The sequence below is a fragment of the Heteronotia binoei genome, chromosome 1 (genome assembly GCF_032191835.1).
Source record: "Heteronotia binoei isolate CCM8104 ecotype False Entrance Well chromosome 1, APGP_CSIRO_Hbin_v1, whole genome shotgun sequence".
NCBI classification, from domain to species: Eukaryota; Metazoa; Chordata; class Lepidosauria; order Squamata; family Gekkonidae; genus Heteronotia; species Heteronotia binoei.
In genome coordinates this window covers 283,004,200-283,075,252 of record NC_083223.1, presented here as the reverse complement: position 1 = coordinate 283,075,252, position 71,053 = coordinate 283,004,200, and the positions used below count along the sequence as shown (strand labels likewise).

Here is a 71,053-nt window from a genome sequence, read left to right as displayed (position 1 = left end):
GATGTTCTTATGCGACACAGAGTGTTGGACTGGATGGGCCATTGGCCTGATCCAACAGGGCTTCTCTTATGTGACACAGAGTGTGGGACTGGATGGGCCATTGGCCTGATCCAAGAGGGCTTCTCTGATGTTCTTACGTGACACAGAGTGTTGGACTGGAGAGGCCGTTGACCTGATCCAACATGGCTTCTCTTCTGTTCTTATGTGACACAGAGTGTTGTACTGGATGGGCCATTGGCCTGATCCAACAGGGCTTCTCTGATGTTCTTACGTGACACAGAGTGTTGTACTGGAGAGGCCGTTGACCTGATCCAACATGGCTTCTCTTCTGTTCTTATGTGACACAGAGTGTTGTACTGGATGGGCCATTGGCCTGATCCAACATGGCTTCTCTTATGTTCTTATGTGACACAGAGTGTTGTACTGGATGGGCCATTGGCCTGATCCAACATGGCTTCTCTTATGTGACACAGATTGTTGGACTGGATGGGCCATTGGCCTGATCCAACATGGCTTCTGTTATGTCCTTATGTGACACAGAGTGTTGGACTGGAGGGGCCACTGGCCTGATCCAACATGGCTTCTCTTATGTTCTTATGTGACACAGAGTGTTGGACTGGAGGGGCCACTGGCCTGATCGAACATGGCTTCTCTTATGTTCTTATGTGACACAGAGTGTTGGACTGGATGGGCCATTGGCCTGATCCAACATGGCTTCTCTTATGTTCTTATGTGACACATAGTGTTGGACTGGATGGGCCATTGGCCTGATCCAACAGGGCTTCTCTTATGTTCTTATGTGACACAGAGTGTTGGACTGGATGGGCCATTGGCCTGATCCAACATGGCTTCTCTTATGTTCTTATGTGACACGAAGTGTTGGACTGGATGGGCCATTGGCCTGATCCAACAGGGCTTCTCTTATGTTCTTATGTGACACAGAGTGTTGGACTGGATGGGCCATTGGCCTGATCCAACATGGCTTCTGTTATGTTCTTATGTGACACAGAGTGTTGGACTGGAGGGGCCACTGGCCTGATCCAACAGGGCTTCTCTTATGTTCTTATGTGACACAGAGTGTTGGACTGGAGGGGCCACTGGCCTGATCCAACATGGCTTCTGTTATGTCCTTATGTGACACAGAGTGTTGGACTGGATGGGCCATTGGCCTGATCCAACAGGGCTTCTCTTATGTTCTTATGTGACACAGAGTATTGGACTGGAGGGGCCACTGGCCTGATCCAACATGGCTTCTGTTATGTCCTTATGTGACACAGAGTGTTGGACTGGAGGGGCCACTGGCCTGATCCAACATGGCTTCTCTTATGTTCTTATGTGACACAGAGTGTTGGACTGGAGGGGCCACTGGCCTGATCCAACAGGGCTTCTCTTATGTTCTTATGTGACACAGAGTGTTGGACTGGAGGGGCCACTGGCCTGATCCAACAGGGCTTCTCTTATGTTCTTATGTGACACAGAGTATTGGACTGGAGGGGCCACTGGCCTGATCCAACATGGCTTCTGTTATGTCCTTATGTGACACAGAGTGTTGGACTGGAGGGGCCACTGGCCTGATCCAACATGGCTTCTCTTATGTTCTTACGTTAAGTGAGTAGGCTCCAGCAACCGCTGCCACGTCCAGGCTTGTGACAAACGTTCATGTGCTTAAGAGCTCTAATAATCAAGGTTGGGGGGTTTCCTTTCTCTCAGCGGGGCAGTAATCCTTAGCAGTTTCCACCCTGGCAAGATCCCAGGCTTCCTGCCCTCTAACAGAACAGAATGTCAGGCTAGATAAGCAACGTCTCCCCTCGCACCAGGCTGCAGGAGTGAGGCTTATCAAAAACATGACACACAAAACACCCCCCCCCACCTCCCGGTTTAATAACAGGATCCATGAAACCACCTGGGAGAAAGAAAACAGCTATTAAATGGTGGAAAGCAAACAAGGAGAGGCTCGGATTGGAGACAAACACAGGCGGCCCATCGCTCCCCTGCCCAAACGTCTCCAACGCCAGATTGCAAAGGCACAAGAGCACGTGTATGGTCCGCTAAGATGAAGGGGTCTTAGTGGAGCATACACTGAACATGAGTCAACAATGTGGTGGTTAAAAAGGCAAATGCAATTTTGGGCTGTATCAACAGATGTCTAGTGTCCAGATCACGTGAAGTGATGGAAGCGCTGCTCTGGTAAGACCTCACCTGCAATACTGTGTTCATTTTTGGGTACCACATTTTAAGAAAGATCTTGACAAGCTGGAAGGGGTCCAGAGGAGGGCGACGAAGATGGTGAGGGGTCTGGAGACCGTCCTATGAGGAAAGGTTGAAGGAGCTGGGGTTGTTTAGCCCGGAGAGGAGGCAGCTGAGAGGTGATAGGATCACCATCTTCAAGGCCTTGAAGGGCTGTGCTATAGAGGGGTCTGGAGACCAAGTCCTATGAGGAAAGGTTGAAGGAGCTGGGGTTGTTTAGCCCGGAGAGGAGGCGGCTGAGAGGTGATAGGATCACCATCTTCAAGGCCTTGAAGGGCTGTGCTATAGAGGGGTCTGGAGACCAAGTCCTATGAGGAAAGGTTGAAGGAGCTGGGGTTGTTTAGCCCGGAGAGGAGGCGGCTGAGAGGTGATAGGATCACCATCTTCAAGGCCTTGAAGGGCTGTCCTATAGAGGGGTCTGGAGACCAAGTCCTATGAAGAAAGGCTGAAGGAGCTGGGCATGTTTAGCCTGGAGAGGAGGCAGCTAAGAGGTGATATGAAGATGAAGATGATGATATTGGATTTATATCCCGCCCTCCACTCCGAAGAGTCTCAGAGTGGCTCACAATCTCCTTTACCTTCCTCCCTGACAACAGACACCTGGATGCTATGCTGAAAATTTGGTGCCTCTGCCTCAAAAAAACAGCCTCCTGGAGCCCCAGATACTCACAGATCAATTCTCCATTATACCCTAAGGGAATCGGTCTCCCTAGGGAATAATGGAGTGCTCAGTAGACATCCCCCCCTCCCCGCTTTCTGATGACCCTGAAGCCAGGGGAGGGTCTCTAAACCAGGGGATCCCCTGCCCCCACCTGGGGATTAAAACAACAAGAGAAATCACATGAACAATATGCAAGCGAAAACCTCTGAAGGTATGTGATCCAAATTACTAGGCTGTAATGTCCACATTGTATATCAAAGTCTTTAATATATCAGATGTCTCCTAGAAATGTCTCACAGTAGAACAGATATATCTTCAGGATATATCTTCAGGATTGCTAACGTGCGATTCCTGTTTCACACATCTGTTTCTTCAGGTTTGAGATTTACTGAGAAACCCAGAAATTAATCTGGTGCTCAGTTCTATTTAGTTTCCAAGGAACCGGAAGGTCTCCACAATTCTATAGTGGGCAAAAAAAATAAAACTCAGGCAATCCTGTCACAATTGACAGTTTTGGGGATTTGAAGATATATTTGCTCTACTGTGAACCATACCTGTGTGAGACATTTCTAGGAGACATCTGATTTTTTAAAAGACTTTGATATACAATATGGACATTTTTGTTGTTCAGTCTCACAGTCGAGTCCGACCCTTTGTGACCCCCTGGACAAAGTCCCGTCAGGCCCTCCTGTCTTCCACCATCCTCCAAAGTCTGCTCAAATCCGTGTTTGTGGCATCAGTAAAGTTGTCCAGCCATCTCATCTTTTGCCATCCCCTTCTTCTTTTGCCTTCTGTCTTTCCCAGCATCAGGGTCTTCTCCAGCGAGTGCTCCCTTCTCATTGGGTGGCCAAAGTATTTGAGCTTCAGCTTCAGCATCTGACCTTCCAGGGAACAGTCTGGGTTGATTTCCCTTAGGACTGACTGATTGGATCTTCCTGCAGTCCAAGAGACTCTCAAGAGTCTTCTCCAGGGAGTGCTCCCTTCTCATTTGGTGGCCAAAGCATTTGAGCTTCAGCTTCAGCATCTGACATTCCAGTGAACAGTCTGGGTTGATTTCCCTTAGGACTGACTGACTGGATCTTCTTGCAGTCCAAGGGACTCTCAAGAGTCTTCTCCAGGGAGTGCTCCTTTCTCATTGGGTGGCCAAAGTATCTGAGCTTCAGCTTCAGCATCTGACCTTCCAGGGAACAGTCTGGGTTGATTTCCCTTAGGACTGACTGACTCAATCTTCTTGCAGTCCAAGGGACTCTCGAGTCTTCTCCAGGGAGTGCTCCCTTCTCATTGGGTGGCCAAAGGATTTGAGCTTCAGCTTCAGCATCTGACCTTCCAGGGAACAGCCTGGGTTTTCCCTTAGGACTGGCTGATTGGATCTTCTTGCAGTCCAAAGGACTCTCAAGAGCCTTCTCCAGGGAGTGCTTCCTTCTCATTGGGAAGCCGAAGTATTTGAGCTTCAGCATCTGACCTTGTGACCGTGCCCACACCCCTGTGCCAGAGAGCCAGTGGTGCTTACAGGCTCACCCTTGCACAACAGGGTCTCTGGTGGCCAGAGCTGGTGGAGGGCAAAGGGAATGAGAGAGATGCTGGCTCTCTCTTGCCCAAAGCCGAAGCTGTGCAGTTCCCCATTTCTAGACTGCACACTGCACACTGACATCACCCGCTGGCCCTTGCGGTTGCAGGAAAGCAGCTGACTTAGGGAGACGCCACCTGCAGAGGGGAGGTTCTCAGTTGCTTTCGGTTTAGCTTGCAGAGCAGACTGTAAACAAGCAAGGAGGTCTGGCTGGAGGGGCAGTTCCCAGGGTGCTCGGCGCCCCACCCCCTTCCAAACGTGGTGACGGGGGTGGGGGAGAATCCGGAAGACTGATAGAAAGAGGAACTCTTATCGTCTCGTGTCAAAGTCTCTCGAGCCCTCTGCTGGTCAAAAGGAGTAGTCTTCCCACACTCCTTGGGACATTTTGAGTCCAGCGACACCTTGAAGACCAACAGTCTTATTCAATGTAGTACAAAATAGGAGTCAAGTTTCACCTTGAAGACCAACAAAGTTTTATTCACTGTAGAACAAAGTAGGAGTCAAGTTTCACCTTGAAGACCAATAAAGTTGTATTCAGCATGTAAGCTTTCATATGCACGCATATTTCTTCAGACGAGGGGATGGGGTACAGTGGGCTGAAATACGTGTAGTTGGTGGGTTAAGAGTGTAAACAGATACCAAGTTAGGCTCAAATGGCAAAATGGTGTAATAAACTGGAAGACCATTCCGTCTGGACAGCAATAAAAGGTAATAAAAGTTGCCTGTTAATTGCTGTTGCTGCAAGTCTATGTAAAACAAAAGAACATGTATCCCAAATCAGACTTTTCCCTGCAGCCACTGTGGCCGGACCTGCCTGTCCCGCATTGGTCTTGTCAGCCACCAGTGAGCCTGCAGCAGACGTGGACTACTGCACCTTTCTTAAATCTTCGTTCGCGAAGTCAAGCCGAGAGAGAGAGAGAGAGAGAGAGAGAGACTATGTAAGCTTTGGTGGAGTTCTGTGTACAATTCTGGTCACCAGACCTCAAAAAGGACATTATAGCATTGGAAAAAAGAGCAGAAAAGGGCACCTAGAATGATTAAAGGTTTGGAACCCTTTGCCTATGAAGAAAGGTTAAAACGCTTGGGGCTCTTTAGCTTGGAGAAACGTCGACTGCGGGGTGACATGATAGAGGTTTACAAGATTATGCATGGGATGGAGAAGGTAGAGAAAGAAGTACTTTTCTCCCTTTCTCACAATACGAGAACTTGTGGGCACTCCATGAAATTGCTGAGCACTCAGGTTAGAATGATAAAAGAAAGCCCTTCTTCATCCAAAGGGTGATTAACATATGGAATTCACTGCCACAGGAGGTGGTGGCGGCTACAAGCACAGCCAGCTTCAAGAGGTGATTGGATAAACATCTGGAGCAGAGGTCCATCAGTGGCTACTAGCCACATCGTATTGTTGGAACTCTCTGCCTGGGGCAAGTGATGCTCTGTATTCTTGGTGTGTGGGAGGGGCAACAGGGTGAGAACTTCTAGTGTCCTGGCCCCACTGATGGACCTCCTGATGGCACTTGGGGTTTTTGGCCACTGTGGGACACAGAGTGTTATGTGACACAGAGTGATGGACCGGAGGGGCCACTGGCCTGATCCAACATGGCTTCTCTTATGTGACACAGAGCGTTGGACTGGAGGGGCCACTGGCCTGATCCAACATGGCTTCTCTTATGTGATACAGAGCTTTGGACTGGAGGGGCCATTGGCCTAATCCAACATGACTTCTCTTGTGTTCTTACGTGACACAGAGTGTTGGACTGGAGGGGCCATTGGCCTAATCCAACATGACTTCTCTTGTGTTCTTACGTGACACAGAGTGTTGGACTGGAGGGGCCATTGGCCTAATCCAACATGACTTCTCTTGTGTTCTTACGTGACACAGAGTGTTGGACTGGAGGGGCCATTGGCCTAATCCAACATGACTTCTCTTATGTTCTTATGCGAAACAGAGTGTTGGACTGGATGGGCCATTGGCCTGATCCAAAATGGCTTCTCTTATATTCTTATGTGACACAGAGTGTTGGACTGGATGGGCCATTGGCCTGATCCAATATGGCTTCTCTTATGTTCTTATGAGACACAGAGTGTTGGACTGGATGGGCCACTGGCCTGATCCAACATGGTTTCTCTTATGTGACAGATTGTTGGACTGGATGGGCCACTGACTTAATGCAACATGGCTTCTCTTAGGTTCAGAAGCCTCAACATACGTGAACTGCAAATTAGCATACAACTTAATGAAGATGTTTTGACATGCGCAGAGGCCAATATATATGCACTGTTAACCTCCCATGTAGCTAAGGAAATGTGTGTGCGCACAAAACCTTATGCCCAGAATTTCTTGGTCTTAAAGGCGCCACTGGACTCAAAATTTGATCCGCTTCTTCAGACCAACACAGCTGCCCACGTGGATCTAACTCCTCAGGACGGTGAGACTCTGTATTTCAGGAGGGGCATGTGGCTCTTTTATGCCCCATATGGCTCTTCTAAGCCTTGTTCCCCAATGCAGCACCTGCCCCATGCTTCAGGAAAGCGCAAGGCTCTTGCGCAGTGGGGCTTTCGAGCAGCGGTTGGTTTCCACCTTGAAGCAGCAGCAGCACCTGCTGGATGAGCAGGTAAGCTGTCAACCTCCTTCAAGGCCCCTCATTGTAGGGATGGAAATAAACATGCTGGTTTGGGTCGAAGGCTGCAGCCCCACAGCGCAGCGGCAAAGCTGCAGTACTGCAGTCCGACCTCTCTGCACACGACCTGAGTTTGATCCCGGCGGAAGCTGGGTTCAGGTAGCCGGCTCAAGGTTGACTCAGCCTTCCATCTTTCCGTGGTTGGTAAAATGAGTCCCCAGCTTGCTGGGGGGAAAGTGTAGATGACTGGGGAAGGCAATGGCAAACCACCCCATAAAACGTGAAAATGTCGTGATGTGACATCACCCCAGAGTCGGAAACGACTGGTCCTTGCACAGAGGACTACCTTTGGGGAGGGGGTAATGTTCCCTCTAAGCCGTGGATTCTTGCAAGCAAAAATTCTACTTCGTGAGCTGCTGGCATTAAAGTTGTGAGCGACTGCATCAATTATTATGCTCTGAGCCATTTTTCCTGAGCTAAGGCACAAATGTGTGAGCTGGAGCCTAAAAAACCCGTGTGCTAGCTCACACTCACTCAGCTTAGAGGGAACACTGGTTGACAGTGATTGCAAACGCAGTGCTCCGCGTGGTCTGGAGTGAGGGCCGTGGCCTTAGGAGGGCTTTTCAACGGCCAGTCTCGTCCTGGGGAAGAGGGGAGGTGGGTCACCCCGAGGAAATGATGACCCCATCACATAACTGTGCTTCGTTGAAGGTTAAAGTGTAGTTCGGCTCACTTAGGATGAACCAGAAGACTTTCGCTTTAGAAAAGGTAAATGTAGGAGAATCAGCATTCAACGAAAGACCACCAGGTTTCAAAAAGATTGGACCAGGGAGTCTTAATTCTATGGGGCTCCAAAGAAGGTGCCTTCCCCATCCTCCCTTGTTTCCAACGGAGAGGAGAAAAGGGCATTTAAAGGGCTCACGGTCACTTTGAACATCCTTTTACAGTAGCTAATTATTTTTCAGGATCAGCTATAGTGGATTGCCAAAATGATCCTGGAATGTATATTCAGCTGAATAAATAATCAAAAATATCGATTTTTTTTTGAAGGGAGGCTATTTTTTCAGCTCAAATAGAGCCAGTTTGGTGTAGTGGTTAAGTGTGAGGACTCTTATCTGGGAGAACCAGGTTTGATTCCCCACTCCTCCACTTGCACCTGCTGGAATGGCCTTGGATCAGCCATAGCTCTCTTATCTGGGAGAACTGGGTTTGATTCCCCACTCCTCCACTTGCACCTGCTGGAATGGCCTTGGGTCAGCCAGAGCTCTCTTATCTGGGAGAACCGGGTTTGATTCCCCACTCCTCCGCTTGCAGCTGCTGGAATGCCCTTGGGTCAACCATGATTCTGGGAGGGGTTGTCCTTGAAAGGGCAGCTGCTGTGAGAGCCCTCTCCAGCCCCACCCACCTCACAGGGTGTCTGTTGTGGGGGAGGAAGGTAAAGGAGATTGTGAGCCGCTCTGAGACTCTTCGGAGTGGAGGGCGGGATATAAATCCAATATCTTCATCTTCAAATATACCTGAATGCACACCCCTAATTCCAACTTCTCTTAGTACCAGTGGGAGAACATTTTAATCTTCCTAGTCATTCTATTGCTGACCTAAGAGTGGCAGTCCTCAAACAGAAAAGCTTCAAGGGGCGATTACAATGTGAGACTGCTGAACGTGAGTTCATTCACAAGTTCAGGACAACGGATTCCCCCAAGGCTCAATATGGCCATAGGATTCCTATCTCACTACCAATACTCTGTTAAGCTGTGGAGTGTCATGAGGAAAAACTCTTTGTGAGCTACTGCCATTGAAGTTGTTAGCTATTGCATGAATTAAGTTTTCTCTGGGGCTATTTTTCCTGAGCTAAGACAAAAATGTGTGAGCCAGAGGCTAAAAAACTGTGAGCTGGCTCACCCTAACTTAGCTTAGAGCAGGGGTGGGGAACCTCCGTCCCAAGGTCACTTGGTGTGGCCCTCGGGGATTGCTGGGTCGAACCGAGCCACGTGGCAGCCTCCCTGGGGCCTGGCTGGCCAGCGATGATCGTGGGGCCCAGCCATGCTGTGCAGCAGCCTCCCCAGGGCCAGGCAGGGATCACAGGGCCCAGATGTACTGTGCAGCAGCCTCCCTGGGGCCTGGCTGGCCAGCGAGGATCGTGGGGCCCAGCCATGCTGTGCAGCAGCCTCCCCAGGGCCAGGCAGGGATCACAGGGCCCAGATGTACTGTGCGGCAGCCTCCCCGGGGCCTGGCTGGCCGGCCAGAATTCCTACAGGGCCAGGAAAAGTTACTGTCACCGTTCAGTTTGCACTTGATTATCCCAGAGGGTGTGGCCTGATATGCCACTGAGTTCCTGCTGGACTTTTTCCTACAAAAAAACCCTGGACCTAGGCATTTGCTTAGGGCGGCGGGTCGTGTGTGTGTGTGTGTGTATGTCATATTAGGCTCTCCCCACATGACTTCAAATAGAAAAACAATTATTTGCATTCATTTTGCTTGCCTGGATCATTCTCCCTCGGCGGAGCACTGTTTTTTACGTTGGTAATTTTTGATGGCCCGCGAATGATGCTATAAATATCCACACGGCCCCTGGCAGAAAAAAGGTTCCCCACCCCTGCTGTAGGTGATACGGGAAAGACCTCTGCCTGAGAACACGAAGAGCCGCCAGGGCCAAGTAGGCAGCGCCCTTGGCGGAAAAAAGGTCCCCCTGGCTTAGAGGGAACAAGGGTCGCTACAATGCTCATTTTCTGCCAAGCATCTCCCCTCTGCTCTAATGAAGCATTTTATCTTTCCACGCACAGGGAAATTTAGAGCCAGAATCAAACTTTGTTGGACTCCAACTTGTCCTATTCCTTCAGACCAACATGGCTACTCACCTGGTTTTTCCAATATCAGCGTTTCTTCTTCCCCGACTTTACGACAGAGAAAACGAAGACACACGCGTGAAGGCAGCTGAGGGCACATCCGTTGGCAGATCCGTCTCAACCGCTGGGTATGTTTACATGTGGGAAACCAAGGTACATTTCGTTCCACGAATGTGTCCAACAGTGCAATAGTATATGCTATCTATGTTGTTACCAACAGTCAAATATTAGGTTGGATAGGAAAGTCAGTGTCATGTATTTTTCAATGTCTCGCCCCTATTCTCCCCCCCCCCCCAGCTTAAAAATGTCTAGTAATGTACAGTGGAACAGAGGCGTGATTGGCAATGAAATTGCTGAGCAGTCAGGTTAGAACGGATAAAAGGAAGTCCTTCTTCACACACAGGGTGATTAACACGCAGAATTCACTGCCCCAGGAGGTGGTGGCGGCAGCTACAAGCATAGATAGTTTCAAGAGGGGATTGGATAAAAATATGGAGCAGAGGTCCATCAGTGGCTATTAGCCACAGCCTATTATTGGAACTGTCTGGGGCAGTGATGCTCTGTATACTTGGTGCTTGGGGGAGGGGGCAGAGAGGAAGGGCTTTGAGCCCCACTGGTGGACCTCCTGATGGCACCTGGGGTTTTTCTGGCCCATGTGACACAGAGTGTTGGACAGGATGGGCCACTGGCCTGATCCAACATGACTTCTCTTATGTTCTTATGTGACACAGAGTGTTGGACTGGATGGGCCACTGGCCTGATCCAACAGGGCTTCTCTTATGTTCTTATGTGACACAGAGTGTTGGACTGGAGGGGCCACTGCCCTGATCCAACATAGTTTCTCTTATGTGACACAGAATGTTGGACTGTATGGGCCACTGGCCTGATCCAACATGGCTTCTCTTATGTTCTTATGTGACACAGAGGGTTGGACTGGAGGGGCCATTGGCCTGATCCAACAGGGCTTCACTTATGTTCTTCTGTGACACAGAGTGTTGGACTGGATGGGCCACTGGCCTGATCCAACAGGGCTTCTCTTATGTTCTTATGTGACAGAGTGTTGGACTGGATGGGCCACTGGCCTGATCCAACAGGGCTTTTCTTATGTTCTTATGTGACACAGAGTGTTGGACTGGAGGGGCCATTGGCCTGATCCAACAGAGCTTCTCTTATGTTCTTATGTGACACAGAGTGTTGGACTGGAGGGGCCACTGGCCTGATCCAGCATGGCTTCGCTTATGTTCTTATGTGACACAGAGTGTTGGACTGGATGGGCCATTGGCCTGATCCAACATGGCTTCTCTTATGTTCTTATGTGACACAGAGTGTTGGACTGGAGGGGCCATTGGCCTAATCCAACATGGCTTCTTTTACGTTGGCCCTTTCTTATGCGCCCATAGAAATGCTGATCGCCACTTGGGGGTCAGTAAGCAATTTTTCTCCAGGCCAGTTTAGCCAGGGGTCCTGGAGGCTTTTTGCCATCTTCTGGGCATGCAACAGGAGTCACTGGAAAGGTATGTGGAAGGGAGGTGTTTGTAACTTCCCTGCATTGTGCAGGGGTTGGACTTGATTACCTAGATCAGGTCCCTTCCAACTCTGATGATTCTATGACTAGGGCCTGGGAGACGCAGGTTCAAATCCCTGTTCTGCGCATGGATGCTCACTAGATGATCTTCAGCCAGCCACAGTCTCACATTTGAGCTTACCTTACAGATCAGTTGTGAGAATAAAACAGGGGACGATGGTGTCAACCATTTTGGACCCCTGCTAGGAGAAAAGCAGGGAGAAAGTGAAATAAAAATAAATCATACAATCATAAGAGTTGGAAGGGACCTCGAGTCATCTAGACCACCCCTCTGCACAATACAGAAAATGTTATATACTAAGCAGATCCGAACTGTGGGGCCCAATAGGCAGAGCTGTGGAGGACCTGGCGGCCTGATTCCCATGCCAGTCGCAGCCGCCAGCACTCTGAAGAGAGGCTAACAGAACAATGTCCTTGGATTGCTCGTACAACTGAGCCAAGCTGCACAGTGCAGACCGAAGTGAAAAGTGCAGTCAAGGGACGCGCTCCAACTGTAGTGAGCCGGAGAATTGCCCACCCTGAGTCACCTCAGTGGAGAGGGGTCTGTCGCACGGGCTATGCTGTCTTTGGGGAGCTGATGCATCCAAACAGAAACGGCGATGCTCTCCTCCAAAACTTGAAACGTATTAGCAGAAATCACTCAATCCAGCGAATGCTCCTTGTGCCAGGGAAAGCCTCGCTGTTAGTGACCCAGACCTGTGCCTCCTAAAGACTGAAAGTGGTAGGGCCAGATGTACCTCGCTAGGGGAGGCTTTTTTGTAATTGCGGGGCTGCCACCAAAAAGGCCCTTTGTTGTGTACACACTGAGCGAGCGTCTTCGATTTGATGGGACAGTCAAGAGGGCTTCTTCCGGTGATCTTAATTCTGGGGCAAGAACATATAGGAAAAGATGGACCTTCAGACACCCGGGTCCCAAGCCACATACGGCTTTTTGCCCCCGCAGGAGTTAAACCTCCGTTCTTCTTGAACTTCAATCACATCGTCCCCCCGGCCCTCCCTGCAAGACAGCCAGGGCAACGGTTGTTCTCTGGCATGGTCAAAGGAAACAATGTGCAGATTATTCTGAAGCGACGCCGTTCGAGCGGTTACCTCTGAAGCTGGGCCGACAGTTTGGAAATATCTAGGAAAGGGGTTCTGGTTATTTTCCAGCTTGCCTGCTCCCTTTGTTCAGGAGATAACACACAAAGATTCAGCTCTGGGGTTTGAAGACATGGGTTACGTTTATTTCCAAAAACCATCACCCTCAGAATTTCTCCCTTCCGCCCGACCCCTCTTCCAAGCACTCGGCCTTTCTCCTTCTAGACCAGGGGTGTCAAGCATTTGGCCTCTGGAGGGCTCCTATAAGGCCCCCGAGCAACTGGCTGTCATCTACTTCCTTCTCCCTCTCTCTTGCTTCCTTCTGCATCATAGCTTGCTTTGCCAGGCTTGCTCAGTCACACAGGAGCTACAGAGCAAAGCCTCTATTTTTTCCATTGGCTGAGGCTCCTCCCTTGAGGGCGAAGGAGGGAGACATAGCTTGCTTTGCCAGGGTCTCTCAATTGCATAAGCAGAGCTACTGAGCCAAGCCTCTCTTCCTTCTATTGGCTGAGGCTCCTCCCCCTCCTGGTCCCCTGGGGAAGGAGGGAAAGAGCCAGAGCTTCCTTTGCCCAGTTCCCTGGATCCCATGGGAGAAATAGAAAGAAAGCACCTTTAAGACCAATGAGTGCTAATGTTTTAAGAAGATGATATTGGATTTATATCCTGCCCTCCACTCCGAAGAGTCTCAGAGCGGCTCACAATCTCCTTTCCCTTCCTCCCCCACAACAGACACCCTGTGAGGTAGATGAAGATATTGGATTTATATCCCACCCTCCACTCCGAAGAGTCTCAGAGGGGCTCACAATCTCCTTTCCCTTCCTCTCCCACAACAGACACCCGGTGAGGTAGATGAAGATATTGGATTTATATCCCGCCCTCCACTCCGAAGAGTCTCAGAGCGGCTCACAATCTCCTTTCCCTTCCTCCCCCACAACAGACACCGTGTGAGGTGGGTGGGGCTGAGAGGGCTCTTACAGCAGCTGCCCGTTCAAGGACAACCTCTGCCAGAGCTATGGCTGACCCAAGGTCATTCCAGCAGGTACAAGTGGAGGAGTGGGGAATCAAACCCAGTTCTCCCAGATAAGAGAGCTCTGGCTGACCCAAGGCCATTCCAGCAGCTGCAAGGGGAGGAGTGGGGAATCCAACCCGGTTCTCCCAGATAAGAGAGCTCTGGCTGACCCAAGGCCATTCCAGCAGCTGCAAATGGAGGAGGGGGCAATCAAACCTGGTTCTCCCGGATAAGAGTCTGCGCACTTTACTACTACACCAAACTGGCTCTCCTCCCTTGGGGTCGAAGGAGGCAGGAATAGCTTGCTTTGCCAGGGTCTCTTAAGCTTTTAAAAAATCTTTGCGTTCATCTGTGTCCTTATAAAGTTTGTATCTCTACTTCCTGGCATTCCGTTTTATGACACACACGGCCCGGCCCTACAAGGTCTCATTTATGTCAGACCTAGCCCTCATAACAGATGAGTTCGACACCCCCGTCCTAGTCCATCGCAATACATTCTGGGCTTCCCCGATTCCTGAATGCTGAGGTGACCCAGCCCCCGAGAGACTCTCCTTCCAGCCGGGAGGTTCTAGGCAAAGTGTGGCTACACAACGTCCTAACTGAAAAGGAGGCCTGCAGCCCGCTACGCGGACCGGGGGACTGAGTCGGTGGTGGTGGGGATTGGGTTTTTTCTGTCCTTAAGAAAGCAAGCAAACACTCCGAAGAGAAAAGAGATGAAGAGGATGTAAAAAATTATATATATTTATATATACGATTCAAATCTATTTACAATACGGCCGGGAGAAAACAGCAGAACGGCTGAGGCGACTACACAGAAGCGAGGAACCGGACGTTCCGTCCCAACGGCGCTGGGAGCCCGGAGGAGATGTGTGAGAGGAGGGAAAAGCAGAGGGCGCCGCGCCGGTGCGGCCTCCAAACAGCAGGAGGCGCTGCCAGATCCCCCCCCCCCAATGCCTGCCCCAGCTCAGGAGCCAGAGCAGTCTTGATGCGCAGTAGTCGGTGTGCAAGGGCGGGGGGCTCTGGACCCCAGGAGGAGACGCGCAGCACAGCCATCGCAAGCCAGGAGCCCCCGAAGTTTTGTTCGCCTATCGCCCCGTCCCTCCGTCGGCGCCCGCTGGACTGGGAGAGCGGCTGCACGTGGCATCCGCAGTGCAGGTGACCCCTTCCGCAAAGGGGGGCGGCTTGCCTCGCCTTCATTCCTGTGCTGGGGGGGGGGGGGGGGATGGTGGGCCGCGTCTACCAGTGCTGGGGATGTCAGGCTAAGACCCTTGGGAGCCTCCACCCCCCCCACCCACCTCCGCTCCAAGCCTGCGTCCGGCCTGGCCCTTGGGAGAGGAACCGCTGCTCTGCATCCAACACCCTGGCAGTGGCACAAGTCAACATTTTTTAAACTTTCCTGGTGGGGGAACTACCCGCCTTTCGAAATCCAAGCACAAGAAGAGTGTCTGCATTCCTCCCTGCGCCCGAAATCCCACCTACCCAACTCCTCCTTTTCGATCTTCTGTGCTCATCAGAACTACAGCCGAACACGTATGTAAGCTGAGGGCACATCCATGTGGTTGGGGCGGGGGAGCTCTTCTTAGGAAGGCAGGCAGGACCTCGTTTTTGGCTGGGAAGGAAGCCAGGTATCCAGGGCAAGACACAAGGAGCAGAGGCTCACCAGTGGCTCTTAGCCTGTCTGTCTGCGGCAGGGGTGCGCTGCTTTCTTGGTGCTGGGGGAGGGCTTCTGGAGCCTTGGCCCTGCTGGGGGAACCTCCTGATGGCCCCTGGGTTTGGGCCACTGTGTGACATGGAGTGTTGGACTGGACAGGCCTTTGGCTTGATCCAACATGGCTTCTCTTATGTTCTTATAGAATCATAAAGTTGGAAGGGACCTCTAGGGTCATCTAGTCTAACCCCCTACACAATGCAGGAAACTCACAAACACCTCCCCCTAAATTCACAGGATCCTCACTGCTGGAGGTCAGATGGCCATCTAGCTTCTGTTGAAAAACCTCCAAGGAAGGAGAGCCCACCACCTCCCCAGGAGGAAGTCTGTTCCACTGAGGAACCACTCTAATGGTCAGGAAATTCTTCCTCATATTGAGCCGGAAACTCTTTTGATTTAATTTCAACCCACTGGTTCCAGTCCTACCTTCTGGGGCCACAGAAAACAATTCCACACCATCCTCTCTATGACAGCCCTTCAAGTACTTGAAGATGGTGATCCTATCACCTCTCAGCTGCCTCCTCTCCAGGCTAAACATTCCCAGCTCCTTCAACCTTTCCTCATAGGACTTATGTCTGGGGCAGTGATGCTGTGTCTTCTTGGTGCTTGGGGGGGGGGCACAGTGGGAGGGCTTCTGGAGTTCTTGCTCTGCTGGGGAAACCTCCTGATGGCCCCTGGGTTTGGGCCACTGTGTGACATGGAAGTGTTGGACTGGAAGGGCCTTTGGCTTGTTCCAACATGGCTTCTCTGATGTTCTTATGTCTGGGGCAGTGATGCTGTCTTCTTGGTGCTTGGGGGGGGGCACAGTGGGAGGGCTTCTGGAGTTCTTGTCCCGCTGGGGAAACCTCCTGATGGCCCCTGGGTTTGGGCCACTGTGTGACACAGAGTGTTGGACTAGACAGGCCACTGATCCAAAATGGCTTCTCTTATGTTCTTATGCAGAAGCTCCGCCCCTGCCCGACATCCATGGTCAATTAGGTGGCCAATTGGAAGACCTATCAAAGAGCCGGATGCCTGAGCCTTTGGAGAAGCAGGGAGGAGCTTGCCTGCATTCAGTGCTGGAAACAGGCTCTCACTTCTGGGGAAATCTTATATCCTGTTGCTTTTTTTATAGAGAGAAAGGAAGACAGGCTCGTCTTTCAGGCTGCAGAGGAACGTTTGCAAGGGTCAACTATGCAGCCTGGGGGGACCATGAACGGTGGGCTCCTGCCTTCTCCCCATGGCTAGCTTCTCCTCCCCACCCTCCCAAGCACCAAGAAAAAAAAGTGGGCCATTTCAGTCGGAAAGAGCAGGAGTCCAGCAGTGCCTTACAGACTCACCAAGTGTGCGGCAGGGGAGGAGAGTTTGTGGTTCGCGGCTCGCTTCTTCAGCTCCTACCCGTCAGCCTGCGTAGTCATTAAGGTGGTGCTGGGCTTCTGCTCCTCTGTCCTGCTCTGGGCAAACGCGTCTACCCGCCTTGACCCATCTCCACACGGAAGGGAAATTCAGGTGTGCCTGAACCCTTACAAGCTTCTTGAGAGAACCTTCTCGACTGGCCAAGTCCTGCCTTATAAATAGGTAGGCTTCTCTCAGCTTTCCTTTGTTGGGTTACCTTCCTGTTCAAAATGACCCTGGAGTCCAGTGGCACCTTACAGACTAACAACACTGGTTTCTGGATGCTCGATTTGACTCCAGAGCGTTGATACTCAAAAGCTTTTGCCCCCTCCCGCCTTGTTGGTCTCTCAGGTGCGAGTGGACCTATCTGTTCTTCTGCAGACAAACACGGCTATCCTCTGAAACCATCTCTAAAGGAGTTCCCAAGCCCGTGAGCGAGAAGCTCGGCCAAATCGGAGTTCTCCTCGCGGCAACACCCCAGCCCTGGGGGCACGAAGAAGGCGACTGGCAGAGGCCAGCCACGGAGACTTCCGTTTGGGAACAAGAAACCCATCTTTCTGAGTTTCCTTGGAGGAGGAGCTCAGCTCAATCACATCGCTGCTGCACTTAAAAGCTTGACAGTGTGTGTGTGTTGGGGGGGTTTCACTCTTGGCACTCAAATGGGGGTCTTTCCCCTGCCAGTTCCGCAGCTTGTAAGCACGGCTGCGGTTACTCCGCAAGACCTCTGATAACGGGTACCCATTTCCACATCTGGAGAAATCTGAGGTGCATCAAGCAAATTCCAAGGCCTTTTATTTTCATGGACTCTCAGCGCAACCTTCTGTTGGTCCATCAGTGGCTACTAATTGTGGTAAGTCAAGAAAGGGGCCCCACTGAGAAAGGCAGCAAACCTCGGAATCCCAGCACGCCAGGAGGCAGCCCAGGGAAGGCCTGTTTCTGTAGCCGGCTCGCTTGGCCCTCCAGGGCAAATGGTTGGGATGTGGAACCAGAAGGATGTGGCACTACAGCCAAAGAAGGGGCAAAGAAGCTGTCAGACCACCTTGTCTACTCTGACTGGCAGCGGCTCTCCAGAGTCTCCTGAACCTTTCTCGTTGAACTGGAGATGCTGGGGACCAAACCTGGGACCTTCTGCATGCCAAGCAAATACTCTGCCCCTGAGCCGCGCCCCTTCCCACCAAAAAGGCCGACACGATTTCCAGGATAGCAGCTTTTGAGAGCCAACGCTCCTTTTGCCACATCTGAAAGCGTATCAAGTGGCAATCTAACCGGTCTCTGAAGTGCTAAAGGACTCCAATCTTGGTCTCCTATTGCAGCCGACAAGGTCACAACCACCCACCTGATGCTTCTGGAAAGCCCCACTTAAGCAGCACTGGCGTAGGAGGCTTGGAAGAAACAAAAGAAGAAGGATGCAGATTTATACCCCGCCCTTCTCTCCGAATCAGAGACTCAAAACAGCTCACAATCTCCTTTCCCTTCCTCCCCCACAACAGACACCCTGTGAGGTGGGTGGGGCTGGAGAGGGCTCTCACAGCAGCTGCCCTTTCAAGGACAACTCTGCCAGAGCTCTGGCCGACCCAAGGCCATTCCAGCAGGGGAAAGTGGACGAGTGGGGAATCCAACCCAGTTCTTCCAGTTAAGAGTCCGCACACTTCACCACGACACCAAACTGGGCCTACTAACGGCTGCAGCTAAACGGAACTTCCAAGAGCAGAGGCACTGTACCTCTGAGTACCTGGCGCTGAAGACAAAAGGCGAGACCCTCAGCTCTGTGCCTTGCCGGTGAGCTCCCCGGAGACACCTGGCTGCTTGTAGCAACGGATACAAGGCAAGAGCCTCGGTCTGACCGAGGGGAACAGTTCTTAGGAGAGCATGCAAAGCGTTGTGACTTTTGGAAGCTCCCGGCTCAAAGCTCACCTTGGCCACGATCCCTCCGAGTGGCCCAGGGCAAGCTCATCTCTCTCAGCCCCATTTGCAACAGGAGGGTAGGAACACTGAGCTACCTTGCAGGGCTGCCGCAAGAATGCCTAGTTGTCTACAAGCGTGAAAAGCGCCTAGGCTCTGCTCTCCACCCCCCAAGCGGCTCTCCTTTTGGCACCCTCAGGCTGAGCTCCTCGCAAGCGGCAAACTTACAGGGGCCCCTGCTTGGCTGGGTTCCCTCCCCGTTGTCGGAAAGAGGCATGGGATGCGAATCCTACCCCCACTGAGCGTGATCGCAAAAGCTGATACGCTCTCCCCCCTGCCCCGCTAGCTCCATAAAGCCCAGCTCGGCCGGTCGGCCAGCTGCAAGAAAACGCCGCGCTGAATCGCGAGTGCGTCCCTCTGTCTTGGCCTTGACGCTATGATAAATATTCCCCAGTGACTATGCGAGTTCTGTGTGTCCCAGCGATACGATACAGCAAAGTTCAACTGGCTGGACGCTCCCCCCCCTCCCCAAAAATCCCCCCCCCAAAATCAAAATGAAACGAGAAACCCCACTGGGAGCGCAGGTTAGCCTGCGAGCTTGCTGGTTACGAGCGAGGATTTCCTCTGCGGGAGATCTTGCGGCGTAGGGATGTGGTCACCGGTCACCAGGTTTTTGTCTGCTCCTGCTGTTGGCAGCTGCTTGTTCTTGATCGTGGCTTTGGCCATGTTGTAGTCTCCGGAGTCAAAGTACTTTTGCTGCGGTGGGGGAGAAGAAGATTTTTAGGCTGAGCAAAAAAACGACGTAAAAGGCAGACGCTGGGCAGATTTATTTTTTTTTGGGGGGGGGGGGGGGGCATCAAGTTGCAGCCAACTTAGAGCGACCCGATAGGGTTTTCAAGGCAAGAGATGTTCAGAGGCCTCTGGTACTGTGGTACTGGAGTACTGTGTGCAATTCTGGTCATTGCACCTCAAAAAGGATATTATAGCATTGGGAAATGTGCACAAAAGAGCAACTAGAATGATTCAAGGTTTGGAACACTTTCCCTATGAAGAAAGGTTAAAACGCTTGGGGCTCTTTAGCTTGGAGAAACGTCAACTGCGGGGTGACATGATAGAGGTTTATAAGATTATGCATGGGATGGAGAAAGTAGAGAAAGAAGACATTTTCTCCCTTTCTCACAATACAAGAACTCGCGGGCATTCAATGAAATTGCTGAGCAGCTGGGTTAGAACAGATAAAATAAAGTCCTTCCTCACCCAAAGGGTGATTTATGAACATATGAAGCTGCCTTATGCGGAATCAGACCTTTGGTCCATCAAAGTCAATATTGTTTTCTCAGACTGGCAGCGGCTCTCCAGGGTCTCAAGCTGAGGTTTTTCACACCTATTTGCCTGGACCCCCCCCTTTTTTTTGGAGATGCCAGGGATTGAACCTGGGACCTTCTGCTTCCCAAGGAGATGCTCTACCACTGAGCCACCGTCCCTCCCCATTAACATGTGGAACTCACTGCCACAGGAGGTGGTTGTGGCTACAAGCATAGCCAGCTTCATGAGGGGATTGGATAAAAATATGGAGCAGAGGTCCACCAGTGGCTATTAGCCTGTGTGTGTGTATTGGCCACTGTGTGATACAGAGTGTTGGACTGGATGGGCCATTGTCCTGATCCAACAGGGCTTCTCTTATGTCCTTATGCGACACAGTGTGTTGGACTGGATGGGCCATTGGCCTGATCCAACAGGGCTTCTCTTATGTTCGTATATGACACAGAGTTTTGGACTTGATGGGCCACTGGCCTGATCCAACAGGGCTTCTCTTATGTTCATATATGACACAGAGTTTTGGACTTGATGGGCCACTGGCCTGATCCAACATGGCTTCTCTTATGTGACACAGAGTGTTGGACTGGATGGGCCATTGGCCTGATCCAACAGGGCTTCTCTTATGTTCGTATATGACACAGAGTTTTGGACTTGATGGACCACTGGCCTGATCCAACATGGCTTCTCTTATGTGACACAGAGTGTTGGACTGGATGGGCCATTGGCCTGATCCAACAGGGCTTCTCTTATGTTCGTATATGACACAGAGTTTTGGACTTGATGGGCCACTGGCCTGATCCAACATGGCTTCTCTTATGTGACACAGAGTGTTGGACTGGAGGGGCCATTGGTCTGATCCAACAGGGCTTCTCTTATGTTCGTATATGACACAGAGTTTTGGACTTGATGGGCCATTGGCCTGATCCAACAGGGCTTCTCTTATGTTCGTATATGACACAGAGTTTTGGACTTGATGGGCCACTGGCCTGATCCAACATGGCTTCTCTTATGTGACACAGAGTGTTGGACTGTTGGGGCCAATGGCCTGATCCAACAGGGCTTCTCTTATGTTCTTATGTGACACAGAGTGTTGGACTGGAGGGGCCACTGGCCTGATCCAACAGGGCTTCTCTTATGTTCTTATGTGATACAGAGTGTTGGACTGGAGGGGCCATTGGCCTGATCCAACAGGGCTTCTCTTATGTTCTTATGTGACACAGAGTGTTGGACTGGAGGGGCCACTGGCCTGATCCAACATGGCTTCTCTTATGTTCTTCTGTGACACAGAGTGTTGGACTGGATGGGCCATTGGCCTGATCCAAAAGGGCTTCTCTTATGTTCTTTTGTGACACAGAGTGTTGGACTGGAGGGGCCATTGGCCTGATCCAACATGGCTTCTCTTATGTTCTTATGAGACACAGAGTGTTGGACTGGATGGGCCATTGGCCTGATCCAAAAGGGCTTCTCTTATGTTCTTCTGTGACACAGAGTGTTGGACTGGAGGGGCCATTGGCCTGATCCAACATGGCTTCTCTTATGTTCTTATGAGACACAGAGTGTTGGACTGGATGGGCCATTGGCCTGATCCAAAAGGGCTTCTCTTATGTTCTTCTGTGACACAGAGTGTTGGACTGGAGGGGCCATTGGCCTGATCCAACATGGCTTCTCTTATGTTCTTATGGTAGCGACCACAGAAGTCCTTTGTAGTCTCCCATCCAAGTACTAATCAGAGATGACCCTGCTTAGCTTAGCTTCCGGGATCTGATGAGATCGGGCTAGCTGGGGCCATGCAGGTGAAGGCAAGAAACAAATAGACGCGGTTCGCCGTTGCCTGCCTCTCTGCAGCAACCCTGAGCTTCCTTGGTGGTCTCCCACCTGAGCACTAACTAGGACAGGGGCGTCTATGGGCCGGATCAGGCCCCTGGAAGGCTCCTATCAGGTCCACGGGGAAGTTTGCTTCCTTCTCCTTCTCTCTTGCTTCTTTCTGTTTTGCCAGAACTGCTTTGCCAGAACTTCTCAATCCCACAGGAGCTACAGAGCAAAGCCTCTATTTCCTCCGTTGGCTAAGTCCCCTCCCTTGGGGTGGAGTGGGGGAGGGATAGCTTGCTTTAATTTGTCTTAGCAGTAGTCTGTGCGAAAAGGATCTAGGGGTCTTAGTGGACCATATGCTGAACATGAGTCAACAGTGTGATGCAGTAGCTAAAAAGGCAAATGCAATTTTGGGCTGTATCAACAGAAGAAATATAGTGTCCAGATCACGTGAAGTGACAGTATCGCTTTACTCTGCTCTGGAAAGACTTAATCTGGTGTTGTGTTCAGTTTTGGGCAACACATTTTAAGAAGGATCTAGACAAGCTGGAAGGGAGGGCGATGAAGATGGTGAGGGGTCTGGAGACCAAGTCCTATGAGGAAAGGTTGAAGGAGCTGGGGATGTTTAGTCTGGAGAGGAGGCAGCTGAGAGGTGATAGGATCACCATCTTCAAGTCCTTGAAGGGCTGTCCTAGAGAGGATGGTGTGGAATTGTTTTCTGTGGCCCCAGAAGGCTGGACCAGAACCAATGGGTTGAAATTAAATCAAAAGAGTTTCCAGCTCAACATTAGGAAGAACTTCCTGACCGTTAGAGCGATTCCTCAGTGGAACACACTTCCTGGGGAGGTGGTGGGCTCTCCTTCCTCGGAGGTTTTTAAACAGAGGCTAGATGGCCACCTGACAGCGAGGAGGATCCTGTGAATTTAGGGGGAGGTGTTTGTGAGTTTCCTGCATTGTGCAGGGGGTTGGACTAGATGACCCTGGAGGTCCCTTCCCACTCTAGGAGTCTATGATTCCATTCTGTGATACTGACCACAATATTGCAAGAATGCTAATGCTTTAAGCATGTTTTAGGGGTGGGTTTTGGGTTTTTTTTGCTTTTTTAAAACCTTTACTTGTGTTTGCCTGTGTCCTTTATAAAGTTTATATCTCTACTAGCTGGCCTTACATTTTGACACACACGGCCCGGCTCAGCAAGGTCTCATTTATGTCAGATCCGGCCCTCGTAACCAATGAGTTCAACACCCCTGGGCTAGGGCCAATTCTGCCTAGCAACACTGGGCTTCCTGGGCCTTCTCCCATCTAAGTACTAAACGAGGGCTGACGCTGCAAGATCGGGTAAGCCTGCGCCTTCCAGCTCAGGGCAGAGTCAAATCCAGGCCGTCTGCCATGGCTGCTCCCTGCGTAGCAACTCTGGACTTCCTTACAATAGCTTAAGTGCTTCAGACATTCCAAACCTGGGAAGTTTTTTACATCGCTTGAAGTAGCAGAACGAAGAACCTCGGGCAGGTCTGCCAAAAGAAGAAGCTCTTTGGGTTAAAGATCTTTAACAAAAGATTAAGTTGATAGTATTTAGAGCAGGGGCGTCGGATTCATTGGTTACGAGGGCAGGATCTGGCATAAATGAGACCTTTATAAAGAACACACTTAAAGCCTTAGAACACACTTAAAACATTAGCACTCACTGGTCTTCAAGATGCTTTCTTTGTATTTCTCCCATGGGATTCAGGCAAAGGAAGCTCTGGCTCTTTCCTTCCTTCTCCAGGGGACTGGGGCGGGATGGGGGAGACTCAGCCAATGAAAGAAGGAAAAGAGGCTTGGCTCAGTAGCTCTGCTGTGCAACTGAGAGAGCCTGGCAAAGCAAGCTATTCCTCCCCCCTTCCTCCCCAAGGGAGGAGCCTCATCCAGTGGAGAAAAGAGAGGTTTTGCTCTGTAGGTCTTGTGCAATTGTGCAAGCCTTGCAAAGCAAGCTGTGATGCAGAAGGAAGCTAGATATAGGGAGAAGGAAGCAGATGACAGCCAGTTGCTCGGGGGCCTGACAGGAGCCATCCGGGGGCCTGATGCGGCCCCCGAACTGCATGTTTGACACCCTTGATTTAGAGATATCTAACAAAGACTGAGAATATAGACTCATAAGCTGTTATGCTTAAGCACATTTAGAGATCTTGCAGGTATAAAATTGTATGAGGTTTGCTTTCTAAAGAAATAGTGTGTGTAAGCCTAACTACTAAAACTGGAGTTTAAGTGTATGAGAACTGGTGAGATCCATCTAGCCTGAGCTAGAGTCAGATCAGGGTGCTGGCCAAATGCAACCAAGGAAATAGCCTGCAGTTGGCCTACCAAGCAAAGTAAAAGAAACACCCCCCCCCCAAAAAAAAAACCAACCCCCCCCCTCCCATTTATCCTGCATTGTTATAGTGTATTGCCAGCAGAAAGGGGGAGGGAATATGAAGACGTAATCTGCAACGACGCAAAAGCATTTGGGGACATTCCAGCAGTTGCCTAGCAACTATCCACATGACATGCCCACTCCCCCCCCCCCCGCAACATATGCTTTAGGAACAAGCTTCTTTATCAGCACAGTCTGCTGAGCTGCAAGCATTACTAAGAGGTTGCTGTGGGTGAGGGTGACAAGTTCTGGCCTATCACAGAGAAGAGAAAAGGAGGTGTTCAAACCCCACTTTTCTCTTCCTTTTTAGAGTTTCAAAGCGGCTTACAGCGGCACTCCTGCGAGGCAGGTGGGGCTGAGAGAGCCGTGACTGACCCAAGGTCACCCAGCTGGCTGCATGTGGAAGAGGAGCAGGGAATCAAACCTGGTTCTCCAGATCAGAGTCGGCTGCTCTTAATCACCGCACCACGCTGGCTCCCCTAAAGCCGTCCCCGAGAAAGAAAAGCGGCAGAGCACGCCAGCTGGCCCATCTAATTGCCAACCGGCAGTCCAGGGCACACAAAAAGGAAATCTTCAATGCCAAACTCCGAGTTCAGGACCAGGAATGAATCTAAAGGGAACACTCAGTCAATATCTGGCTGGGATATGAAGGGCGGCTGTTTCTTCTGCCTGCCCCCTCCCTCAGGGCAGTGGGATGAAAAAGGGCCCACTCCAGAGCAGAGATGTTAGAGGATTTTATTTCACTTTTTAAGAATTTAGCAAATTTTAAGACCTTTGCAATAACTTTGGTTAGCAAGCCTGAAGATTGGTCTGTTCTCTTGTGGGACAGTGATGCTCTGTATTCTTGGTGCTTGGGGGGGGGGGCACAGTGGGAGGGCTTCTAGTGCGCTGGCCCCACTGGTGGACTTCCTGATGGCTCCTGGGTTTTTGGCCCCTGTGTGACAGTGTTGGAGTTGATGGGCCACTCTGGGTCACACAGTGGCCAAAAAAAATATGTATACACACACATATATATACACACACACACACACACACTGTGGCTAATAGCCACTGACGGACCTCTGCTCTGTATTTTTATCTAAGCCCCTCTTGAAGCTGGCTATGCTTGTAGCCGCCACCACCTTTGACCTCCTGGTCTCTATGCAACCATATCTTAACCCTATCTTAAGTCAAGGGCTGGTGCCATGTTATCTTGCAGGGATAAGAGCGCATGAGGTTGTGAATTCCACATGTCAATCATCCCTTGGGTGAAGAAGGACTTCCTTTTATCCGTTCTAACCCGACTGCTCAGCAATTTCATTGAATGCCCACGAGTTCTTGTATTGTGAGAAAGGGAGAAAAGGACTTCTTTCTCTGCTTTCTCCATCCCACGCATAATGTTGTAAACCTCTCTCATGTCGCCCCGCAGTCGACGTTTCTCTAAGTTAAAGAGCCCCAAGCGTTTCAACCTTTCTTATAGGAAAGGTGTTCCAAACCTTTAATCATTCTAGTTGCCCTTCTCTGGACTTTTTCCAATGCTATAATGTCCTTTTTGAGGTGCGGTGACCAGAACTGCACACAGTACTCCAAATGAGACCGCACCATCGATTTATACAAGGGCATTATGATACTGGCTGATTTGTTTTCAATTCCCTTCCTAATAATTCCCAGCATGGCGTTGGCCTTTTTTATTGCGATCGCACACTGTCTTGACATTTTCAGTGAGCTATCTACCACGACCCCAAGATCTCTCTCTTGGTCAGTCTCTGCCAGTTCACACCCCATCAACTTGTATCTGCAGCTGGGATTCTTGGCCCCAATGTGCATTACTTTGCACTTGGCCACATTGAGCCTTATCTGCCACGTTGACGCCCACTCACCCAGCCTCAACAGATCCCTTTGGAGTTCCTCACAATCCTCTCTGCTTCTCACCACCCTGAACAATATAGTGTCATCCGCAAACTTGGCCACTTCACTGCTCACTCCCAACTCTAAATCAAGTTAAAGAGCATGGGACTCAGTACCGAGCCCTGCGGCACCCCACTGCTTACCGTCCTCCACTGCGAAGACTGCCCATTTATACTCACTCTCTGCTTCCTATTAATTAGACATTTCCCTCCCCCACCGCTTCCTGATGACCCTGAAGCGGGGGAGGGCCTCCAATTCAGGGGATCCCCTGCCCCCACCTGGGGATTGGCAACCCTAGCCTGCCCCCTCCCTTCCCCAGTGTCACGCTGTGTCCCCCGCCCCGGCGAGGAGGCTTGGAAGAGCCAACCCCACTGAATCAGGCTGATTCAAAGTTTTTTGAAGAGCAGGCTGGAGGAGGAGTTTCACCCCCTCCCTCACTTCTGGAAGCGAGGGGGGGGGGCGGAGAAGCCTCCTTCAGCATGCTATTGAAATAACTTTGAATCAGCCCAGGCCCTGCCGAAGCTGTAGAGCTGAGCCTCCTTCCTCTCCCCTCCCAGCGATCAGAATGACGCTGCGATGAGGCTTGGGCAGCTTCAGCAGGACCCGGGCTGCTGGCGGCAGGCACGGTGCAGGACAGGGAGTGGCGGCCCAGTTGGTAACAGACCACGGCCCGTTAGTAGTCCGCGGCCCGGGGGTTAGGGACCCCTTCTCTAAACAGAGAGCAGAGCAAATTACGGAATTGTTAAACCTCTTGTCCCACCCACCCCCCACCTCCCAATACCAGTCCCTGACCTTTTGCCTGTTTTATTCTGTAAAGGAAGAACGCTGAACCTTCTGAACTAGATGACCCTGGAGGTCCCTTCCAACTCTATGATTCTAAATGCCCAAGCCCCACTAGAGGTTACCAGAAGTCAACCATGAGTTCCAGGCACGCATGCATGCACACATACATAAAATAAAAAGGTAAAGGTAGTCCCCTGTGCAAGCACCAGTCGTTTCCGACTCTGGGGTGACGTCGCATCACGACATTTCCACGGCAGACTTTTTACGGGGTGGTTTGCCATTGCCTTCCCCAGTCCTCTACACTTCCCCCCACCCCGCAAGCTGGGTACTCCTTTTACCGACCTCGGAAGGATGGAAGGTTGAGTCATCCTCGAGCCGGCGACCTGAACGGGATTGAACTCGGGTCGTGAGCAGAGAGCTCGGACTGCAGCTTTACCACTCTGCGCCACGGGGCTGCTTACACATAAAATACTCACCAAAAGTCAGCAAAAGTGCTGAGTGAGTTTTCTCTCTCAGGGGGAAGGGGGGTTGTGCTGAGTTTTGGCAAACTACCCCAACGGGAGACCTCATTCCAGCAGGGGGTTGTGCCGTCAGAAAACGTAACACAAGTTGTGTTATGGCCCGTCTCGTCCAGCAGTTGGAAATGCCACTCACCAAATGCTCCAGAGAACCCCACTGTTGCTCTGAAGCCCCTCCTGCAGCTTGGAGCCTTGGATGTACAGGGCTGGGGGAGGGGGAGAAGAGAGAACTGGACACGTACCCCTTTCTGGAGCCTCTTCATTAAGAAGTCCGACCCTCCAGGCTTCTGAAGTCCTAGGCTGGGGTACTTGGCCTTCAATTTTGCCTCTTCGGCTCGCTCGGGGAGAACCGCTTCCTTCTCTTGTGTGTCCTGAAAGGAAGAAAAAAAAATTTAAGGATGGGGGAGTAAATCACCTGAGCCCTGTAACCATCCCACCGCTGACACCACATGGCATTCTTCAGCCCCGAAACGGAGTCAGAATGAGGACAAGCGTGCCTTTCCACAGCGGAGCAACTCCGCAAGGGCCTACTGTAAGCTCTTGGAGGATTGCTTACATCAGGGGTGTGTGACCTAATATGCAAAGGAATTCCTGCTGCCAAAAAAGCCCTGATGGGGGTTGTTCTCTGTTCTACTGCCAAGACAAGGGAAGCAACAGATGAGCTTTACCAGCGTCCAGGGATTGTAAGGAACCAGAAGAGAGTGAACAGATTCCAGGTAAAATGGGATGTGCTGAGTCAGCAGGAAAAGCAATCTGGGAACAGGCATTCAACTTGCCTTGGACAGGGCTGCGCTGGCCCTGAAGGAGCAAGCCTGGAAGGAACTTCCAGTTATCAGTTTTTAAATTGTCTATGATTAAATGCTGTCAGCTGCCTTAGAATCACAGAGCTGGAAGGGACCTCCAGGGTCATCTAGTCCAACCCTCTGCACAATGCAGGAAATTCACAAAGACCTCCCACTAAATTCACAGGATCCTCATCGCTGTCAGATGGCCATCTATCCTCTATTTAAAAACCTCCAAGGAAGGAGAGCCCACCACCTCCCAAGGAGGAAGCCTGTTCCACTGAGGAACCGCTCTTAACAGTCATAGAATCCTAGAGTTGGAAGAGACCTCCAGGGTCATCTAGTCCAACCCCCTGCACAATGCAGGAAACTCACAAAGACCTCCCACTAAATTCACAGGATCTTCATTGCTGTCAGATGGCCATCTAGCCTCTACTTAAAAACCTCCAAGGAAGGAGAGCCCACCACCTCCCAAGGAGGAAGCCTGTTCCACTGAGGAACCACTCTTAACAGTCATAGAATTGGAAGAGACCTCCAGGGTCCAACCCCCTGCACAAGGCAGGAAACTCGCAAACACCTCCCCCTAAATTCACAGGATCATCATTGCTGTCAGAAGGCCATCTAGCCTCTGTTGAAAAACCTCCGAGGAAGGAGAAACATAGAATCGTAGAGTTGGAAGGGACCTCCAGAGTCATCTATTCCAACCCCCTGCACAAGGCAGGAAACTCACAAACACCTCCCCCTAAATTCACAGGATCCTCATTGCTGTCAGGTGGCCATCTAGCCTCTACTTAAAAACCTCCAAGGAAGGAGAGCCCACCACCTCCCAAGGAGGAAGCCTGTTCCACTGAGGAACCGCTCTTAACAGTCATAGAATCCTAGAGTTGGAAGAGACCTCCAGGGTCATCTAGTCCAACCCCCTGCACAAGGCAGGAAACTCACAATCACCTCCCCCTAAATTCACAGGATCCGCATTGCTGTCAGATGGCCATCTAGCCTCTGCTGAAAAACCTCCACGGAAGTCATGCATTGGAGTGAAATGGACAAACTTACAAGAATCTTAAAAGAACAAGATCTAGAGAAGTTTAAAAGCGAGTGGGGAAAGTTTCAAAAATATACTGAAAAACAATGGAACATTAAAGGACATTTGGTGATTTTTGACAATGGTTAATCTTTAAAGAAACTATATATAGATTACAGTTTAAAAAAAATAGAATTATTGGACTGTAACCTTTTCGTATACTTGCTAACGACTAAGAAGAAATATTATGAAGATGGACTATAATTATAACCTTTGGGCTTTTTAGAGAAAGATTCTTTGATAGAGTATATTACCTTATAACAAACTAAATTAAATAGTAATATGGAGATGTTTGTTAAGGGGGAAGGCACTGCTGGGGGGGTCACCAAAAAGGGGGTGGGGTGGAGAAAAGGTGATAGATGTGTATGTGTATATATGTGTATTAACATTTAATGACAAATGATAACATACGATTACAATATATTACATTATAATAAATTGTTTTAACCAGAAAAACCTCCACAGAAGGAGAGCCCACCACCTCTCAAGGAGGAAGCCTGTTCCATTGAGGAAACTCTTGATTTAATTTCAACCCGTTGGTTCTGGTCCTACCTTTCGGGGCCACAGAAAACAATTCCACCCCATCCTCTATAGGACAGCCCTTAAAGTCCTTGAAGATGGTGATCCTGTCGCCTCTCAGCCGCCTCCTCTCCAGGCTCAACATGCCCAGCTCCTTCAACCATCTTGTATTTATTTCCAAACAGAAAAGCAGGGTGCAAGCGTTTTAGTTAAGATTTGTCTGCACCAGACCAGATATATTTCCCTCCTCCCACAAGTCTACCCCCCCATATGGTCATTTCTACCTGCGTTTGCATAGGAGAAAGCTGCAGTGTCCCATTTGGGCAAAAGGATACAAGGAGTCCCTCCCAGCGCACTCATGTGAAAGCAGATTGAGCTCTTAGTGGCCGCTGCAGGCTTCCCATTAACTGACAAGTCATTACAGACTCCTGAGCCAGAAAAGCCTTTGTTCCGTCAGAAAAGGCAGTTGCCAACATCCAAGCCTATTTTTGGACCGGAGGACGGCATCGCCACGGAACTCTCCTTCGCTGACAAACCCAGAGTGTTCCACGAGCTTTGCTGCCAGCTGGCTGGGATATTTAGCTGGAGGGAAAGAGACTGCCCTTTAAAAAAAAAATCTATTTGCATCAGCCCGGAGACTCTGGGACAGAACGAGCTAAAATCTCAAGTCCAACGAGCCACTGGGCGGGTGGGGCTGGACAGTGAACTCACACCCGTAGCAGCTCTGGGCCCGACTCAGCTCAGCAGTCGTATTGACTCAAGGAGGTGACAGGCAAGCAGTGCTATAAACCAGAGTGGGTGTCACTGGGATTCACATTACCTGCAGACAGATGTTTGCGACCAAGCAATCTAGAAGATTCATAAGGGATGTGAAAAGACATCTGCTCCTTAGGAGGGCAGCTATGGCGAACCTGGGCAGTATAATAAAAAGTAGAGACATCACCCTGCCAACAAAAGTCTGTATAGTCAAAGCAATGGTCTTCCCAGCAGTCATGCATGGCTGTGAGAGCTGGACCATAAGGAAGGCCGAGCGCAGAAGAATAGATGCTTTCGAGCTGTGGTGCTGGAGAAGACTCTTGAGAGTCATAAGGAACATAAGAGAAGCCATGTTGGATCAGGCCAACGGCCCATCCAGTCCAACACTCTGTGTCACACAGTGGCAAAAAATTTTATATATACACACACACTGTGGCTAATAGCCACTGATGGACCTGTGCTCCATATTTTTATCTAAACCCCTCTTGAAGGTGGCTATACCTGTGGCCGCCACTACCTCCTGTGGCAGTGAATTCCACATGTTAATCACCCTTTGGGTGAAGAACTACTTCCTTTTATCCGTTTTAACCTGTCTGCTCAGCAATTCCCTTGGACTGCAAGAAGTTCCAATCAGTCAGTCCTAAGGGAAATCAACCCAGACTGTTCCCTGGAAGGTCAGATGCTGAAGCTGGAGCTCAAATACTTTGGCCCCCAAATGAGAAGGGAGCACTCCCTGGAGAAGACCCTGATGCTGGGAAAGACAGAAGGCAAAAAAAGAAGGGGAGGGCAAAAGATGAGATGGCTGGACAGCGTTGCTGATGTAACAAACACGAATTTGAGCAGGCTTTGGAGGATGGTGGAAGACAGGAGGGCCTGGCGGGACTTGGTCCACGGGGTCACAAAGAGTCAGACTCGACTGTGCGACTGAACAACAACAAAGAATCCAGAAGATCTACACGAAGACGTCTTGCAGAACGTAGCTCTGTCTGCCGGGGAAGAACTACGCTTGAGTCCAGGAGCACCTTAGAGACCAAAAAAGATGGGGTGGGGTGTGGTGTCTGAACTTCTGAGAGTGGAAGCTCCCTTCGCTACATACAAGAGGGCTGTTTCCAAAAGGAGAACACTGTGATACACTCCTTTGCATCTTAATATTATTAATCTTATTAATCTTATTATTATTATTATCTTAGGCCATACACCCCTAAGTTGTGGTATGACTGGGGAGGGACAGTAGATCAGTGGTAGAGCATCTGCTTGGTAAGCAGGAGGTCCCAGGTTCAATCCAACTAAAAAGGGTCCAGGCAAGTAGGTGTGTAAAACCTCAGCTTGCGATCCTGGAAAGCCGCTGCCAGTCTGAGTAGACAAGACTGACTTTGATGGACCGAGGGTCTGGTTCAGTAGAAGGCAGCTTCATATGTCTATATATATGGGGAGGGATGGTGGCTCAGTAGTAGAGCATCTGCTTGGTAAGCGGAAGGACCCAGGTTCAATCCCCAGCATCTCCAACTCAAAAGGTTCCAGGAAAACAGGCGTAAAAAACCTCCGCTTGAGACCCTGGAGAGCCGCTGCCAGTCTGAGTAGACAAGACTGACTTTGACGGACCAAGGGGGGTCTGATTCAGTAGAAGGCAGCAGCTTCATATGATACGGACTGCAGGCCAGAGAGAGGTTTGGAGTGACAAAGAGAAGTGTTCCCCTGAATAAGAGTAAAGTCCAGGCTCTGGAAGAAAGCCAAAGGATTACCAAGTCCAGCTACACCAGGGAGAAAGACCTATGCAGCTGCCTGTTCCCATCAATTTGTTAGAAGAAGGAGGGAGGGGGTTTGCTCGGGAATCCCCTCTTTCGGAGGAAAGAGAGCCATGTGCTGTACCCTCCATTCCCGCTTAGCACCACACACATTGTTCAGAGCAATTGAATCCAATCCCAGGACTCTACTCTGAAGCCCAGGAGAGAAACGGAAGCTGAAGGCAGAGACTGCATAAAGAGGCCGTGGACCATGGTCTGCAGAAACCTCACCCAATCCACCAGCCGCACCCTTCCCGCTACCAAGGAGAACTGCATCCAGAACCAGCAGAACTAAGTTCAAATCCCACCCTCTGCCCGAAGGGTATTGGAACAACCACACTCCGCGACCCAGCTTGCTCTACAGTTTCAGTGCCGGGATCGCCAAGGCCCCTTGGGGCCAAACAGCGACCTTCTTGGCCCACACAAAGTCACCCCTGCCTATTGGCTCCTTTCTTCTTACATGAAGCCACCTTCTACTGGATCACACCATTGGTCCATCAAGGTCAGTCCTCTCTACTCAGACTGGCAGGGAGAATGATTCAGGCCTGCAAAATTCATGCAACTAACTGTTTTTCTATTTGAAGTCATGTGGGGAGAGCCTAATCTGGCACACACACACACACGGCCCACCACCCTAGGCAAATGCATAGGTCCAGGGCTTTTTTGTAGAAAAAGCCCAGCAAGAACTCAGTAGCATAGTAACCACATCCCCTAATATTAGCATATTAGGTCACACCCTCATTAGCATATCAGGCCACACTGTCTGGGATCATCAAGTGCAAACTGAACGGTGACAGTAACTTTTCCAGGCCCTGCAGCGATTCTGGCTGGCCAGCCAGGCCCTGGGGAGGCTGCCGCACAGTACATCTGGGCCCTGTGATCCCTGCCTGGCCCTGGGGAGGCTGCTGCACAGAGCGGCTGGGCCCCACAATCCTCGATGGCCAGCCAGGCCCCAGGGAGGCTGCCACATGGCTCAGTTCAGTCCAGCAATCCCTGAGGGCCGCACCAAGTGACCTCGAGGGCCGTATACAGCCCTCGGGACAGAGGTTCCCCACCCCTGACCTACAGCCAGGTCCTTTAACTGAAGACGCCTGGGACTCTGTGTGCAAAGCAGAGACTCTTCAGCTGAGCCACCCTCTTCCTGGCATCTCAACTTGGCCTTTTCTCCTAGTTTTTTTTTAAATATGTATTTGTATTTACTTTTAAAATATAATTAATAAACGATGGGTGATAATACAAATTATTAACAGGATAGATAATACAAATTATTAACAGGATAAATAATACAAATAATTAACAGTATTGGAGAGGGACGGTAGCTCAGTGGTAGAGCATCTGCTTGGGAAGCAAAAGGTCCCAGGTTCAATCCCCGGCATCTCCAACTAAAAAAGGTCCAAGCAAATAGGTGTGAAAAACCTCAGCTTGAGACCCTGGAGAGCCACTGCCAGTCTGAGTAGACATGACTGACTTTGGACCGAGGGTCTGATTCAGTAGAAGACAGCTTCGTACGTTCATATGTTCAATAGTTGTACACAAACAAACAAACAAAAATACACAACGCTATATTTCAAATAAGAATAATTGCATTTGTCAAATTAGGTACCCACAGTGGATTATGTAAATTAAAAATATATGTAATATAGAGAAACCAAACACAGCCAAAGTTAGATGTATAAGAACCTGTTCCTGATTCATGAATGCTGGAAGCTATTTTTGCCATCGTTAGAGAATCCAGTGACTGAAGGAACTTGTTTTTCCATGACCTAGCTAAAACAGATTTTGCAGCAGAATATAAGACTGCTATCAATTCCCTGTTGACAGACAGAATCTCTGTATCATTTCAACAATTTAACAAAATCAAGTCAGCGGAGAGTGGTATGGCATCGAACGTTATTTGGTCTTGGATTTTTCTCCAGAATTCCTCTGCATATTTGCAGGACCACCAAGCAATGATACAGTAAGTGCTTGTTGCACCAAAATTTTTCCAACAATGAGGAGATGATGATACTGGATTTATATCCCACCCTCCACTCCAAATCTCAGAGTCTCAGAGCCGCTCACAATCTCCTTAATCTCCCTCCCCCACAACAGACACCCTGTGAAGAGCATATGAACGTATATGAACATAAGAGAAGCCAAGTTGGATCAGGCCAACGGCCCATCAAGTCCAACACTCTGTGTCACACAGTGGCAAAAAATTTTATATACACACATACACTGCGGCTAATAGCCACTGATGGACCTGTGCTCCATATTTTTATATAAACCCTTCTTGAAGGTGGCTATACTTGTGGCCGCCACCACCTCCTGTGGCAGTGAATTCCACATGTTAATCACACTTTGGGTGAAGAAGTACTTCCTTTTATCCTTTTATACATATGAAGCTGCCTTCTACTGAATCAGACCCTTGGTCCATCAAAGTCAGTCTTGTCTACACAGACTGGCAGCGGCTCTCCAGGGTCTCAAGCTGAGGTTTTTCATGCCTACTTGCCTAGAACCTTTTTAGTTGGAGATGCCGGGGATTGAACCTGGGACCTTCTGCTTACCAAGCAGATGCTCTACCACTGAGCCACCATCCCTCAGCCCCAAGGTGAGTGGGGCTGAGAGAGCTTTCCCAGAAGCTGCCCTTTCGAGGACAATTCCTATGAGAACTATGGCTGACTGAAAGCCATTCCAGCAGCTGCAAGTGGAGGAGGAGAATCAAACCCGGTTCTCCCAGAGAAGAGTCCACGCACTTCACCACTACACAAAAAGGATGGGTGTAGGTTAATTTGTGCAGTGCTTTCCCCCAGTTCTTCAGAATCTTTGATACCTCCCCCTGGGTCCTCTGACTCACTAAACCGCCCTTTCCTTGCATACCACGCTTCTAAGCCCCAGCGTCTACCGAGTCTCCGCTTTTCTATGACCCTTCAGGCCTTTCCCCGGTCGGCTTCCCACCCTTCAGCTGTCCTTTTCTCCCTCCCTCAAAACCCCTATCCTTTTTCCCACAGTAGTTACCATCACTCTATTGCTGGTGCATTCCTCTGGGCAACACCCCCTCCAACATCACAGCAGGACAGCCAATGACGCCGTGGCTCCGAAGACGTATTTTTAGCCTCTTCGTATTATCACCACCAAAGGAAACTGGTGGTTTATAAACATCCTGCCGTTCGCACGAACGATTTCGGGCTTTGCACTAACCAGTGAGGACAACAGCCAGAGACACCCAGTGTCTCCAAAGAAAATTTGCTCAGGGTTTTTAAATCACCGTGCAGCTCTCCAGCACCCGACACAGTGGGGCTTCAGTTGGGGGGGGGGGAGCAGATGACTCAGAGTAAGACTAAGACAACAGGCGGGGGAAGGAAGCCTTTGGTGCAGCAGTGACGAGGGATGACAGAGTGGCTTTTTGATACAGCACTCATGTCTACACAAGCGTCCGTTTAGGAGGGTGCTGAGGGAGAAGGCAACAAGGCGACCACGGGCATTACAGCCTTCAGGCTTGCAAATAACTGGGGGGGGGGGGTGTTTGTAAGTAAAGAGTGAAAGGAAGGGCCCAGAACCCAGCTTAGATAGCCAGCAAGCAAGAAGGCAGGTGGCCTCTAAGAATGTAAGAGAAGCCATACTGGATCAGGCCAGTGGCCCATCCAGTCTAACTACTGTGTGTCACACAGTGACCAAAAAAGCCAGGTGCCATCAGGAGGTTCACCAGTGGGGCCAAAACACGAGAAGTTCTCCCATTGTGCCTCCCCCCCCAAGTACCCAGAATACAGAGCATCACTGCCCCAGACAGAGAGCCATCTATACCCTGTGGCTAATAGCCATTGATGGACCTTTGCTCCAGATGTTGATCCAACCCCTTCTTGAAGCTGTCTATGCCTGTAGCCGCCGCCACCTCCTGCAGCAGTGAATTCCATATGTTAACCACCCTTTGGGTGAAGGACTTCCTTTTATCCGTTCTAACCCGACAGCTCAGCAATTTCATCGAATGCCCACGAGTTCTCGCATTGTGCGAAAGGGAGAAAAGTCCTTCTTTCTCTGCTCTTTCCATCCCAGCCATCATCTTGTAAGCCTCTCTCATGTCACCCTGCAGTCGAGCTTCTCTACTGCCAGAACAGCACTTTGGAGACCAAGACAGTTTCCAGGGGGATGTGCTTTGACCAGCCAAAGCTCCCTTCCGCGGACACTGCTTCTGGGGGACATCGAGTCACAGCCAATTTATGGCAACCTTGGCCTTCCTTGGAGGGTTCCTGCCCAAGTACTACCCGGGGGCCGACCCCGCTTAGCTTCTGAGAGCGGTCTAGCCTAGGCCATCCAGGTCAAGGCAAAACACATGAAGAGGGAGTCTGCCACTGCTTGCCCCAGCATCATCTCTGGTATTCCCTGGTGGTCTCCCTTCCAAATGTTGACCAGGGCTAACCCTAACTTAGAAGAAGATATTGGATTTATATCCCGCCCTCCACTCCGAATCTCAGAGCGGCTCACCATCTCCTTTATCTTCCTCCCCCAAAACAGACACCCTGTGAGGTGGGTGGGGCTAAGAGAGCTCTCCCAGAAGCTGCCCTTTCAAGGACAACTCCTACGAGGGCTCTGGCTGACCCGAGGCCATCTCAGCAGCTGCAAGTGGAGGAGTGGGGAATCAACCCCGGTCCTCCCAGATAAAAGTCTGCACACTTAACCACTACACCAAACCGACTCTTAGTTCTGAGATTTGATGATCTCAGGGTAGCTTACCTATCTAGGTCAGGGCCAGATACATCAATCGTTAAGACAGTTACTCTCAACGCGTCAAACAGTGACAGCCCTCTGTTCCCCTTTGGGGTCTGGAGTCCAGAAGGTCTAAGGAACTAATTTAGGGAACGTGAAAGCCAAGGGACCACCAGTGATAAATGACTGGGCCTAATACCACCCTGAGGAATGGAAAAGGAAAGGTCCCCTGTGCAAGCACCAGTCGTTTCCGACTCTGGGGTGACGTCGCTTTCACAACGTTTTCACGGCAGATTTTTTATGGAGTGGTTTGCCATTCCCTTCCCCAGTCATCCACTACGCTTTCCCCCCCAGCAAGCTGGGTCCTCATTTTACCCGCCTCAGAAGAATGGAAGGCTGAGTCAACCTGGAGCCAACTACCTGAAAGCCCAGCTTCCGCAGGGATCGAACTCAGGTCGTGAGCAGAGGGCTCCGACTGCAGCACTGCAGCTTTACCGCTCTGTGCCACGGCGCTCTCCCACCCCCGAAGACCCTCCCAATAGCACAGGCAGGTCTGGGGCAAGAAGGGCAGCCTCCCAGAGCTGAGAAGAGGGTTCCTGAGCACCAACATCATCGAGTTTTAAGGAGCCTGGGCAACAAAGGACCTGGGCATCTTCCAACTCTGGCAAGAGGCAAGAACTGCCTGGGAACACCAGTGACTCCCATTCCACGGCTGACTTCCCCCACGCAGCCTGAACAAAATGGCTCAGGAGCCACACTCTGATAAAAACTCCGGGAACGCACAACCTTGATCTTGCCCCCTGGCAAAGTGAATGATTCACAGCCTGGCAAAGCTGCAGAGCGGAGTTCAACAGATGCCCCGCCAAACGCCCCGGTCACGCTTGCTTCCTGAGACTCCGCCAGCTGTGCCCAGCCCTTCGCCGTGCCGCTCGGAGCTTGGCAAGAGAGACAGGCCCTATGCTGCTTATTTGGGGCAATGAGGAGACCAGGCTTGATGTGGCCCATCAGCTGCCGCCACGCCCTGCTCCAGCTGTCATCTGGCCTAGGATGCAGGAAACCCAGCGAACCAGCTAAGGGCAGGAGCTGCCCTGCAGCTGGAGAGGAGAGGGAGAAGTCGGCGCTTCTGACACATCCAAGTCTGATGGGGATGCGAAAGATGAGCCACATCATCACCATAGATACATAAGCACAGCCTCGAGCAAGCTAAGAACGCAAGAGCCATGCCGGATTTAAATCCGTGGAGGAAAAGTCTATCAGGGGCTACCAGCCATGGTGGCTGCGGGGAACCCCCACACTCAGAGGCACTAAACCTCCAATCCCAGAACCAGGAGGCAACATTAGGAGACGGTCTTGGCCTCCGAATCCTGTGGTTGGCCCTCCAGAGGAACTGGCTGGCCCCTGTGTGAGACAGGAGGCTGGACTAGATGGACCCTCCCTGGTCTGACCCAGCAGGGCTCTTCTGGTGTCCTTCTCAGGGGAAGGCCTCGGCCTCTCTGCCCTGTTGTTGGCCCTCCAGAGGAACTGGCTGGCCCCTGTCTGAGAAAGGAGGCTGGACTAGATGGACCCTCCCTGGTCTGACCCAGCAGGGCTCTTCTGGTGTTCTTCTCAGGGGAAGGCCTCAGCCCCTCTGCCCTGTTGTTGGCCCTCCAGGGGGATTGGTTGGCCCCTGTGTGAGACAGGAGGCTGGACTAGATGGACCCTCCCTGGTCTGACCCAGCAGGGCTCTTCTGAGGTTCTTCTCAGGGGAAAGCCTTGGCCTCTCTGCCCTGTTGTTGGCCCTCCAGAGGAACTGGTTGGCCCCTGTGTGAGACAGGAGGCTGGACTAGATGGACCCTCCCTGGTCTGACCCAGCAGGGCTCTTCTGAGGTTCTTCTCAGGGGAAAGCCTCGGCCTCTCTGCCCTGTTGTTGGCCCTTCAGAGGAACTGGTTGGCCACTGTGTGAGACAGGAGGCTGGACTAGATGGACCCTCCCTGGTCTGACCCAGCAGGGCTCTTCTGAGGTTCTTCTCAGGGGAAAGCCTTGGCCTCTCTGCCCTGTTGTTGGCCCTCCAGAGGAACTGGTTGGCCCCTGTGTGAGACAGGAGGCTGGACTAGATGGACCCTCCCTGGTCTGACCCAGCAGGGCTCTTCTGAGGTTCTTCTCAGGGGAAGGCCTCGGCCTCTCTGCCCTGTTGTTGTCCCTCCAGAGGAACTGGTTGGCCCCTGTGTGAGACAGGAGGCTGGACTAGATGGACCCTCCCTGGTCTGACCCAGCAGGGCTCTTCTGAGGTTCTTCCCAGGGGAAGGCCTTGGCCTCTCTGCCCTGTTGTTGGCCCTCCAGAGGAACTGGCTGGCCACTGTGTGAGACAGGAGGCTGGACTAGATGGATCCTCACTGGTCTGATCCAGCAGGGCTCTTCTGATGTTCTTCTCAGGGGAAGGCCTCAGCCCCTCTGCCCTGTTGTTGGCCCTCCAGAGGACCTGGTTGGCCCCTGTGTGAGACAGGGGGCTGGACTAGATGGACCCTCCCTGGTCTGACCCAGCAGGGCTCTTCTGGTGTTCTTCTCAGGGGAAGGCCTCAGCCCCTCTGCCCTGTTGTTGGCCCTCCAGAGGACCTGGTTGGCCCCTGTGTGAGACAGGGGGCTGGACTAGATGGACCCTCCCTGGTCTGACCCAGCAGGGCTCTTCTGATGCTCTTCTCAGGGGAAGGCCTCGGCCTCTCTGCCCTGTTGTTGTCCCTCCAGAGGAACTGGTTGGCCCCTGTGTGAGACAGGAGGCTGGACTAGATGGACCCTCCCTGGTCTGACCCAGCAGGGCTCTTCTGAGGTTCTTCTCAGGGGAAGGCCTCGGCCTCTCTGCCCTGTTGTTGTCCCTCCAGAGGAACTGGTTGGCCCCTGTGTGAGACAGGAGGCTGGACTAGATGGACCCTCCCTGGTCTGACCCAGCAGGGCTCTTCTGAGGTTCTTCCCAGGGGAAGGCCTTGGCCTCTCTGCCCTGTTGTTGGCCCTCCAGAGGAACTGGTTGGCCACTGTGTGAGACAGGAGGCTGGACTAGATGGACCCTCCCTGGTCTGACCCAGCAGGGCTCTTCTGATGTTCTTTCAGGGGAAGGCCTCGGCCTCTCTGCCCTGTTGTTGGCCCTCCAGAGGAACTGGCTGGCCCCTGTGTGAGACAGGAGGCTGGACTAGATGGACCCTCCCTGGTCTGACACAGCAGGGCTCTTCTGAGGTTCTTCTCAGGGGAAGGCCTCAGCCTCTCTGCCCTGTTGTTGTCCCTCCAGAGGAACTGGTTGGCCCCTGTGTGAGACAGGAGGCTGGACTAGATGGACCCTCCCTGGTCTGACCCAGCAGGGCTCTTCTGAGGTTCTTCCCAGGGGAAGGCCTTGGCCTCTCTGCCCTGTTGTTGGCCCTCCAGAGGAACTGACTGGCCCGTGTGAGACAGGAGGCTGGACTAGATGGACCCTCCCTGGTCTGACCCAGCAGGGCTCTTCTGAGGTTCTTCTCAGGGGAAGGCCTCAGCCTCTCTGCCCTGTTGTTGGCCCTCCAGAGGAACGGACTGGCCCGTGTGAGACAGGAGGCTGGACTAGATGGACCCTCCCTGGTCTGACCCAGCAGGGCTCTTCTGAGGTTCTTCCCAGGGGAAGGCCTTGGCCTCTCTGCCCTGTTGTTGGCCCTCCAGAGGAACTGACTGGCCCGTGTGAGACAGGAGGCTGGACTAGATGGACCCTCCCTGGTCTGACCCAGCAGGGCTCTTCTGAGGTTCTTCTCAGGGGAAGGCCTCGGCCTCTCTGCCCTGTCGTTGGCCCTCCAGAGGAACTGGCTGGCCCGTGTGAGACAGGAGGCTGGACTAGATGGACCCTCCCTGGTCAGACCCAGCAGGGCTCTTCTGAGGTTCTTCCCAGGGGAAGGCCTTGGCCTCTCTGCCCTGTTGTTGGCCCTCCAGAGGAACTGACTGGCCCGTGTGAGAGAGGAGGCTGGACTAGATGGACCCTCCCTGGTCTGACCCTGCAGGGCTCTTCTGATGTTCTTCCCAGGGGAAGGCCTTGGCCTCTCTGCCCTGTTGTTGGCCCTCCAGAGGAACTGACTGGCCCGTGTGAGAGAGGAGGCTGGACTAGATGGACCCTCCCTGGTCTGACCCAGCAGGGCTCTTCTGATGTTCTTCTCAGGGGAAGGCCTTGGCCTCTCTGCCCTGTTCTTGGCCCAACAGAGGAACTGGCTGGCCTCTGTGTGAGACAGGAGGCTGGACTAGATGGACCCTCTCTGGTCTGACCCAGCAGGGCTCTTCCGATGTTCTTCTCAGGGAAAGGCTGCGGCCTCTCTGCCCTGTTGTTGGCCCTCCAGAGGAACTGGCTGGCCCCTGTTTGAGACAGGAGGCTGGACTAGATGGACCCTCACTTGTCCGACCCAGCAGGACTCTTCTGATGTTCTTCTCAGGGGAAGGCCTTGGCCTTTCTGCCCTGTTGTTGGCCCTCCAAAGGAACTGCTTGGCCACTGTGTGAGAGAGGATGCTGGACTAGATGGACCACTGGTCTGATCCAGCAGGGCTCTTCTGAGGTTCTTAAAGATCTCAGTTCCAGATCTTGAAGTGCTACAATCCAGTCAGAAGAGACAGTGCTGAGTTGCTAGATATGACTCAGGACAAAGCCTTTGCCTATTTTCCAAGCCATTCTTATTTTTGCTAAATCCCAAAAGAACAGAGTACCCCCAAAAAGCATCTGTGGTAGGGATATTCAGAAGCTGGTACCCTAACGAAACTGGGCCAGCATATCTTTAAGGCTTAGTAAATGGCTCCCAGGGGGAAATAAGCATGTGATCTAGAGGCTCAAAAGTTCCAGTCCCAAAAGCTCTTCTCTCTAGAGTAAACACCACGGGATCCAAAGTGGAAATTTCCTGCATCACTGGAATTAGAAATTCCTGGCTAGCCCTGAAGGTCAGGAGTCCCGCCCCCCCCAGGAATCTTTTATTTTGCCCCCTCCCCTTTTGGACCAGAAAAACAGCAAATAAGAATAATCTAAGTCTACTGCTGAGTAGCAACAGAATAGTAATCGTATTGGTGGAGTGGTTAAGTGTGCGGACTCTTATCTGGGAGAACCGGGTTTGATTCCCCACTCCTCTAATTGCACCTGCTAGCATGGCCTTGGGTCAGCCACAGCTCTGGCAGGGGTTGCCCTTGAAAGGGCAGCTGCTGTGAGAGCCCTCTCAGCCCCACCCACCTCACAGGGTGTCTGTTGTGGGGGAAAGGAGATTGTGAGCCACTCTGAGACTCTTTGGAGTGGAGGGCGGGATATAAATCCAATATCTTCATCTACCTCACAGGGTGTCTGTTGTGGAGGGGGGGGGGAAGGTAAAGGAGATTGTGAGCTGCTCTGAGACTCTTTGGAGTGGAGGGCGGGATATAAATCCAATATCTTCATCTACCTCACAGGGTGTCTGTTGTGGGGGGGGGGGGGGGGAGGGAAAGGAGATTGTGAGCCGCTCTGAGACTCTTCGGAACGGAGGGCGGGATATAAACCCAATATCTTCATCTACCTCACAGGGTGTTTGTTGTGGGGGAGGAAGGGAAAGGAGATTGTGAGCCGCTCTGAGACTCTTCGGTGTGGAAGGCAGGATATAAATCCAATATCATCTTCTTCATATACACACACACATATATTCACACATGGATCCCTCAGGTTTGTCAGCTACAGCAGCAATACGCAGCTAGAATGACTACAAAACAAGAACCCATCTTCAACAATCAGTGATAACCGGGATTTTCTGGGAAAAGCAGGCACAAACCCACACCCCTTTATTACACAGACCCACCCAGTATGAACAGAGAGAGCAAGAAAAGCCCGGGATTAACTACTCTTGCAAAACAAATGTTCCAAAACCAAGTCTCAGATCTCCGTTCCTATTTGTTTGACGAAGGAAAGTTTGGCTCTCAAGATCTTATATTCTGAAAACCTGCTAGGTCTCAGCGGCTCCCAATTTTTCTGACACCACGGACCAATAGGGGTGGGGGTGCTGGAGTTTTTGCTGCCCCAGGCTGCCCCCAGACCCACACTCCATCCCTACCCCCCATGGGGGTCTTTAAATGAGGGGTAGGCAAAGGTCACTGCCACGCTGCCTCTTCTGCCCACCCAGGCAGTGCTTCAGAGTGAGGCTGCACTGCCTCTTTCTTCCACCTGGAACCCAGGCAAGCGAAAGAGACAGTGCGGTGCCTCTGCCTCACTCCGTGGTCCAGTTGCTAACAGGCCGCGGACCAGTACCAGTCCATGGCCCGGGGGTTGGGGACCCCATCTTAAGTTGTAGCTGGACTCACCTCTGGTTGTTGTACTGCAGACCAACGTGGCTACCCTCTGAAATTATTTCAAACACTGACACACACTCACACATTTCAATACAAAATAGCCCCTTATCACATTCTTCCTTAGGAAACTGCGGCAAATCAAGATGTCCCCCCCCCCCCCCACACACACCCCTTTCTTATGCTGTTAGGAGCCAATTGTGGTAAGTTCTCAATTCCCTCCAGGCTACCAGGTACACGTGCTTTTGTAAATCAAAAAGGTAGGCTGCCAATGAGCTATAAAGAAGAAGATATTGGATTTATATCCCGCCCTCCACTCCGAAGAGTCTCAGAGCAGCTCACAATCTCCTTTCCCTTCCTCCCCCACAACAGACACCCTGTGAGGTAGATGAAGATACTGGATTTATAGCCCGCCCTCCACTCCGAAGAGGCTCAGAGCAGCTCACAATCTCCTTTCCCTTCCTCCCCCACAACAGACACCCTGTGAGGTAGATGAAGATATTGGATTTATATCCCGCCCCCCACTCCGAAGAGTCTCAGAGCAGCTCACAATCTCCTTTCCCTTCCTCCCCCACAACAGACACCCTGTGAGGTAGATGAAGATATTGGATTTATATCCCGCCCTCCACTCCGAAGAGGCTCAGAGCAGCTCACAATCTCCTTTCCCTTCCTGCCCCACAACAGACACCCTGTGAGGTAGATGAAGATATTGGATTTATATCCCGCCCTCCACTCCGAAGAGTCTCAGAGCGGCTCACAATCTCCTTTCCCTTCCTCCCCCACAACAGACACCCTGTGAGGTAGATGAAGATATTGGATGTATATCCTGCCCTCCACTTTGAAGAGTCTCAGAGCGGCTCACAATCTCCTTTTCCTTCCTCCCCCACAGCAGACACCCTGTGAGGTAGATGAAGATATTGGATTTATATCCCGCCCTCCACTACGAAGAGTCTCAGGGCGGCTCACAATCTCCTTTCCCTTCCTCCCCCACAACAGATACCCTGTGAGGTAGATGAAGATATTGGATTTATATCCCGCCCTCCACTTCGAGGAGTCTCAAAGCGGCTCACAATCTCCTTTCCCTTCCTCCCTCACAACAGACACCCTGTGAGGTAGATGAAGATATTGGATTTATATCCCGCCCTCCACTCCGAAGAGTCTCAGAGCGGCTCACAATCTCCTTTCCCTTCCTCCCCCACAACAGACACCCTGTGAGGTGGGTAGGGCTGGAGAGGGCTCTCACAGCAGCTGCCCTTTCAAGAACCACCTCTGCCAGAGCTATGGCTGACCCAAGGCCATTCCAGCAGGTGCAAGTGGAGGAGTGGGGAATCAAACCCGGTTCTCCCAGATAAGAGTCCGCACACTTAACCACTACCCCAAACTGGCTCTGGAAGACCCAATGTGAGATGGATAGCCTCTATAAAGGAAGCCACAGTCCTCAGTTTGAAGGAGCTGAGCAAGGCTGTTAACGATAGGATGTTTGGGAGGACACCAAATCAAAGAGTTGTCACAAATCAGAAGCGGTTTGATGACAGTTAAGGCACACATACAACTTCCCTCATATTTCTTGGGGGGGGGGCATGGGACAGCTTTCACATGTCCAGCAGAAAAAGGCAGAGTAGATATTGCTTGGCATATCCCCTTGCTAAGAAGTCAAGTGTGCAGACATGTGACAGCACAAGGTAATCCTGCTTCCGCTAGCCTTTCTTGTCTCTTATCTCCACGTTTGAGGAAACTCTGCAGTGAGAAAGGACCTCAAAAAGAGGATTAATCAGGCCAGCCAGCCTAGGAATAAATTCAGGGCTCGTTCATTTGCACGGCCAATGCAATGCGCAAGAACCAAGTGCACCCAAAACTCGGACGTGACCTCCCAAGCCCAAAAGCAAACACTGGATCACGCGGCGCCTGTTTGTTTAACCCCACGTTTAAAGATGCAGGCAAACACAGCTTCTGCCCTGTCTACCGTCGCAGCCGCCCAAACACAGATGTTCAGTCACCACGCCTGTCTTGCCCTCAAAATTCTGGCAACGCTGCAAAACAGAGCAGAACAGGCTTGTGAATCACAGGACCAGCAGAGAGCCATGGGGCCGACAAGGACTTCACAGGCTACCTCGGCCTACCCCCTGCTCTACTGCAGGAAACACGGAGGTGAAGCATTCAGCTGGCCAGCCTCCGCTTGAAGACGGCGAGGGACAGCCCCCCTTGCATTCTCGGTGATTCAATTGTCATAAAGCATTTACTATTAGGAAGTTCCTCCTATTGTTCACCTGAAGTTTCCCCTCCCTTTAGATCTAGTCTTCCCCTCTGGAGCAGCCGTGAACAAGTCCTCACGCCAGGGGTGGCCAACGGTAGCTCTCCAGATGTTTTCTGCCCACAACTCCCATCAGCTCCAACCATTGGCCATGCTGGCTGGGGCTGATGGGAATTGTAGGCAAAAAAAACTTCTGGAGAGCTACCGTTGTACCGAGAGCTACAGTGTGCAGATGTCATCCCACCATATGCCATTCCATGCACTCAGTGCCATGGTTCAAGCATCCCTTTCTGCTCACCACCAGCCCCTGCCCCTCTTTCTATTCATCCCTGTGTGCGTTAACACCTCTGAATCCTTCCAGAGCCAGTTTGGTGTAGTGGTGAAGTGCTCGGACTCTCCTCTGGGAGAACCGGGTTTGATTCCCCACTCCTCCACTTGCAGCTGCTGGAATGGCCTTGGGTCAGCCATAGCTCTGGCAGAGGTTGTCCTTGAAAGGGCAGCTGCTGGGAGAGCCCTCTCCAGCCCCACCCACCTCACAGGGTGTCTGTTGTAGGGGAGGAAGGGAAAGGAGATTGTGAGCCGCTCTGAGACTCTTCGGAGTGGAGGGTGGGATATAAATCCAATCTCTTCTTCTTCCCCTGCTTACCCGCCCTCCACCCACCTGTGCTCACACCCGTCTGCACCACATTCATGCCCTTTCCCCAAAAGCATCAGCTCATGTACTTAGCTGCCGTTATGGACCATCTGCACACTGGGAAAAAGAAAACTAGGTTTTACACCCCGCTTCCCTCTATCTTAAAGAGTCTCCAGAGTGGCCTTCGTCTCCCCACAACAGGCATCTTGTGAAGTAGGCGGGGCTGGGAAAGTGCTGAGAGAACTGGAACTGGCCCAAGGTCACCCAGCTGGCTTTGCGTGGAGGAGGAGGCGGGGGGAATCAAACCCAGTTCTCCAGATCAGAGTCCGCCACTCTTAAGCAATATTCCACACTGGCTCTCTGGCTGGGAAGCTGGGAGTAGAGGGCGGTGGAGGGCCTACAAGCAAATGGGCAGGGGAAAACACGTGGGCAGGAAAGTGAAGAGGCGGCTCTGCAGCTGCCCCATTTCAGAGTATGACGACACCAGCCCTACTGGCTGGAGAGAAGCAGGTTCATTCAATGTCTGCCGCAGCCAAGAAGGACCCCATTCAGGGGGGCAGCTTCTTCTGGAGTCGCGTGTTCAGCAAGAGCTGGAGTGAGGCCAGCTTCCCCATTCAACCACAGACGTGCAGTGAATGGGGGGCGCAAAGCTTCTTCCTCCTGGTCACCCACTAGGCATCTCCAAAGGGAAGCACCAGCAGTCGTTGGTGGACACCCCCCCACCCTGGTTCATTTTCTAAAACGCCATTTAATTGCTTTACAAAAAAGAGAAATCAACTTGTTTTGCCTAACTACCATGCAGTTAATGATTAAACTTATCTTTTGTTATTTCGCCTCATAAAGGGGAACGAACCAAAGGCACCTAGGATTATCAAACTCCAGGTGGTGAATGGAATTCCCCCAGAATTGCAAGTCTTTTCCAGACGATAAAGGTCAGTTCCCCTGCAGAAAAGGGCAGTTTCAGAGGGCAAACCACAGATTCTCAGGGAAATCCACAAATTTCCCCTTCATAGGCATGCCCCCACTTCCCTAATCTCCAGGAATTTTCCATGTTGAAACTGAAAAGATTCAAGAGGTGACTTGGCCAACTCATCACCTGCAGCACCCCTCTGGATTCCTCCCACGGCCTCTGGCTTAGATGAGCAGTGGCTGGACAAACCCTTGAACAAAGCAGGAGTCAAGTTGTACCTTTAAGACCAACCAATTTTTACATAGAACGTCAGCATTCGTGTGCTCTTAAGCACACTTCATCAGACGAGGAATCCAGCACAGTGAGCAAAGCCATACAGAGCTGAGCAGAGCCATACAGAGCTGGTAGGCAGTGGCCCAGAATGCAACATGGTACAGATTTAAGAACTGATGACAGTGATGTAAAATTATCTGGTAGGCCGTGGTTTAGAATGTAAAATGGTACAATGACAAAATAGTAAAATTAACAAATTGAGCAAATGGGAGATGGGTTACACATCTCCCACTACATATATTGAACCCATCTCCCATTGTCATTGACAGACAATCTCACATTTTGACATACTGCTGTTTTGCTGCTTTTGCATGCTCATGCTACTCAGATCAAAGGTTTGCTCAATTTGTTAATTTTACTATTCTGTCATTGTACCATTTTACATTCTAAACCACGGCCTACCAGATAATTTTACTGCACTGTCATTGGTTCTTAAATCTGTACCATGTTGCATTCTGGGCCACTGCCTACCAGCTCTGCATGGTTCTGCTCAGCTCTGTATGGCTTTGCTCCCTGTGCCGGATTCCTCATCTGATGAAGTGTGCTTAAGAGCACACGAAAGCTGACGTTCTCAATAAAACTTGGTCTTAAAGGTGCCACTTGACTCCTGCTTTGTTCGACTGCTTCAGACCGACATGGCTGCCTGCTTGGATCTATGGACAAAGCCTTGCTGCGTAGGCTGATCCTGCATTGAGCAGGGGGTTGGACTAGATGGCCTCTAGGGCCCCTTCCAACTCGGATTCTGCGAGCTACCCACTGGAAACTTGAATCCACAGGCGGAGCCCTCTCAGGCCAATGGCTTAAGGTTGCCAACTCCATGGAAATTCCTTGAAATTGGGAGAGGAGGCTGAAAATTGGGGAAGGATCTTCACAGGGAATACTGCCTACGATCTACCCTCCAGCACAGCCATTCTCTCTCGAGGGGAAACTGATAAGAGCTGCCGTCCTTCACTTGCAGCCTGGAGTTCTGGGATTACAGGTGATCTCCAGAGATCAATTCCCCTGGAAAAAAACAAGGCAGACTACGGAATCACATTCCTTCTGAGTTTGCTCTCTTTCATAAGAACATAAGAGAAGCCATGTTGGATCAGGCCAGTGGACCATCCAGTCCAAGACTCTGTGTCACACAGTGGCCAAAAAACCCAGGTGCCATCAGGAGGTCCACCAGCGGGTCCAGGACACTAGAAGCCCTCCCACTGTCCCCCCCACAAGCACCAAGAATACAGAGCATCACTGCCCCAGACAGAGTTCCATCTATACCAGGGTGGCGAAACTGTGGCTCGGGAGCCACATGTGGTTCTTGCACACACATTGTGTGGCTCTTGAAGCCCCCACCACCTTATTGGTTGGCTTGGAGAATGCATTTAAAGTTGCCTTCTTTCCACCTCTCCTCCCTCCCATTTTGCGGCTCTCAAACATCTGACATTCACGTCGTGGCTCTCAAAACCTTGCATTCAAGTCTTGCAGCTCTCAAATGTCTGACATTCATTCCTTGTGGCTCTTACTTTAAGCAAGTTCAGTCAACCCTGATCTATACGCTGTGGCTAATAGCCACTGATGGACCTCTGCTCCAGATGTTTATCTAATCCCCTCTTGAAGCTGTCTATGCTTGCAGCCACCACCACCTCCTGGGGCAGTGAATTCCATGTGTTCATCACCCTTTGAGTGAAGGACTTCTTTTCCCAAACCCAATCCCCAAATCAAGAACTTCTCCAGCTAGAGATGGCTGTAGGTCCTGAACCTGAAGGATGGCAACCCTACAACCAGCTCCCCCTGGCAAGAGGCACCATGGGTGGCCTTTCGATTTCAGGATAACACCGCATCTGTTCTATGTACTTGGGGGGATCGTGACTCTAAGCTGTGGAGCCTTGTGAGCAAAATTCTACTTTGTGAGCTACTGGAATGAAGTTGTGAACTACTGGCAATAAAACTGAGAGCTACTGCACAAATTACTTTGCTCTGGGGCCATTTTTCCTGAGTAGGGTTGCCAGTCCTCAGGTGGGGGCAGGGGATCCCCCGGTTGGGAGACCCTCCCTCTGCTTCAGGGACATCAAAAAGCGGGGGGAGGGGAGGGAAATGTCTGCTGGGAACTCCATTATTCCCTATGGAGACTTAATCCCATAGGAAATAATGGAGAATTGATCCGCAGGAATCTGGGGAGGGTGGCTGTTTTTTTTGAGGTAGAGGCACCAAATTTGCAGTATAGCATCCAGTGCCTCTCCCCAAAATACCCTCCAGGTTTCCAAAGGATTGGACCAGGGGGTCCAATTCTATGAGCCCCCAAAGAAGATGCCCCTATCCTTCATTATTTCCTATGGAAGGAAGGAATTGAAAAGGTTGTGCCGTCCCTTTAAATGTGATGGCCAGAACTCCCTTTGGAGTTCCATTATGCTTGTCACAGCCTTGCTCCTGGCTCCTCCCCCAAAGTCTCCTGGCTCCACCCCCAAAGTCCCCATATATTTCTTGAATTGGACTTGGCAACCCTATATCCTCGGCTAAGACCAAAAAGCGGCAGCCACAGGCTAAAAAACTGAGCCAGCTCAACTAACTCAGCTTAAAGGGAACACCGATCGTGACCTAAGGAGGCTTTCGCTTGCTATCGGAAGTCCAGGCTAGCTGCGTGACTCTAGATTTTTTTTAAAATCATCTCTATGGTTTCAACGGTTCTAAACACCGGAAAGACCGCCCGGGAGCAGCCGGCTAGCCAATAGGCAGCGCGCTCCGCACCCAGCCTGCCAATCAGAAGGCAGCTTCACGCGGAGTGGCGCGGAGAGAAGCCAATCAGGCCCCCTCAACGGCCGGTTCGGGCTCTCCCTCGCATTCCCTCCCCCCGCCTCACCTGTTTCTCTTCGCCGGTCTCGTCGGAGCGGCTGTCGCCGCTGAAGGTGTCCGACATGGCGGGAAGGAAGGGGGGGCGGAAAGAGAAATGCTCCCGCGGCGCCCTCTTCCTCGGTCTTTCTGTCACTTTCTCCGCGGAGCCAAAATGGCCGCCGCCTCCGCCGCCCCTTTCCTAGCTTTCGCTCCGCCCTCTCCTGCTGAACGAAAAGGTGGGTAGCCAATCAGAGTCGGGAAGGGGAGGCGGGTCGCTTCTCTGCCGACCAATCGGGGGCGGTTCTATGCAACGACGGTCGGGGGCGGCTGAAAAGCAGAAGCGTTCTCGGGGGCCTGTGAGGGATTGGTTTTTGAAATAAACGGTCGCGGACGAAGCGGCAGGCCTCTCAGCCAATAGAAATACGGAACGGGGGACGGGAGCCAATAGCAGCCTGAGGGTAGGCGGGCTCTAACTCCGTTGTGGCAGGCTTGATACGTTAGGGAACGAAAGAGCCAAGGTTGCCAACCTCCAGGCTCAGCCTGGGGATCTCCCGGAATTAGAACTAGGCTCTAGCCCAAACAAACTTGCTTAATTAAAGAGCCACATATAGTTTAATGCATTTTTTCCTAATATAATTTTTTATTTATATCCCGCCCTCACCCACCGAAGCAGGCTCAGGGGGCTTACATGGCATAAAATGCAGACATTACAATAATACAATAATAAAATACACTAATTACATAGCAATTATATATTACTTAATTAAATGTACTGTTACATTCAAACCATCTAATTAAAACCACCAAATTTAAACGTCAAACTACAATGATGTGTATATTTATGTTGCGTGTTAAAAGGTAAATTAGTTGGACAGGAAAAACGGCTCAGAAAGAAATGCCCTCTTTTTAACCCAGGTTTATTAGCAATAGAATAATTAACAGGCATTCCCGCATTCAGATATGTTAACTGTTTTATGGTTTCCCACGCCAAGGCAACCCAGATCAAAGGTACATAAGAACATAAGAGAAGCCCTGTTGGATCAGGCCAGTGGCCCTTCCAGTCCAACACTCTGTGTCACATAAGAACATAAGAGAAGCCATGTTGGATCAGGCCAGTGGCCCCTCCAGTCCAACACTCTGTGTCACATAAGAACAGAAGAGAAGCCCTGTTGGATCAGGCCAGTGGCCCCTCCAGGCCAACACTCTGTGTCACATAAGAACAGAAGAGAAGCCATGTTGGATCTGGCCAGTGGCCCCCTCCAGTCCAACACTCTGTGTCTCATAAGAACATAAGAGAAGCCGTGTTGGATCAAGCCAACGCCCCTCCAGTCCAACACTCTGTGTCATATAAGAACATAAGAGAAGCCCTGTTGGATCAGGCCAGTGGCCCATCCAGTCCAACACTCTGTGTCTCATAAGAACATAAGAGAAGCCGTGTTGGATCAAGCCAACGGCCCCTCCAGTCCAACACTCTGTGTCATATAAGAACATAAGAGAAGCCATGTTGATCAGGCCAATGGCCCCTCCAGTCCAACACTCTGTGTCTCATAAGAACATAAGAGAAGCCATGTTGGATCAAGCCAACGGCCCCTCCAGTCCAACACTCTGTGTCATATAAGAACATAAGAGAAGCCATGTTGGATCAGGCCAGTGGCCCCTCCAGTCCAACACTCTGTGTCCCATAAGAACATAAGAGAAGCCATGTTGGATCAGGCCAGTAGCCCCTCCAGTCCAACACTCTGTGTCCCATAAGAACATAAGAGAAGCATGTTGGATCAGGCCAGTGGCCCCTCCAGTCCAACACTGTGTGTCTCATAAGAACATAAGAGAAGCCATGTTGGATCAGGCCAGTAGCCCCTCCAGTCCAACACTCTGTGTCCATAAGACATAAGAGAAGCCATGTTGGATCAGGCCAGTAGCCCCTCCAGTCCAACACTCTGTGTCCCATAAGAACATAAGAGAAGCCATGTTGGATCAGGCCAGTGGCCCCTCCAGTCCAACACTCTGTGTCTCATAAGAACATAAGAGAAGCCATGTTGGATCAGGCCAGTAGCCCCTCCAGTCCAACACTCTGTGTCCCATAAGAACATAAGAGAAGCCATGTTGGATCAGGCCAGTAGCCCTCCAGTCCAACACTGTGTGTCTCATAAGAACATAAGAGAAGCCATGTTGGATCAGGCAGTGGCCCCTCCAGTCCAACACTCTGTGTCCCATAAGAACATAAGAGAAGCCTTGTTGGATCAGGCCAGTAGCCCCTCCAGTCCAACACTCTGTGTCCCATAAGAACATAAGAGAAGCCATGTTGGATCAGGCCAACGCCCATCCAGTCCAACACTCTGTGTCACACAGTGGCCAATATATATATATATACACACACACACTGTGGCTAATAGCCACTGATGGACCTGTGCTCCATATTTTTATCTAAACCCCTCTTGAAGGTGGCCATGCTTGTGGCCGCCACCACCTCCTGTGGCAGTGAATTCCACATGTTAATCACCCTTTGGGTGAAGAAGTACTTCCTTTTATCCGTTTTAACCTGTCTGCTCAGCAATTTCATCGAATGCCCACGAGTTCTTGTATTGTGAGAAAGGGAGAAAAGGACTTCTGAATTTTCTGAATTTCTGGTTTTCTGAATTGTTAATTTTACTATTGAACATCTGAAGCTGCCTTATACTGAGTCAGACCCCCCTGGGTCCATCATAGTCAGTCTTGTCTCCTCAGACTGGCAGCGGCTCTCCAGGGTCTCAAGCTGAGGTTTTTCACACCTATTTGCCTGGACCCTTTAATGGAGATGCCAGGGATTGAACCTGGGACCTTCTGCTTCCCAAGCAGATGCTCTACCACTGAGCCACCATCCTTCCCCATATTCTGCTATTGGATTTTAACTTTGTGCCACTTGGCATTCCAAACCCCACCAGCTATATGAGGCTCCGCTTTCTGTACCTCGTCCTCTCGCCCGAAGAAGCGGGCATGCACACGAAAGCTGACGTTCTGAATGAAACTTAGTTGGTCTTAAAGGTGCAATCGGCTCCTGTTTTGTTCTACTACTTTGGACCAACATGGCTGCCTATTTGGATCTATCACCAACTACATGTATTTCAGCCCACCGTACCCTATCCCCTCGTCTGAAGAAGTGGGCATACACACGAAAGCTTATGTTCTGAATGAAACTAAGTTGGTCTTAAAGGTGCAGTCGACTACTACTTTGTTCTGTTGCTTCGGACCAACACAGCTGCCTATTTGGATCTATCTACATAGAATAAGCGTCAGAACGTTGAGAGTCGCAAGGCTAGCAGGCAGACAGGAAGGAAGGAAAGGCTGGCTTAAGCTGAGCCCGACGAAGACAGAGGTCCTTTGCCTGAGTCGCGGTGGCCTGGGCAGGGAAATCCCTCTGCCGACTTTTGACGGGGGCGCCATTGACAATAGTGTCCAAGGTCGGAAGTTTGGGGGTGCTTTTGGAGGCCTCCCTGACGATGGAGGCCCAGACAACAGCAACTGCAAAATCCGCCTTCTTTCACCTTAGGCGGGCGAAACGGTTGGTTCCTTTCCTTGACAGTGGCGACCTGGCAACTGTGATTCATACAACGGTCACCTCGAGACTGGACTACTGTAGTACCCTCTACTTGGGGCTGCCTTTGTCGCTGTGACGGAACGGCCCTGGTTTGCCTACCAGACCCCGTTCCCCTTTTTGGAGGGAGCTATTTCTCCTCCGGGCACTTGGGCTCGCTGCCGCCACCTGCTCAGTCTAGGAGTTCGGATTGAGAGGAACACGACTCCAATCCCCCTCTCCAGCTCTGAGGCTAGGCCTCAAGGTCCTCTGCCACCCTGTACTTGGGTATCACAGAGACCACAGCACTTCTTCGGGGAACCCCTGGAGGATTGGCACCTTATCCAACTACATGCCTTCCCCCTTCCCCCGGGGCCCCCTTCATAAAGCAGCGTGGTCTAAGCGGTCGGGATCTATGTGTACAGAGTTTGACTGCCAGCATTCAAAACAGTAAAAATGTTTAATAAGAGAAAAAAAAAAGCAGTTGCATGTAACAGTTTAGCACACCCGAACAGCAACCAGAAGGACAAATAAAAGGTGGATTTAAACGCATCCTCCCGTCCCTGGTCTAAACTTGCCCTGCCTTGTGGATGACTTCCTTGGTCTGACTGCCTGGAGTCCTTCTCTCCCTCTTGAGAAGGCCTCTCCCACAGTCAGGAGCCCACAGACTGACAACCTCTCTCCTTGAGGGCCATCCGAGAACTGACCTTTTCCCGCCTCACTCCAATTAAAAAAAAAGAGCTTCCTGCCCCTCTAGGAGGCTTTCCCCCTAGAGTTGATGGTTTAACTCCGGAAGGGGAGGAGGGAGTGAAGGGAAGGCTAGGCCACAAAGCCTGCCTTAGCAGTTTCATGTTCCCTCCCAACCAAGCACCACCGTTAACTAAGATGGCGTTTCTCCACAGTCGCGAACCCGGAAACTTCAGCTAGGCTGCTACTGGAGTGGCCCAAGTGAGAGCACCGCTACGACAGCAGTCTGCTTTTTATCACCCTCCAGTGTTTTTTCAACAAACACAGATCCCAATTTATGATTCTTTTATCAAAGATTTCAGGTTTTCACGGCTGGTAACATAATTAGGGTTGTAGAATCTTTCGGGATCAAGTGCCGTGTTCTACTGGAGAAAGTTTTCCTTCCAGACGTTTCGTTCTCAGCTGCGGAGAACATCCTCAGTGGCGTTGCAGGTCTGAGCTCCTGCTCCGGCTGCAACGCCACTGAGGATGTTCTCCGCAGCTGAGAACGAAACGTCTGGAAGGAAAACTTTCTCCAGTAGAACACGGCACTTGATCCCGAAAGATTCTTCAAACCCTAATTATGATTCTTTTAATCTGCTAAAAACGTTCCCATGATTCCACACGGCCCACTTATATTAAGAATTGCTGCTTCCATTCCCACTTGTCTGATGAAGCCTGCTTAAGAGCATACGAAAGCTGACATTCTGAATAAAACGTCGTCGGTCTTAAAGGTGCTCTTGTCTACTGCTTTGTTCTCCACAGACCAGTTGTTCTTCCAGGAGATCTCCAGGCTCTACCAGGAGGTTGGCAACCTCAGCAAGAGGGGGGAAGTGGGCCAGGGGGAGACAGAATTTTCTCCCTTTCTTACAATATGAGAATTCATGGGCATTAAATGAAATGGCTGAGCAGTCGGGTTAGAACAGATAAAAGGAAGTCCTTCTTCACCCAAAGGGTGATTAACACATGGAATTCACTTCCACAGGAGGTGGTGGCGGCTACAAGCATAGCCAGCTTCAAGAGGGGATTGGATAAGAAGAAGAAGAAGAAGAAGATATTGGATTTATATCCTGCCCTCCACTCCGAAGAGTCTCAGAGCGGCTCACAATCTCCTTTCCCTTCCTCCCCCATAACAGACACCCTGTGAGGTAGATGAAGATATCGGATTTATATCCCGCCCTCCACTCCGAAGAGTCTCAGAGCAGCTCACAATCTCCTTTCCCTTCCTCCCCCACAACAGACACCCTGTGAGGTGGGTGGGGCTGGAGAGGGCTCTCACAGCAGCTGCCCTTTCAAGGACAACCTCTGCCAGAGCTATGGCTGACCCAAGGCCATGCTAGCAGGTGCAAGTGGAGGAGTGGGGAATCAAACCCGGTTCTCCCAGATAAGAGTCCGCACACTTAACCACTACACCAAACCGGCTCTCCTAAGCATAAGCATATGGAGCAGAGGTCCATCAGTGGCTGTTAGCCACAGCGTATTCTTGGAACTCTTTGTCTGGGGCAAGTGATGCTCTGTATTCTTGGTGCTTGGGGGGGATAGTGGGAGGGCTTCTAGTGTCCTGGCGCCACTGATGGACCTCCTGATGGCACCTGGGTTTTTTGGCCACTTTGTGACACAGAGTGTTGGACTGGAGGGGCCACTGGCCTGATCCAGCATGGCTTCTCTTCTGTTCTTAGAACTTCCCTTCTCCTGTGAGAGGCAGTTCCTTTGTCCATCTCTGATTGTGGTTGCAAAGTCGATCAGTGCGGTCAGGAACGGAGTGAACTTTGTGCATGGTCAGAGCTGCCACTTCTGAAGCACAGTTCGAGGAAGCTTTCCAGACGCCTGGCACCGAAACCCTGGCAGGCTTTTCGACAATGAACTCCCGGGCACTCCCTGGTGCCTTTGATGCCTGCGCCAGCCAGGTCCATTAGCGAGGGGTTGAGTGCTCGCAATGAGAGGCGCCCTTTGAACTCCCTGTTCGCCTGGAGAGTGAAAGGAAGAAAGAGAGACACCTCTTCATGATGAAACGGACTGACCCTCCAATGCTTTCTATCGTGGATGTGGACCTTTTTGCAACCTCATTCCAGCATTTTGCACAGACGGGAGTTAGGGAAGAAAAGAAAAAAATCGATCCGGGTGTAATGATCCGTGCTAGACGCAGCGTTGGTATCTTATTGTTGGTCATTAGGGCAGAATGGAGACCAGCGCGAGAAGTGCAATCAACTGCCGATAATTAAAAACCACGCTCGGAGAGGGCAGACATCGTGAATCGTATTTGGGTGTTGAACTGGATGGGATGACGCGGGAGCCCCACGTCAAAAGCAGAAGGCGTGTGGAACATTTATTTAAAAGCTTTGTGGCGAATGGATTCAGTTCCTGAAAATCAACCCCCCCCCCCCCCAATGTAACAGATTAGGTGGTAGTTCCCAAAAATGGTTCCCAACCACATGTTTCAGCCAGTATCATTATGCCCCTGTACAAATCGATGGTGCAGTCTCATTTGGAATACTGTGTACAATTCTGGTCACCGCACCTCAAAAAGGATATTATAGCCTTGGAAAAGTCCACAAAAGGGCAACTAGAATGATTCAAGGTTTGGAAGACTTTCCCTATGAAAAAAGGTTGAAACGCTTGGGGCTCTTTAGCTTGGAGAAACATCGACTGCGGGGTGACATGATAGAACTTTGCAAGATTATGCACGGAATGGAGAAAGAGAAAGAAGTACTTTTCTCCCTTTCTCACAATACAAGAACTTGTGGGCATTCAATGAAATTGCTGAGCAGTCGGGTTAGAACGGATAAAAGCATAGTCCTTTACCCAAAGAGTAATTAACATGTGGAATTCACTGCCACGGGAGATGGTGGCGGCTACAAGCATAGCCAGCTTCAAGAGGGGATTGGATAAAAATATGGAGCAGAGGTCCATCAGTGGCTATTAGCCACAGCGTATTGTTGGAAATGTCTGGGGCAGTGATGCTCTGTTTTCTTGGTGCTTGTGGGGGTGGCAAAGTGGAAGGGCTTCTAGCCCCAATTGTGAACCTCCTGATGGCACTGGGGGCGGGGTTTGGGATGCTGTTTGAAATAGAGTGTTGGACTGGATGGGCCATTGGCCTGATCCAGCAGGGCTTCTCTTATGTTCTTATGAGACACAGAGTGTTGGACTGGAGGGGCCACTGGCCTGATCCAGCAGGGCTTCTCTTATGTTCTTATGAGACACAGAGTGTTGGACTGGATGGGCCATTGGCCTGATCCAACAGGGCTTCTCTTAGGTTCTTATGAGACACAGAGTGTTGGACTGGAGCCCTGATCCAACAGGGCTTCTCTTATGTTCTTATGTGACACAGAGTGTTGGGCTGGATGGGCCATAGACCTGATCCAACAGGGCTTTTCTTCTGTTCTTATGTGACACAGAGTGTTGGACTGGATGGGCCATTGGCCTGATCCAACATGGCTTCTCTTTTGTTCTTATGTGACACAGAGTGTTGGACTGGATGGGCCATTGGCCTGACCCAACAGGGCTTCTCTTATGTTCTTATGTGACCCAGAGTGTTGGACTGGATGGGCCACTGGCCTGATCCAACAGAGCTTCTCTTATGTTCTTATTTGACACAGAGTGATGGACTGGATGGGCCACTGGCCTGATCCAACATGGCTTCTCTTATGTTCTTATGAGACACAGAGTGTTGAACTGGAGGGGCCACTGGCCTGATCCAGCAGGGCTTCTCTTATGTTCTTATGAGACACAGAGTGTTGAACTGGAGGGGCCACAGGCCTGATCCAACATAGCTTCTCTTATGTTCTTATGTGACACAGAGTGTTGGACTGGATGGGCCATGGGCCTGACCCAACAGGGCTTCTCTTATGTTCTTATGTGACACAGAGTGTTGGACTGGAGGGGCCATTGGCCTGATCCAACAGGGCTTCTCTTATGTTCTTATGAGACACAGAGTGTTGGACTGGAGGGGGCCACTGGCCTGATCCAACAGGGCTTCTCTTATGTTCTTATGAGACACAGAGTGTTGGACTGGAGGGGCCATTGGCCTGATCCAACAGGGCTTCTCTTATGTTCTTATGAGACACAGAGTGTTGGACTGGATGGGCCACTGGCCTGATCCAACAGGGCTTCTCTTATGTTCTTATGTGACGCAGAGTGTTGGGCTGGATGGGCCATAGGCCTGATCCAACAGGGCTTCTCTTTTGTTCGTATGTGACACAGAGTGTTGGACTGGAGGGGCCATTGGCCTGATCCAACAGGCTTCTCTTATGTTCTTATGAGACACAGTGTTGGACTGGAGGGGCCACTGGCCTGATCCAACAGGGCTTCTCTTATGTTCTTATGAGACACAGTGTTGGACTGGAGGGGCCACTGGCCTGATCCAACAGGGCTTCTCTTATGTTCTTATGTGACGTAGAGTGTTGGGCTGGATGGCCATAGGCCTGATCCAACAGGGCTTCTCTTTTGTTCTTATGTGACACAGAGTGTTGGACTGGATGGGCCATTGGCCTGATCCAACATGGCTTCTCTTTTGTTCTTATGTGACACAGAGTGTTGGACTGGATGGGCCATTGGCCTGACCCAACAGGGCTTCTCTTATGTTCTTATGTGACCCAGAGTGTTGGACTGGATGGGCCACTGGCCTGATCCAACAGAGCTTCTCTTATGTTCTTATTTGACACAGAGTGATGGACTGGATGGGCCACTGGCCTGATCCAACATGGCTTCTCTTATGTTCTTATGAGACACAGAGTGTTGAACTGGAGGGGCCACTGGCCTGATCCAGCAGGGCTTCTCTTATGTTCTTATGAGACACAGAGTGTTGAACTGGAGGGGCCACAGGCCTGATCCAACATAGCTTCTCTTATGTTCTTATGTGACACAGAGTGTTGGACTGGATGGGCCATTGGCCTGACCCAACAGGGCTCCTCTTATGTTCTTATGTGACACAGAGTGTTGGACTGGAGGGGCCATTGGCCTGATCCAACAGGGCTTCTCTTATGTTCTTATGAGACACAGAGTGTTGGACTGGAGGGGCCACTGGCCTGATCCAACAGGGCTTCTCTTATGTTCTTATGAGACACAGAGTGTTGGACTGGAGGGGCCATTGGCCTGATCCAACAGGGCTTCTCTTATGTTCTTATGAGACACAGAGTGTTGGACTGGATGGGCCACTGGCCTGATCCAACAGGGCTTCTCTTATGTTCTTATGTGACGCAGAGTGTTGGGCTGGATGGGCCATAGGCCTGATCCAACAGGGCTTCTCTTTTGTTCGTATGTGACACAGAGTGTTGGACTGGAGGGGCCATTGGCCTGATCCAACAGGCTTCTCTTATGTTCTTATGAGACACAGTGTTGGACTGGAGGGGCCACTGGCCTGATCCAACAGGGCTTCTCTTATGTTCTTATGTGACGTAGAGTGTTGGGCTGGATGGCCATAGGCCTGATCCAACAGGGCTTCTCTTTTGTTCTTATGTGACACAGAGTGTTGGACTGGATGGGCCAGTGGCCTGATGCAACAGGGCTTCTCTTATGTTCTGAGGTAATGGCTGTATGTGGCGAGAAATTATTAAAGAGTTCTCTTAGTCCCCAAAACCCACCCATGGAGGAGGGTGCCCATTGTGTCTCTCCATGACCCACTTCTCTGGCCTTCCTTGCTTCCACGGAATGCGTCTCTCCCATTCAGTCTGGAAGACTTATCTGTAGGGCTGCCTGGTCTGTGTTGGACAATTCCTGGAGACTTTGGGGGGTGGATCCAGGAGATGGTGGGGTTTGGGGAGGGGAGGGGCCTCAGCAGGGTCTAAGGCCCTAGGCTCCACCCTCCGAAGCAGCCATTTTCTCCAGGGGGGGCTAATATCTGCCAGCTGGAGATCAGTTGTAAAAGTGGGGAATATCCAGTCCCCATCTGGAGGTTGGCACCCCAGCCTGTTCAGGCTAGGTTTTCCTGGTCTGTGTTGGACAATTCCTGGAGATTTTGGGGGGTGGATCCAAGAGAGGGTGGGGTTTGGGGAGGGGAGCTGATCTCTGCCAGCTGGAGATTAGTTGTAAAAGCAGATCTCCAGGCCCCACCTGGAGGCTGGCAACCCTTAATCTGCCTTCCGAGGTCACACAGTGCCGGATTAAACCCTGTGGCGGCCCCTAGGAAGTCGAAATCTTGGGGGGCCCTTGTAAATCATCTCAGGATCGAAGCACCTGCCCCACCGCCTGTGGCGCCCACTGCAGCACCTTCTCCAAAGCCCCTTTTACTAAGCTGTGGGGGGGAGGCAGAGAGAGGCAAACTTGGCGACGATGCTGGCAGCAGCCGCACCAGGCAAGTCAGGCAAAGAGCGTCTCAGTTGCTGGCTGTGTGTGCAATAGGGTTGCCAAGTCCAATTCAGGAAATATCTGGGGACTTTGGGGGTGGAGCCAGGAGACTTTGGGGGTGGAGCCAGGAGACATTAGGGATGGAGCCAAGATCAAGGCTGTGACAAGCATAATTGAACTCCAAAGGAAGTTCTGGCCATCACATTTAAAGGGACAGCACACCTTTTCAATTCCTTCCTTCCATAGGAAATAATGAAGGATAGGGGCACCTTCTTTTGGGTCTCATAGAATTGGACCCCCTGGTCCAATCTTTTTGAAACTTTGGGGGTATTTTGGGGAGAGGCACTAGATGCCAGACTGAAAATTTGGTGCCTCTACCGCAAAAAATAGCCCCCCCAGAGCCCCAGATACCCGCAAACCAATTCTCCATGATTTTCTATGGGAATAAATCTCCATAGGGAATAATAGAGTTCCCAGCAGACATTTCCCTCCCCTCCCCCCGCTTTCTGACGACCCTGAAGCGGGGGGAGGGCCTCCAAACCGGGGGATCCCCTGCCCCCACCTGGGGATTGGCAACCCTAGTGTGCAAGCTGGGAGGGCGGCAAGCAGGGGGAAAACTGGGGGAGTCAGCCCGGGGCCCCTAAAGTCATTGGAACCCATAGGCCAGTGCCTTCTTGACCTAATTGTTAATCTGACCCTGCCGAGGTGACTCGGTGTCGCATCTCTGCATGAGTCACTACTCTCAGCCTTCTTTCCACCAGGAGTCAGCCCCAGAACAGAGACCTGCATTGGAACACAGTGCAGGTTTCTGTGAAGGCGGATAACTCTTAGGTCGAAAAGCTCTGGCCCCATTTGTTATCTATGGGTGGCTGGAGATACGCTGGGGTTACAACTGATCTCCAGGTAACAGAAATCAGTTCACCTGGAGAAAATTTGTTGTTTTGGAAGGCGGACTCTATGGGATTACACCCAGGGCTTTTTTGAGGAGGAACGCACGGTTTCAGCTGGCTTGGTGTCAGGGGTGTGTGGCCTAATATGCAAATTAGTTCCTGCTGGGCTTTGAAAAGTAGAATTCCACCTCATCAAGGTGTCTTCCCCTCAAACTTCCCGCCTCAGGTTTCACAACCCCGCCCCCCCTTTCTTTTCCAGTTATCTCTGAACTCACAGCTGGCAACTGTATTATCTGAACTGGTTTCACTCCAGATTGCAACGCAGGGCTGGCCTTACATTGTCTGGCACCCTAGGCAAAGCTAACTTCTGGTGTCCCCCCACCACCACTGTCACATGAGGGCACCCAATTTGATGCCCCCAAAAGACCGGTACCCTAGATGATCGTCTAGTTTGCCTTGTGGCAGAACTGGCCTGGATTTCGCTGTTGGAATTTCCCCTTTTGTGAGCTTCCTGTTGTCTATCCATATGGCAATACCATTTCCCCGGTGCTATAATCTGGACCATAACAAACAGGACTGAAACTGGTTTCAGTGCTTCCATTGACAAACACTCAACTCCCCGCCCCCCCCCCTAGTTTTCTCTTGAAAGACAATAGGCATGCCGATGGAAATTAAAGATGAACGCGATTTGCCATTTACTGAGGAAGAGTTCTGTGTGACCTGGAAGCTTGCCCTCGAAGGCAGCAATTAACTATTTCGACGACCTGGTTCCAATAGACCCCAACGCCCGGGGTAATGCTGATTGCCATTTTGGGATCAAGAAGCAATTTTCCTCCAGGCCAGATTGGCCCAGGAATCCTGGCAGCTTTTTGCCTTTCTCTGCGCACAAAGCAGGGGTCTCCGGGAGAATGTGGGGGCGAGGGAGCTCTGTGAATCTCCCCTGTTGTACAGGGGGTTGGACTAGATGACCCTTGATGTACCTTCCAGTTCTTATCTTTCTGTGCTTTTCTATGATGCGTCTCTTTTGGAATCCAAAAATGCCTGTTTTTTAAAAATTTCTTCAAGCAACTTGTCTTTGGTGCAACTTAATAGCTGTTTTGCTCTTATTACCTCTGATCCAGGGGTGGCCAAACTGTGGCTCTTTCACACATATTGCGTGGCTTGCGAAGCCCCCGCTGCTCCACTGAACAGCTTGGAGAAGGCATTTCTCTCTTTAAATCACTTCTCCAAGTCAAGGCAGCCAGCAGCTTGGAGAATGCATCTAAAGTTAAAGTTGCTTTCTTTCCACTTCCCCTCTCCCCTTCAATCTATTTTCTTGCCTGCCTGTCTTGCAGCTCTCAGACATCTGACATTTATTCGATGTGGCTCTTACATTTATGGCAAACCACCCTTGAACGTCTCCTGCCTTGACCTGGCTGCCTCACGCTAGCTTGATCTCCTCTGATCCTGGGAGCTAGGCCTCTCTGCCCTGTTATTGGCCCTCCGGAGGAACTGGCTGGCCCCTGTGTGAGACAGGAGGCTGGACTGGATGGACCCTCCCTGGTCTGACCCAGCAGGGCTCTTCTGAGGGTCTTCTCAGGGGAAGGCCTCGGCCTCTCTGCCCTGTTATTGGCCCTCCGGAGGAACTGGCTGGCCCCTGTGTGAGACAGGAGGCTGGACTAGATGGACCCTCCCTGGTCTGACCCAGCAGGGCTCTTCTGATGTTCTTCTTGGGGAGGCCTCGGCCTCTCTGCCCTGTTATTGGCCCTCCGGAGGAACTGGCTGGCCCCTGTGTGAGACAGGAGGCTGGACTAGATGGACCCTCCCTGGTCTGACCCAGCAGGGCTCTTCTGAGGTTCTTCTCAAGGGAAGGCCTTGACCCTGTTGGCTCCCCAGAGGGACTGGTTGGCCCCCGTGTGAGACAGGAGACTGGACTAGATGGACCCTCCCTGGTCTGACCCAGCAGGGCTCTTCTGATGTTCTTCTCAGGGGAAGGCCTTGGACTCTCTGCCCTGTTGTTGGCTCTCCAGAGGAACTGGCTGGCCCCTGTGTGAGACAGGAGGCTGGACTAGATGGACCCTCCCTGGTCTGACCCAGCAGGGCTCTTCTGATGTTCTTCTCAGGGGAAGGCCTTGGACTCTCTGCCCTGTTGTTGGCCCTCCAGAGGAACTGGCTGGCCCCTGTGTGAGACAGGAGGCTGGACTAGATGGACCCTCCCTGGTCTGACCCAGCAGGGCTCTTCTGATGTTCTTCTCAGGGGAAGGCCTTGGACTCTCTGCCCTGTTGTTGGCTCTCCAGAGGAACTGGCTGGCCCCTGTGTGAGACAGGAGGCTGGACTGGATGGACCCTCCCTGGTCTGATCCAGCAGGGCTCTTCTGATGTTCTTCTCAGGGGAAGGCCTCGGCCTCCCTGCCCTGTTGTTGGCTCTCCAGAGGAACTGGCTGGCCCCTGTGTGAGACAGGAGGCTGGACTAGATGGACCCTCCCTGGTCTGACCCAGCAGGGCTCTTCTGATGTTCTTCTCAGGGGAAGGCCTCGGCCTCTCTGCCCTGTTGTTGGCCCTCCGGAAGAACAGGTTGGCCCCTCTGTGAGACAGGAGGCTGGACTAGATGGACCCTCCCTGGTCTGACCCAGCAGGGCTCTCCTGATGTTCTTAGGGGAAGGCCTTGGCCTCTCTGCCCTAATGCTGGCCCTCCAGAGGAACTGGTTGGCCACTGTGTGAGACAGGAGGCTGGACTAGATGGACCCTCCCTGGTCTGACCCAGCAGGGCTCTTCTGATGTTCTTCTCAGGGGAAGGCCTCGGCCTCTCTGCCCTGTTGTTGGCCCTCCGGAAGAACAGGTTGGCCCCTCTGTGAGACAGGAGGCTGGACTAGATGGACCCTCCCTGGTCTGACCCAGCAGGGCTCTTCTGATGTTCTTCTCATGGTAAGGCCTCGGCCTCTCTGCCCTGTTGTTGGCCCTCCGGAAGAACAGGTTGGCCCCTCTGTGAGACAGGAGGCTGGACTAGATGGACCCTCCCTGGTCTGACCCAGCAGGGCTGTTCTGATGCTCTTCTCAGGGAAAGGCCTTGGCCTCTCTGCCCTGTTGTTGGCCCTCCGGAAGAACAGGTTGGCCCCTGTGTGAGACAGGATGTCAGATGTCAGGAGGGCTGTACTTCTGACATTCTTGTGACAGTCCCCAGATCTGCCGCTGGAGGGAGCCCGACTCCTTTTGAAGCCAGCTGTCAGTATGTCCGATATCAGGGATTCATCTGCTCGGAGTGAAGAGAGACACAAATTAAAAGGCCTGCTATTAGTGGGCAATGAGGCAGGGGCAGCCAGGCAGATAGAAAGTGGAGTTAATAATTCAGGGCCACTCTGAGTCTAACTGCTAAATACAGGATAGGCGCTCCGTCGAAGACCTAAATTTAGACTCCTTCGATAATGCAAGGCAGATCTGTCTGGTCTCCCTTAGTTAGCTTTATCCATAAATGACTTCGGAAGCTTCCTTGCCGGCCAGAAGAGAAGCTGCATAAAAGGCTGGGCTCTGCTCTGCTTCCCAGAGGCCGACGGGTCAAGGCGTTTGGTGACCTTGGGAAAGACACACCTCTCCCTTCCTGGGTCTGCTCTGTTGCCGATTGGTTACGCTTGGAATCGAAGGTTACCAACTTTGGTTTGGGAAATGCCTGGAGATTTGTGGGGCAAAGGGATGCCAACCTCCAGGAGATGCCTTGAAGTCCCCCCGGCTATTACAGTCAATCTTCAGATGAGCAAGCTCAGTTTCCCGGGAGAAAATGGCTGCTTTGGAGAGTCTTATGGCGTCCAACTGTATTGAGATATCTCTCCAGGTTCCACTCCGAGAATCTCCTGGTATATCCCAAGCCAGGGCTGGTAACCCTAGAACAGGGGATCCCCTGCCCCCAGTCCGTGAACAGGGGCCAGTCCATACAAGCATAGCCAGCTTGAAGAGGGGATTGGATAAAAATACGAAGCAGAGGTCCATCAGGGGCTATTAGCCGCTGTATATGTGTACATATATTGGCCACTGTGTGACACAGAGCGTTGGCCATATGGCTTCCTATCTCTATTCATTGCAAAGTCCTCAACAGCGTAGGGCCTTTTCATTGGCAAGATTTGATGTTATGCCATCAGCAGTTTTATATGGTAGATATCACAATATACCCTACCCGGCCAGACTATGTCCATGTAAGTCTGGATCTATTGAAACCATTTCACATATTCTCCTGTATTGTCCTTTTTATCTAAGTATTCGTGGTCGATTTTTGGATCCTATTCTTTTAAATAAGATGGGTCTGGCTGATCCAGATAAGGTCCAGTTTCTTTTGAAGGATGTTACTCCTGACATAACTGTAAACACTGCCTTATTTCTGTACTGGGCCAAAATGATTCGTCAAGACAAGGAACAGTTTTGTTGTCCCATTTAACTGCGATCTTATGTAAATGTACTTTAATCCTGATGTCCAGTATTTTAACCTATTTTCTGTTTTTCAACCCATTGTTCTTTTAACCTGTTTTTACATGCCATTAAAGGTTGATTGATTGATTGATTGATTGACACAGAGCATTGGACTGGAGGGGCCATTGGCCTGATCCAACATGGCTTCTCTTATGTTCTTATGTGACACAGAGTGTTGGACTGGAGGGGCCACTGGCCTGATCCAACAGGGCTTCTCTTATGTTCTTATGTGACACAGAGTGTTGGACTGGAGGGGCCACTGGCCTGATCCAACAGGGCTTCTCTTATGTTCTTATGTGACACAGAGTGTTGGACTGGAGGGGCCATTGGCCTGATCCAACATGGCTTCCTTATGTTCTTATGTGACACAGAGTGTTGGACTGGAGGGGCCACTGGCCTGATCCAACATGGCTTCTCTTATGTTCTTATGTGACACAGAGTGTTGGACTGGAGGGGCCATTGGCCTGATTCAACATGGCTTCCTTATGTTCTTATGTGGCACAGAGTGTTGGACTGGATGGGCCATTGGCCTGATCCAACATGGCTTCTCTTATGTTCTTATGTGACACAGAGTGTTGGACTGGAGGGGCCACTGGCCTGATCCAACAGGGCTTCTCTTATGTTCTTTTGTGACACAGAGTGTTGGACTGAATGGGCCATTGGCCTGATCCAACATAGCTTCTCTTATGTTCTTTTGTGACACAGAGTGTTGGACTGGAGGGGCCACTGGCCTGATCCAACAGGGCTTCTCTTATGTTCTTATGGCCTGTTAGGAACCCGACTGTCAGTTGTATAATTGTTTAATTATATATTACAATGTAGTAATAATAATAATAATAAGAAGAAGAAATTGGATTTATATCCCACCCTCCACTTTGAATCTTAGAGTCTCAGTGCGGCCTACAATCTCCTTTCCCTTCCTCCCGCACAACGGACACCCTGTGAGGTGAGTGGGGCTGAGAGAGCACTCTCAGAAGCTGCCCTTTCAAGGACAGAATCTCAGAGCGGCTCGCAATCTCCTTTCCCTTCCTCCCCCACAACAGACACCCTGTGAGGTGGGTGGGGCTGAGAGAGCTCTCCCAGATACTGCCCTTTCAAGGACAGAGTCTCAGAGCAGCTCACAATCTCCTTTCCCTTCCTGCCCCACAACAGACACCCTGTGAGGCGGGTGGGGCTTGAGAGGGCTCTCACAGCAGCTGCCCTTTCAAGGACAACCTCTGTCAGAGCTATGGCTGACCCAAGGCTGTTCCAACAGGTGCAAGTGGAGGAGTGGGGAATCAAACCCGGTTCTCCCAGATAAGACTCCACACACTTGACCACTACACCAAACTGGCTCTCCACTGACCACTGTGGCCTCTGTGTGACACGGAGTGTTGGACTGGAGGGGCCACTGGCCTGATCCAACATGGCTTCTCTTATGTTCTTATGTCTGGGGCAGTGATACTCTGCATTCTTAGTGCTTGGGGGAGCCAGTATGGGAGGCCTTCTAGTGTCCTGGCCCCACTGGTGGACCTCTTGATGGCCCCTGGGTTTTGGCCACTGTGTGACACGGAGTGTTGGACTGAAGGGGCCACTGGCCTGATCCAACATGGCTTCTCTTATGTTCTTATGTCTGGGGCAGTGATGCTCTGTATTCTTGGTGCTGGGGGGGCCACAGTGGGAGGGCTTCTGGTGTCCTGGCCCCACTGGTGGACCTCCTGATGGCACCTGGGTTTTTTGGCCACTGTGTGCCACAGAGTGTTGGACTGGATTGGATTGGTGATCTCCTGTTCTTGCAATATATATCCAGGCAATAGAGGTCAGCTCCCCTGGAGAAAACAGCTGCTTTGGAGGGTGGTCCCTAGGCCTTGTGCCCTGCTGAAGCCCCTCCCCTCCCCAAACCCACCCTCCCCGGGCTCCACCCCACAAAATGTCCAGGTATTTTGCCAGCCAACCCGATTAGAAAGCCTTGATCGCAAAAGAAATCAGGCATCAGTCCAACAGGTATCACTTTTCCTGCCTCAGCGAGTCCATGCTGTAGGGACGCTGGATTAAGAAGATGAAGAAGATACTGGATTTGTATCCCGCCCTTCTCTCATTTTCTCCCAGGAAACATGACTATCTGCAGCAACTAGCAATCAAGGCATGCCAACGGACATGCCTTGAGAACATAGTGTGCAGTTTCAGTCTCAAAGCGCTCACAATCTCCTTTTCCTTCCTCCCCTGCAACAGACACTCTGTCCAGTAGGTGGGGCTGAGAGAACTCTCCCAGAAGCTGCCCTTTCAAGGACAACTGCAATAGCTATGGCTGACCCAAGCCATTCCAGCAGCTACAAGGGGAGGAGGAGGGAATCAAACCCGGTTCTCCCAGATTATATCAGATTTGTATCCCACCCCCCCAACTCTGAATCTAAGAGCAGCTCACAAGCTCCTTTTCCTTCCTCCCCCACAACAGACACCCCGTCCAGTAGGTGGGGCTGAGAGAAGCTGCCCTTTCAAGGACAACTCTGCCAGAGTGATGGCTAACCCAAGGCCATTCCAGCAGCTGCAAGTGGAGAAGTGGGGAATCCAACCCGGTTCTCCCAGATAAGAGAGCTCTGGCTGACCCAAGGCCATTCCAGCAGCTGTAAGTGGAGGAGCGGGGAATCCAACCCGGTTCTCCCAGATAAGAGAGCTATGGCTGACCCAAGGCCATTCCAGCAGCTGCAAGTGGAGGATTGGGGAATCAAACCCGGTCCTCCCAGATAAGAGAGCTCTGGCTAACCCAAGGCCATTCCAGCGGCTGCAAGTGGAGGAGTGGGGAATCAAACCCGGTTCTCCCAGATAAGAGTCCGCACACCTAACCACTACACCAAATCCATTATCTTCTTTATCATCTCTGTAATCTGGGGATGAGCCTTCATTCCAGGAGAGCCCCAGACCCCACCTGCAGCAACACAAAGAGTAATGTGGAGAGGAAAAGAAAAAATGACCGTTTGTACTCTGCAGAATGTTTGAGCTTTGTGCCTCTTGTAAAATTGTGGATGCATTTTGAAGCTTGTAAAAGCCTTCGGTGAAACAGGGCAATACGCGCCGCCCTGCTGCGTTCTCGTGCTGGGCTGCCAATTGTCCCTACAACGGCATGTATTGAAAGAAATCTCTGGACCATTGGACTCTCCACTCACGGCTTTGCCAATTTCTTTCCCTGATCTCCACTGTAAAGACTATGAACTTCTATTATGAATTGAAAGGACATTGAGTTTCCGGGTGTTTTTTTGCACTTTTGCTTGAATTGTTTGATAAACTTTATATTTTCATAATTGAGGCTTGTTTTTCGTGGATGCCACGGGGCTTGTTTTTCCCCTCCCCATCAGGAGGTTGGCATCCCTAAACCTTCCTCTAAGACAATCTGTGACTTTGGTTGCCAAATTTAGGTTGGGGAATTCCTGGAGGTTTTTCGACGAGAGCTGCTTTGCTATATTTGTGGGGTGAGAGCAATTTCCGCATTTGTTTGGCACATGAAACCGGGGCGGTGGTCGCTAACCCAGAAGACTGCTCTGTCCAAGGTTTTGGCTCATATCTCCAGAACAGTGAGCTCCTGCCCCTCCCCCCACTTGCCGGTGCTGGGCTGTTGGATCGCTACAAATTTTAAAATAGATGGAGAGGCAAATAAAATATGTCAAGCTTTTTAAAGATCCTCGGGGCCACGCAGAGAGCTGAGACGGTTGGAAGCTCGCTCGAAAACGACTCTCCGAATCAATACGGTCGAGGAACACAAAAAAGAGAAGAGAAAAGATCTTCGCCTGATTTATTTAATGTGAGTTAGTTGCTCCTGGAGCCCGGGACCAAGTCTGAGTTTGGGGAGGCGTAGCCAGGATTTTAAAGTCAGGGGACACCCTTTCCCATCCACAGTGGGGTTTACTGCTTCTCATAAGCTTTCTTTCAGCAAAAAAGAGGGGGGGAAGCAGGTTGTACCCCAAAGGGCCCTCTGGAAGTCAAGCAGCCTTGCCCAGAAGTCAGGGGGCAGTGCCCCCACTGGCCTCCCAGTAGGTTTCCCAATCCCCAGGTCCCAGTGGGGGATCCCTTGGTTTTACAGGCCTCCTTTCGCCCCCAGCCACCCTGCAGCTGTAGATCTTGGGCAAGTTTAGAAACCTGCAAACAGGTCCGCTTCAAAATGTGTGTGTGTGCCTTTAAAGTTGGGCAGGAAGTACTTCATGGGAAGGGTCAGCGACACGGTCCCTTGGCTTGTTTTGCTTTCCTTTCAGAGGAACTAAGTGTGTGTGTGTGCAAGAGAGAGAGAGAGGAAGGGAGCAGCGTGGCAGAGCATCTGCTTGGTAAGCAGAAGGTCCCAGGTTCAATCCCCGGCATCTCCAACTAAAAGGGTTCTGGCAAATAGGTGTGAAAAACCTTAGCTTGAGACCCTGGAGAGCTGCTGCCAGTCTGAGAAGACAATACTGACTTTGATGGACCCAGGGTCTGATTCAGTAGAAGGCAGCTTCATATGTTCATGTTCATATGTACACAAGCACTTCATATGTTCAAACCAGACCCAGTAAGTGTGTGTGAGAGAGAGGGGGGGGGGTTGCCAATCCACAGGTTTGGAGGCCCCTCCCTGCTTTAGGGTCATCAGAAAGCGGCGGGGGGGGGGGCAGGGAGGGAAATGTCTACTGGGCAGTTATTCCCTATGGAGAACAATTCCCATAGGGAATAATGGGGAATTGATCCGCGGGTATCGGGGGCTCTGGGGGCTGTTGTTTGAGGTAGAGGCACCAAATGTTCAGTATAGCATCTAGTACCTCTCCCCAAAATACCCCCCCAAGTTTCAAAACGATTGGACCAGGGGGTCCAATTCTATGAGCCCCAAAAGAAGGTGCCCCTATCCTTCATTATTTCCTATGGAAGGAAGGCATTTAAAAAGGTGTGCGGTCCCTTTGAATGTGATGGCCAGAACTCCCTTGGAGTTCAATAATGCTTGTCACACCCTTGCTCCTGGCTCTGCCCCCAATGTCTCCAGGCCCCACACTGAGGTTGGAGGCTGGCAGTGACACACTGAGAGCCAGTTTGGCGTAGTGGTTAAGTGTGTGGACTCTTATCTGGGAGA

The 71,053-nt window shown here is 51.2% G+C and overlaps 1 protein-coding gene across 1 annotated transcript; it reads right to left on the bottom strand.

The window, feature by feature from the left end:
- Nucleotides 1–17,473: 17,473 nt before the first annotated feature.
- ENSA (endosulfine alpha) lies at nt 17,474–50,279 on the bottom strand. The gene is made up of 3 exons (XM_060256529.1): nt 50,141–50,279; nt 27,546–27,674; nt 17,474–19,353 (listed from the first exon to the last, which is right to left on the bottom strand). The coding sequence occupies exons 1-3, from the start codon at nt 50,195–50,197 to the stop codon at nt 19,183–19,185; spliced, it is 357 nt and encodes a 118-aa protein (XP_060112512.1). The 5' UTR covers nt 50,198–50,279; the 3' UTR covers nt 17,474–19,182.
- Nucleotides 50,280–71,053: the final 20,774 nt, after the last annotated feature.

Bases quoted from the DNA above. Each gene is read 5' to 3' on its own strand.
- ENSA (XM_060256529.1), bottom strand. From the start codon at position 50,197: ATGTCGGACACCTTCAGCGGCGACAGCCGCTCCGACGAGACCGGCGAA. The intron at 27,675-50,140 runs GTGAGGCGGGGG...TCTTCCTTTCAG, and splicing joins AGACCGGCGAAGAGAAACAG to GACACACAAGAGAAGGAAGC. The intron at 19,354-27,545 runs GTACGTGTCCAG...CCCCCACCGCAG, and splicing joins TGAAGAGGCTCCAGAAAGGG to CAAAAGTACTTTGACTCCGG.